We start from the raw sequence: 72089 nt of genomic DNA, 5'->3' as shown, positions 1-72089 counted from the left end.
ATCTCCTAACATCAAGTAACACGCAGTCTGGAGTTCGTGTAGATGTCGTCTGCTTTTGTCTGAACACTTTCTGCATGGCATTCGTGCTTGCTGTGGCCGGATAGGTTTTACTGGCTAAACGGTTTAACGAGTGTCCTGGCCTGGCCTCGTGTGAAAATGACGAGTACCTTTAAGTCATACAGGAATCTTACGAGTTTTACATTACTGGAAGCATTCCTGTCAACGATAATCGGATTGGGCTAATTAGCTGAATTCACCTTCTTTCACTTTTTCTGGGCTGCCCTTTTTCTTTGTTGTTTCATGACCACCTGTCGTGTCTCGGATTCAAAAGCCATTATTCTTAAGTAAGTATTTCAACACATGTACCTGTCATTACTGTTGGAATCATTGTCATGGCTACCTTAATATAGACACGGCATACTCCTTTGTCATGAGAAGATGTTTGTTGCCTCGTCGACAACAACAATGTTATTTCTCAAATCATTTTGTCTGCGGGTTAGCCTTGTGCTTCAAGCGGCGGCTCGTCATGCGGTCATGGGTAGAATATGTGATGACCATTTCTGTAGCCGCATAACCCCCACTCACCCCACCCCACCGTACTCTCTCTCTCTCTCTCTCTCTCTCTCTCTCTCTCTCTCTCTCTCTCTCTCTCTCTCTGTGACATTGACGGGATAATGCTAGAAGAGGCGTAAAACCGTATTGACTTATTCGTCAGTCATTTCAACCGTGAAAGAAATACCCGATTTTTTTTTCTTTGTGTGATCCGTGATTTCTATCCCCAACCATCCAAGCTGCAATTCCATACAAACATATTTTTCCATATAACGTATCTCGATATGGCTATATTGATCGATGTAAACCCTCCATTTAATAAACCCATTGATACACTTAAAACATTTCACCCACCGAATGGATTCCGGTTTAACCGAAAAAAAATATTCTTTAATGGTCCTTTCAAAAACGTGAGCTCATTACTCGAACTGTGTCCCGGTTACCATAGTAACCTTTGGTAAATGTTTATGATGTCTATTTATAAGCACAACACATCCTGCCAGAACCATCTAAATTGGATTACTGACCACCCAGCTGTTTGATTGCATAGGATTCCGTGGAGTATATGGACAATCAGCGAGTATATATAGACTTGTAGATATACATAAACCCTAACCCGGGTAACTAAACACGGGTAGTCATTGTGACATGTACACGTGTCGATTTCAAGTAGAACGTTATATTGTGTCTTTTCACATGGAACAGATAGCTCTATCCACATGATCTATTTCAGGGAGTTAATTGGATACGGGTTTTTGGTTAAGAATAGTTAAATAAGTATGAGCTATTTCGGAGGTTCAGACAGATATAAGGTATTTAATGACTGTGGTGCTGGTGATAAACACCGTTTTTATTCTCTTCGCTCCAGAGTCTATGGACATCGCCAGGGACATATTCAGTTACACGTGTCTGTGGTGTAGTATTTCTAAACAGGACAGAGTGACGTAACGTATTTTCAACAAAACATATCTCGCGTGGTGTACTACAAAACACTCCATAATGACGTCACCGATATATGTGCCTGACGTATCCACGAGAATTTACTAAAGTTGTTATGTTACTGTTGCTGTGATAACAAAACAACGCTTTAAGCTTTAGAAATACGTATGTAATGGCAAATTAATGGGCGTCTTCAATGTTTAAATATAATTTTACTTTCTTTAAACAATTGTTGTGCTGGCTCAAAGAGCTGTACAAACTATTGATATCGGAAAGAGAAATCTGATATGGCGTAATAAGTGAGTGGGTGAGTTGAGTGTAACGCCGCTTTAAACAGTATTCCAGTTATATCACAGCGTGTCAGCTTAATGTGGGAGGAAAGCCCGAAGTGATGCAGGTCTCAGACGTTTACCACTTCGATGAAACCCATGAGCTCGGGTATGGTGCTGACGAACCTAACAACATAATCGGGGCATGCCGGATTCAAACCCACTCATAGGTTTCTGGTGTCCTCAAGGGACGCAACTCTGCACAGCGAATTGCCGCGGCTTAGCCTGAACCACCCGTTCCCCCTATGACGTAATAAACAATAATCAAATTTGCCATTAGTAACGTAACTTAATTTGCATATGATAAGCACTGAATTATGGAATAGTGTAAGGGACATTCCCGCGTTCTGTTCTTTGGTAACAAGTTGAATATTATGCAAAAAGTGCGAGAATGTGAGGTCGCTAATGTGATAATATCCCTTACAGTATTCCACAGTTCACTCATAGATCTGCTACCCCGAAACAACGACAACATCGTCTCGGTAACTCAACCAAAATAACGTATTGTCACATATTATGATCATAATCTGGAGGTATGTTCGCGTATCGTGAACACTGAATACGAGGGCGTGTTCATCTTAAACATGTACATATGTGATTTCCTGCGGATGCTACCACCACAAAGCATAGTCTGGCATGAAAATGTTGAAAGAAGTCTGTCACCCAAGACGGGTAGCAAACCCAAACGGCATACCTAGTGACCATCGTCTATGACAAATGAGCAACTTAATGCCATTTTGTCCACCTACTGATAAACATTTACTCGCTTTCCGGAAAGCTAACGGGGCAAGAGGCAGATTTATAGCTTGCCGGCCTTTGTTCTTGACTCCAAATGTAACTTTTTGTCAAGGCCTTGGCCTTGGTGTTTTGTGAATAGGTTAACCTGTAACTTCTGCGCAGTCGAGTGTCGGTCTGAGATTTGTCTGTCATTGTCAGGGTGCAGCCATTGCCAGAGGCTGTTTGTGTTATTGCGTCTCGTTTGGCTGAGATTTAAGTGTTTTGAGTTGTATCTTATGCTCCTGCACCTGTGTTGAGTTGTATCTTATCCTCCCATACACCTGTGTTGAGTTATATGTGACGGCAGTATACCTGTGTTAAATTAAATCTGATGACAGTACACCTGTGATTAGTTATATCTATGGTAGTACACCTGTGATTAGTTATATCTATGGTAGTACACCTTTGTTGGGTTATATCTGACGGCAGTCCACCTGTGATTAGTTATATCTGACGGCAGTACACCTGTAATTAGTTATATCTGATGGCAGTACATCTGTGATTAGTTATATCTGACGGCATTACATCTGTAATTAGTTATATCTGATGGCAGTACATCTGTGATTAGTTATATCTGATGGCAGAACACCTGTGATTAGTTATATCTGATGACAGTACATCTGTGATTAGTTATATCTGACGGCAGTACACCTGTAATTAGTTATATCTGACGGCAGTACACCTGTAATTAGTTATATCTGACGGCAGTACACCTGTAATTAGTTATATCTGATGGCAGAACACCTGTGATTAGTTATATCTGATGGCAGAACACCTGTGATTAGTTATATCTGACGGCAGTACATCTGTGATTAGTTATATCTGATGGCAGTACATCTGTGATTAGTTATATCTGATGGCAGAACACCTGTGATTAGTTATATCTGATGACAGTACATCTGTGATTAGTTATATCTGACGGCAGTACACCTGTAATTAGTTATATCTGACGGCAGTACACCTGTAATTAGTTATATCTGACGGCAGTACACCTGTAATTAGTTATATCTGATGGCAGAACACCTGTGATTAGTTATATCTGATGACAGTACATCTGTGATTAGTTATATCTGACGGCAGTCCACCTGTGATTAGTTATATCTGATGGCAGTACATCTGTGATTAGTTATATCTGATGGCAGAACACCTGTGATTAGTTATATCTGATGACAGTACATCTGTGATTAGTTATATCTGATGGCAGAACACCTGTGATTAGTTATATCTGACGGCAGTACATCTGTGATTAGTTATATCTGATGGCAGTACATCTGTGATTAGTTATATCTGATGGCAGAACACCTGTGATTAGTTATATCTGATGACAGTACATCTGTGATTAGTTATATCTGACGGCAGTACACCTGTAATTAGTTATATCTGACGGCAGTACACCTGTAATTAGTTATATCTGACGGCAGTACACCTGTAATTAGTTATATCTGATGGCAGAACACCTGTGATTAGTTATATCTGATGACAGTACATCTGTGATTAGTTATATCTGACGGCAGTCCACCTGTGATTAGTTATATCTGATGGCAGTACATCTGTGATTAGTTATATCTGATGGCAGAACACCTGTGATTAGTTATATCTGATGACAGTACATCTGTGATTAGTTATATCTGATGGCAGAACACCTGTGATTAGTTATATCTGATGACAGTACATCTGTGATTAGTTATATCTGACGGCAGTACACCTGTAATTAGTTATATCTGACGGCAGAACACCTGTGATTAGTTATATCTGACGGCAGTACATCTGTGTTGAGTTATATCTGATGGCAGAACACCTGTGATTGGTTATATCTCACGACAGTACATCTATGTTGAGTTATATTTGACGGCAGTACACCCATGTTGACTTATATGTGACGGCAGTACACCCGTGATGAGTCATATCTGATAGAAAACCTATCATACACACTTTAAACTTTAAACTCGACAGCATTCAAAGACACGGATGTATGCATCTTGCAAGTACAAACATATTTTTGTCAACGTAATGTACACAATGTATAGTTTATAATGATGCAGTTTCACCCTCCCCCACCCCCAGCCCCCACCACCATTATTTACAGACCGCCGTCATATAGCTAGGTGCGGCGTTAACCAAACAAACAAAACGAAAAATACACTGTTTCAATCTGTTTGTAAGTGGTTGTGAACTCAAATAAACTCCGAGTTCATACGACAGCCGTAAATCCAGGTAGTGTATCAATCGGCATGTTAAATATTAACACGGAAACGTGCACTGGCGAAGATCGCGGAGAACAATGACGTCACAAGAAACCATGAAAACATGGCGGCGCTGAAATCGCGTGTCGTAGATCTGGCAATCAGCGTTGTCGGACATTCGAACATGATCATAATGTTCTGCATGCGTTTTCTTCCTTTGATTATTCCAAATCCGATAACTGGAAAAATCAGACCCCCACCAAAATTGACATCATGAACATCGATCACCGCAATTAGGATGGATGATATGCAATGACCAAAGTGACCATGCACCCGATCCATTTAGTCGCCTCTAACGACAAGAATAGGTTGCTGGGGACCAATATTCTTACCCGGATAGGGGCAGCCGTATGTCCACTGTGGTCATATCAGACGCTGTATCATATTACTTCATACTGGTCACGGTGACCATCAGGCTGCAGGGAATGAGGCTAGCTTCAGATTACAGGTCACCTCATTCTCCAGTTAGACAGTGAGAGTTGATGGGTGAGATGGGGTTAACGTCGCGTCTAACATTTTGCAATTATATGGCGACGTGCTAGACTGACATATAGTATATGAAATCTGTTATTACACACTACATTTCTTTTCTCTAAAATTAGAACAAATAACGTTCTTCATCCGGGTTTCATGTGGAATAGAGATGGCTAGACATGCTTTTACATATATAGAGAGATTTATTTTTTCATGAAACACGTACCAGTCCTAGTGCAGGGCTAGCAACGTAGACGTGAATGCATGTGTGCGTGCGTGCGCGCGTGCGTGCGTTCGTCCGTGCGTGTGGAGTTATAGCGCTAGACAACTGAGATATACGGAAACCTTTTAGGGCCATCTGTTTTTTACTTGAAATTTCCAGATGCATACTAAGTTGAGTTTTCAAGATAATGATCTTGAAATTTCAAGATATTAAGTTGAAATTTCAAGATGCTATGATTACATTTCAAAATGCATCTTGAAATTTCAACTTGGCATCTTGAAATTTCAACTTAGTATGTATCATGAAATTTCAACTTATGTATCTTGAAATTTCAAGTTAGTATCAACAATGCAACAATTAAAAACCAAATGGTCCTAAAAGGCTTCCGTAGAGATATCATGCCACAGTTTAACACAATTACCCCACTTAGACACAGTATATTGTGTCCGAGCCGACAAGTTCTTGTTTAAGTCCCTTAATGTCGAGCGCCAGGCAGGGTAGCAACAAATACCATCTTTTAACGTATTTCGGTATGACACGGCCAGGGGTTCGAACCTGGGAGCTCTCATTCTCAGGGCAGACGCAATCGTTGGAAAACCGAGATGCCCTGAATTGATAGCGTCTACGTGAGTTGTTAGACTATCCCTTACAATCTGCCACACATATTTTATACATTCTCATTTATATATGGTCTAACATTCACATACAGACCAGCTTGACAATATATCTTCACATAAATGTCCGTATAATTTCACATTTACATGCAGGCTTCGAAATCTCATTTGGATGGTGATATGAATACTAGTGAATGAGCTTGGTTTTGTGATAATCAGGGTGATTTTGGAATTAGAACCCAAGATCACTGGATTCTGGCACACATAAGGGATGCAACTCTACACAGAGAAGTGTGGCGCCCGAGGCGACTGGGCCAGCGGTTCCCAAGACCTCGTTTAGGAACACACAGGGTTTACATGCATACCATTAAAAGGAACCACTTTCTTTCACAGTGCCCATTCATAAGTTCGTCCATTGAATATACAAAGGAGATAATATCTTGACCCGATGATAAGCTAAGTTTCAATTAAAGCAAATGTGATATATTCCGTGTCATGTTTATGTTGACATGTGACCTTAACAGGACAAAGACACTTTAAATCGTGGCTGGTCTCAATTTCCAACATTTTGGTGACATGTCCGAAATTGACTTAGTGTCCATGGTGTCTTGTTTAACATTTGGATGACCACTGTCCGGTCAATGATGGACGTGACCGCGCAACGGACTATCAAGATAGCAGCAAATTTGACAACTCGTCTTTCACCTACTTGTGATGCTGAGGCTCCTCCTCGTCACGTCCGACCTTCACCTTGTGGTCACATTGTCTTCAAGCACGTGACAGGACTAATTGGATATCATTACCAAATAAGATTTAGTTGATATTTTCATATGCCGTGACAAACTCACGTATACGGTTTGTCTAATAAGATACTATAGTATCCGGTTCAAACAGCTATATAGTTTTCGCCGATATGGGTGTAGTGAACGTGGACCCGAAAGTCCAGTTTTAGTAGTCAAATATATTTTCGGGGGTTATTTCCTTTTATGTTTATGCTATTGGTGTTGTGATTGTTGTTGTTGTTGGTGGTGGTGGTGTAAGCGACGTTGGGGTAGTGACGTTTGAGTGGAGGCTTTGCACTGAAATACATTCTTTATCCATGACGACGCTTGTCATGTGTAGCGGGCGGAGCATAGCTTATCACGAAAAGATCTATTGTCTTTCGAAATTTGCATTTCACGCGCGCAACTTATGATAACGGAAACGTACGGAAATTAGCGAGGCCGCCCGAAGAATGGTACTGTCCTGGTTGGCTTTCCCCGCTGAAATTCAAAGTCGTGATGTAAATGCACATTTCAAGCGGAAATGTTTATGCCGTAATTTATAACACTCGAGTGACAGAGTGGGAAAATGACAGTCATTCTTTATTTGTCTCTCTACCCCTCATGCCAGACAATAAATAATGTTTATATCGTTGACAGAGAGTTAATGGTCATATAGTCAGTATCATGAATGTTCAAATAGAAAGTAATAAAACAAGAAATATACCTTTTGTGACTTCGTATGGAATTGTTATACCGTTAACGCTGATTAATTTCCAATGACGTGGTAGTGAAAGAGTGTAGTTTGTACTTAACAGGGTGTAGTTTGTTTGTTTGTTACTTGCCTCCACACTAGGGAGTATTTTAGCTATATCACGTCGGAATGTAAATAATCGAGTCTAAACCAGACAATCCAGTATTTGATATTGTGAGCAACAATCCACACGGTCGGATTCTGACACATCACCAACTAAGTCACTTGCCCTGACTACCCGATCCACTAAGTCACCTGCCCTGACTACCCGATCCACTAAGTCACTGCCCTGACTTCCCGATCCACTAAGTCACCTGCCCAGACTTCCCTATCCACTAAGTCACCTGCCCTGACTACCCGATCCACTAATAATAAGTCACCTGCCCTGACTACCCTATCCACTAAGTCACCTGCCCAGACTTCCCGATCCACTAATAATAAGTCACCTGCCCTGACTACCCTATCCACTAAGTCACCTGCCCTGACTTCCCGATCCACTAAGTCACCTGCCCTGACTACCCTATCCACTAAGTCACCTGCCCAGACTTCCCGATCCACAAAGTCACCTGCCCTTACTACCCGATCCACTAAGTCACCTGCCCTGACTTCCCGATCCACTAAGTCACCTGCCCTTACTACCCTATCTACTAAGTCACCTGCCCTTACTACCCGATCCACTAAGTCACCTGCCCTGACTACCCTATCCACTAAGTCACCTGCCCTGACTTCCGAATCCACTAAGTCACCTGCCCTGACTACCCTATCCACTAAGTCACCTGCCCAGACTACCAGATCCACTAATAATAAGTCACCTGCCCTGACTTCCCGATCCACTAAGTCACCTGCCCAGACTACCCTATCCACTAATAATAAGTCACCTGCCCTGACTACCCGATCCACTAATAATAAGTCACCTGCCCTGACTACCCGATCCACTAAGTCACCTGCCCTGACTTCCCGACCCCCTTAGTCACCTGCCCTGACTACCCAATCCACTAAGTCACCTGCCCTGACTTCCCGATCCACTAAGTCACCTGCCCTGACTTCCCGATCCACTAAGTCACCTGCCCTGACTACCCGATCCACTAAATCACCTGCCCTGACTTCCCGATCCACTGAGTCACCTGCCCTGACTTCCCGATCCACTAAGTCGCGTTGCACAGCAGAGGTTGCTGGGGACCTATTTCAACACGAATACCCATCAGACCGTTAAGAGGGTATCGTTGGTAGTTAACAGGGTGTAGGTTGTAACATATGTTATCTCTTGGATAACGCTTTATTAGTAAAGCACAAATTCAAGTACTTTCAGGGGTTGAGTCCCATCCTGGATTCGAACCCACGCTCGCAGAGTGAGGCATCTAAATGCCAGCACTTTGTAGTTAACAGGGTGGAGTTTGTAGTTTACAGGGTGTACTTTGAAGTTAACAGGGTGTATTTTGTAGTTAACAGGGTGAACTTTGTAGTTAACAGGGTGTACTTTGTAGTTAATCAGGTGTACTTTGTAGTTAACAGGATGTTGTTTTAGTTAACAGGGTGTAAATTGAAGTGAACAGAGTGTAGTTTTAGTTAACAGGGTGTACTTTGTAGTTAACAGGGTGTACTTTGCAGTTAACAGGGTTTACTTTGTAGTTAACAGGGTGTGCTTGTAGTTAACCGGGTGTACTTGTAGTTAACAGGGTGTACTTCGTAGTTTACAGGATGTACTTGTAGTTAAAAGTGTGTACTTTGAAGTTAACAAGGTGTACTTTGTAGTTAACATGGTGTACTTGTAGTCAACTGAGTGTGCTTCGTAGTTAACAGGGTGTACTTGTAGTTAACATGGTGTACTTGTAGTTAACAGGGTGAACTTGTAGTGAACAGGGTGTACTTTGTAGTTAACAGGGTGTACTTGTAGTCAACATGGTGTACTTCGTAGTTTACCGGGTGTACTTTGTAGTTAATATGATGTACCTGTTATTAACAGGATGTACTTTGTAGTTAACAGGGTGTACTTTGAAGTTAACAGGGTGTACTTTGTAGTTAACAGGGTGTTCTTTGTTAGCAGGGTGTAATTTGTAGTTAACAGGGTGTACTTTGTAGTTAACAGGGTGTACTTTGTAGTTAACAGGGTGTACTTTGTAGTTAACAGGGTGTACTTTGTAATTAATCAGGTGTACTTTGTAGTTAACAGGGTGTAGTTTTAGTTATCAGGGTGTACTTTGAAGTTAACAGAGTGTAGTTATAGTTAACAGGGTGTACTTCGTAGTTAACAGGATGTACTTGTAGTTAAAAGTGTTTACTTTGAAGTTAACAGGGTGTACTTGTAGTTAACATGATGTACTTGTAGTTAACAGGGTGTACTTTGTAGTTAATATGATGTACCTGTTATTAACAGGATGTACTTTGTAGTTAACAGGGTGTACTTTGAAGTTAACAGGGTGTACTTTGTAGTTAAGAGGGTGTACTTTGTAGTAAACAGGGTGTACTTTGTAGTTAACAGGGTGTACTTGTAGTGAACAGGGGGAACTTTGTAGTTAACAGGGTGTACTTGTAGTCAACATGGTGTACTTTGTAGTTAATATGATGTACCTGTTATTAACAGGATGTACTTTGTAGTTAACAGGGTGTACTTTGAAGTTAACAGGGTGTACTTTGTAGTTAAGAGGGTGTACTTTGAAGTTAATAAGGTGTACTTTGTTAGCAGGGTGTATTTTGTAGTTAACAGGGTGTACTTTGTAGTTAACATGGTGTACTTTGTAGTTAACAGGTTGTACTTTGTAAACAGGGAGTACTTTGTAGTTAACAGGGTGTACTTTGTAGTTAACAGGGTGTACTTTGTAGTAAACAGGGTGTACTTTGTAGTTAACAGGGTGTACTTTGTAGTTAACAGAGTGTACTTTGAAGTTAACAGGGTGTACTTTGTAGTTAACAGGGTGTACTTTGTAGTTAACATGTCGTACTTTGTAGTTATTATGATGTACCTGTTATTAACAGGGTAGAGTTTGTAGTCCACAGGTGTACTTGGTCGAAACCCTTTGGTCGGACAGTAGATTTCCAACTGAAATATTATGGATCACCAAATCTCTGAATTATCAAATAATGCTTTTGGAACACCGTCACACTGTATACAGGTACCCTTCCCAAACAGTTAGTCCGGAAGATGGGGTTACGGGATTAACGAGGTCCGGGACAACGTGGCTTCGTTGAACCCATCTATATAACCGCCACGACAACATATATGCAGACATGTTACATAGCAATAAAGACACACACGTCGGTTTCAACGCACCACAATAGTTGTTTTACGGGTTTGGCGTATGTTTTATCAACCGCCTGTTGCTCACGTAACACGACCCCCAGGCAATATCCGGGTTCTGAAGTGCAATTTATATAACCGGGCAGGGTTTGTTATCTGTCTGTCACTGTGGTAACATTGTGCAAAATAAGACAACATTATTTGTCCATGGGTGTTGTAAAATTAACCGAGACGCGCCGTTGTATATTTCTAAGACATGCTTAAATCATATATATTTTTATGTTAAAACCCGCTGGGCGTTTGAAAGACATGCTCCGGACTGCTGATTGTGTTTCTCTCCCGGTCTGGGGTGTTAATTGTAGGACCTCGTTCTATTTGTCGACCTTGGTAACTCGTGTGGTGGTCTTACTATATTGTCGCATTGTAAGTGGACTTATTATAATCAATATTACATCCTAAAATTACGATAGTGGCCAGATGGCCTTGAGAGTTCCGTTCCGCAATGCCTTCTTTTGGGTGGTACAGACATTATTCTGAAAGCAGAAACCGAACAATTTCAGTTTCACACGCCGTTTCACCGTTTCAATACCAGTTGTTTGGGAATAGGTGAGCGTATCCTGCCCCACCGGTGCCACCCATCACAAATACATGCAAGGGAATATGTACCTCAATCAGTCAGAATATGCAAATCTTTCTTCACGTTTATTATCGAAGTCAATGTCAAGTTCATTCCCTCGTTGACGATTCGTTACAGATTTGAGAAAGTATGTATTCATTCATGTGGTTGAGGTCAAGGTCAAGGTTAAGGCCAAGGTCATGGTGATTGTATATATACTTAAGACGGAAGAATACGTGACAGTTACAAATGAGATTGTGACCCGTGAAGATCTGGGGTAGAATAGGTCTTCAGCAACCCATACTTGCCGTAGAAAGCGACTATGCTTGTCGTAAGAGGCGACTAATAGGATCGGGTGGTCAGGCTCGGTGACTTGGTTGATGCATGTCATCGTATCCCAATTGCGTGGATCGATGCTCATGATGTCAATCACTGGATTGTCTGGTCCAGACTCGATTTTTTACAGACCGCGGTCATATAGCAGGACTATTGCTGATTGCGGCGTTAAACAACAAACAAACTAAAATGGTAAACGTCTGAGACCTGCATCACATCGAGTTCCTCCTTCATGAAGCTGACGGGGCGGTCGGGTAGCCTAGTGGTTAAAGCGTTAGCTCGTCACGCCGAAACCCTGGGTTCGATTCCTGACATTGGTACAATGTGTGAAGCCCATTTCTGGTGTCCCCCGCCGTGATATTGCTGAAATATTGCTAAAAGCGGCGTAAAACCATACTCAATCAATCAATCAATCATGAAGCTGACACGCCGTGATGTAGCTAAAATACTGTTCAAAGCGGCGTTAAACCCATCTTACTCACTTTCTCGACATTCCCACAAACATCTAGCACCCTTAATACCTAATCTGGACGAAACGTGGCTGGTCTGTGTTTTGCCGACCATATGTTGCAGGTATTCCAGTGTGACAGATTGTATGTCTAGGCCGGATGATATGGACATTTGTCTGCACAAGGTGACTGTGACCCACTTGTGTATGAGCCTTATTATGGGAGAAGACACAAACATACCTATGTTTCAAATATAAACTTTATGTAAATATATAGTACCATACATGAAACATGACCGTATATCATTTTTTTTAAAAAGAAAAACATTCATATTTTTTATAAATTTTGAAATAAAAATCTGTCATTGTTACGTAAATCATGAAATAAATGTTCCATGACATTATCACACCTTGAGCAATATAATTCAGTGTTTGCTAAGGATATAATGGAATTAATGAGTGAACGGTTATGTTTACCATATCTCTAGAAATATAATTGTTTTTATAAAATGAAAACAAAGTACACGGTTTGGTATATTACATCGGCTGCGCATCTATGCCCTGGTCATTGTTTCTGCACGTAGCTTTTCTTTGTACCAATTACAAATTTGATATTTTCATGAGTGGCTCAGCTAATAGTGAACATATCATTTTTTCAGGCCACGAGAAAATATAGTGCCATTGTAGCAGACTGAAAATAGGCCACTCCCCATGATCAAATCACTACATTAATGATGAAAACACTCCCCCTTTGTAGGATGAAAACACTCCACATCGTGAAAACACTCCCTTTATACTTTCTGCATGCTGTATTGGCCGTAGCACATGAGTGAGTGAGTGAGTATGGTGTTACGTCGCTTTTAGCATTATTACAGCAATATCGCGGCGGTGGTCATCAGAAATGGGCTTCACACATTGTGCCCATGTCGGGAATCGAACCCGGGTCTTTGGGGTGACGAGCGAACGCTTTAACCACTAGGCTACCCGGCCACCCCGTTATGGGATGTCCTCCGATCTTTGTTTAGCGGTAGCGAAAACTAAGATATGATTTTAATGAGATTGTTTCTTTTCTTCAGCCCCTCTTTCTGTTCAAAGTGTTACGTATTTTCACAAGCACTTAAATAACCCTACTGACAAACACATGTAACAAGACTTGAAACTATCCAAAAACGTATTTATCTTAGAAAACAAATATGTAACGGACACACAGTTATCTGCCCTTTGACATCAAATTCATCTGGTATCGTGTATAGCTGTCGAGAAAGTGATCCAATCTTTTTGTCTCTTTGAGTATATCTTCCCTGCTGTCTTTTGATCAATCCCGAGCGATAAAACTGGTAACTGAACCCAAAGGCATTTCCCTCGCGAAGATTCACACGCGACGCGGCTCTCATTGGCAGATACGGAAACAAAATCGTATGTCTTTGTTTTGGATTCCACATTTGTTTCGTATCATATATCGTCCGTCGCATCACAGTCACACAGACACACATTCCTAGAGAGGTCCCTATCGTTAAACAACATCACTCACGTAGGAAAACACAAAGAGAAAATTTCATTCAGTAAACAAAGCACTTGCATCGACACCCCGAGGCGGCACGCGTCAGACCAGCGACTTATGGATCATAAGGATTATGGAAAATAGTCAGCGCAGTTAGGACAGGACTACCAACTCGCCTTAAGTCGTAAGATGAATGGATAGAGTCTTTATGTCGAAAGAATCAGGTTCGGTGTATCGGGAGTGACACCTGAGGCGAACTTTCAGTCGCGTCCTTTGTTATAATTGTTGGGTCACTGAAGTGTGCTTCTGTAGATATAGTCTACACATAGCTCTATTGTAATGTACTGTTGTACATTACATATAGACTTGTCACAGGCGGCAGGGAATCATATGCAATTGATTTTACAGTATTTCATGTTCATTAATTTCTGTTGATGATTTCCTATACTCACTGTGTTCTGGTGGATTTTGTGCTGATGGATTTGGAAGAGGTTTTATATCTGAAATATGTCAATAACAGCTGGTGGTGTGAACAGCGCGTTGGCTCCTCATGTCGCAGTGCCGGGTTTGATTCACACATGGGTACAATGTGTGAAATTAATTCCTGTGTCCCCAGCCGCGGCTTAAAACAAATTCATTCACTCACCCACTCACTTACTCCAACAGTATAGGTTTGGAATAAGGTAGATAACTTTCTTTAAAAACTATTTTTATCTAATAACAATGGCACACCATACACGTGTATTTATCAAAACAACACACACGGGCACTTGCAAAGATTTATCAAATATAACCCTCGTGTACATATACACATACACTTTGATGCATTGCATATGTCTAATGTCATATTTGAATGAAATATAATTAAACCGCAAACTGAAATGTACTTTTTGGTCTCTTACAGTTCAAGAGGTCAACGTTTAGTCTGGCTGATATATTGACATGACCCGGGAGCTAAACGGCTTGTGACAGATGATTTAGCACAATAAAACACCGTGGTTATGTAGACTTGGGCACAGTCAGAAGACGCGTTGGTTTTTAGCAAACCGTTCCTTGAATTATATTCCCTTATCATTCATATAGAAACTATATTATTCAGCTTGTACCTTGGTAAACGGTGCCATTTTGTTAGAGGCATTGTTTGTTCCTGAATTAAAATATCTGTTCGTTGAAACTAAATTATACCGGCTAGCTGATGAAGCTATACCGTGTTTAGACGTGCCTTCTTTTCTGTTCAAAATGAATTATCTTTTTTTTTGTAAACTTAGCCGTTTTAGCCGTGTCTTTTTTCGGTTATAATTACTCTTTCTCACTAAATCAACATGTCGTTTGAACTAAATGATACTGTTTGTTAAGGTAAATCCGTCTTCAACCATACTCTCCTGTTTGTTTAAGGTCGCGTTCATGTCCCCATGTAGACTACCATTACCCTTATTGAGTATTATATATCGCCCACGAGACATTAAAAACCACCCACTCGATAATAAGAGACTTTAATGACGACGAAGGAAACGTTTTAGTAGTGTTGATTTTCCAAGTGCAACGGGTTTAAACAGTCTCCATCTAACTTATTTAGAAACAAAGCTCTTCCGTCACCCTTAGACTTGCAAAAGTCTTTAAGGACATTTATTCAACCAAAATAATAGAGGTGAAAATCTAACTTGTAAAAATATCATCAATCTATTTTGTTTCTTTAAAGACTGGCGTTCTTACCAATCGGTCTATCGAGACTTATAATCAAGATACTGTGTTTTTTCTTCTTAGAGTAAGGCCAGGCCAGGCTTTAGGTACCCACTCCTTCCGTGATCACCAGTAATGACATTGGCTAACTGAGGTCGTTCTGTAATGGACTGGACACACTATTGCTGCATCTTCCAAAGAAACACCTCTTAAACGAGGGTTTGCAATTGGAATTACCATCAACAATGTAATCACTACCAAGCAAGAAGGCATTCAGGAAACGATCGCTAACTTGTTGCCATTGGCACAAACGAGTATGTAGCGATGATATAAGTGTTCACATTGGCAACACGTTTATCAGTTCGAGTGACGGGACATAGTTGATAATATCACGAATGGCGGAGTCACGAATGGAAAATGTCAACTTTATTAGGTCACGAGATAAGATGAAGATTTAATCATTTATTGTGTATTTTCTACTTGAATTTAGTCTGAAAATGTAGCATCAAGACCATACGTACACTGAAGAATGAGGCGTGGGGGTGGGGGTGGGAATGGGGGTGGGGGTTGGATAGGGTGGATCAAATCATAATTTGGGAGGGGGGAGGGGGGGTCCATTATGTTTTCGTGCATACTTATTATTTCTCATCAGAAGCGATATATGGTAAAGGTCATTCACTTTCCTTTAGGTGAGTGAGTGAGTATGGTTTTACGCCGCTTTTAGCAATATTCCAGCAATATCACGGCGGGGGACACCAGAAATGGGCTTCACACATTGTACCCATGTCGGGAATCGAACCCGGGTCTTCGGCGTGACGAAAGCGAAAGCGAAAGCTTTAACCACTAGGCTACCCGACCGCCCCACTTTCCATTAAAGGAAGCCAGCGAACGATACCCAAATACAGGCAGATCTAAAGTAACACGTGACTGACCTAATACGTTAATACGTCCCTTCTGCAACATTATTACTTCCAGCTGAGACATATTCGTGGGAAAATATCAGTGTATAAAGCAGGAAATAGCACAATTATGTAAGCTTCGTTTTGAGTATAATTAAGCCGTACCATATGTTATATTTGGGATAACACTTTCTTAGTAAAGTACAGATTTTCGTATTTTTTTTAGGTTGAGTCTCGTCCGGGATTCGAACCCACACTTTCCAGAGTGAGGCACCTAATTGTGTATTCATAGCTTTCGGCCATGGGAGCCGTGCCAATTTACACTTGTCAGAGGGGTACTCAAAGTACGTGATCTAGACTACCAGTCGTCGGACTTTCATTTTTGTGGAAGCCTCGGTGGCTGAGTGGGTAAGATCGCTGACTTTGTGTGCTGGCGATTAGGTGCCTCACTCTTGCAAGGATGTGTTCGAATCCCGGATCCGACTCAACCTAAAAAAAGTACGAGAATCTGCACTTTACAAAGAAGGTGTTATCCCAAATATAACATATGTTACATTTGACCACTTTCTAAAAGGCATTGTGTATTCATATAATTAAGCCGCACTTGAAATTTAGGCTCGCTGAACACCTTAAAGAATCCATGCTAACATCAGGTTCTTTGTTATGTCCATATTATTTTTCCATTTGACACTTTATTTATTTAATTCTAAAGTCCCAGAAGAATAAAATTGAAGAACATAATTTGAAACATGAAAATCGAAAGAATTAATTCGTGACTTCACTAAACAAATTGTGTTTTGAAAAAAAAAAAATATCTAATTAAAACATACTATACAAACTTATATAAACAACTGAACAAAGATATACTACGTGATGAATGATTGATCTAAATGATTTATTTATCCTTGAGTGACAAGCATCGGAGAGCCTCAGCAAGTCTATGTTTTGATTTGTTGCAACAGGTGTTTCCAGTGCGACAAGTGCGTGACACAACTGCGCATGGCATCCGTGTATATACGCCGATACTGAAATGAACATGCCTAGCAATCAAAGTGAGTGATGCTTCAAGCCAGGTCATATCTGTTTATGAATCATATAACCTCTCTGCTCTCGTAGTAATATAGATTTCACACCAAGGTCACGTGATCCAGATGTTTTGACCCCTTACCTTCGGACGATTGATCATTCCTGTGTCCGAGATCGAGATAAACTGTGTTAATATCCATGCGTTAAGTATATCTATGGGCATCTGTTATGAGTCATCTTCATATTTACATGCTACTGACATAAAACTTATATACTGTGATACGTTTACGAATTTCAAAAATCAAATTCAGAAAATCATGAACCAAAGGGAAATATTTTTCATATTTTGTAAATAATTACATCTCTTCTTCCCTCTGTATAGATCCGTTTTTTTAAGTACAATAAAAAAAGTTAACTACGGCCTTGGCAATGTATTGTTTACTGCTGTTAATGCACGTGACTTCAAGATACTGTCAGTGCTAAGTAAATATATATTTGTTCGCACCCTTATATTCTATATTGACATAATGAATATTTACAGCAGGACATGTGTGTGGTTTCTAGTTTACAGGCGATACATCAAAAGTCTACCTTTTGTAAACAAAATAAAAATAAAGTCATTTAACAAAGGGACATCGAGGCTGGGGGCATCTGAAGTCATCTTTACACAAACAACAGGATGTATTTGAATTTATCCCGAGGTGTATAAAGGTAAAGGGAAACGTAAACGCCTTTTGTCACAGAGTAAAAAATACCACCGACCATCCTATCACAGCAATCGTACAGTGTCGCACTTGTGAGGACGCATCCGCTGTAGATTGTGAAGCAAGTTTTGAAACACCTGCTTGGCCGAGAGACTATATAAGAAGCATCGCATCGCTTGACTTCAACCGGTTCTCTGGCCGTTTATAGACGACAGGTGCAGGCTTCGTATAAAAAAACGTCGGGTGAGGACCACCACTGTCTACAACCTAAAAACGAGGGTCATCTTTTCAAAGGAAATCAATTATGCACATATTAATGAAGCTAGCTTCTGACGAGATTTTTAAGTAGCGCAGATTGTGTTGTGAATTCAGAAATGTTTTTGGTGGTTATTTTCAAAATTTCACACTAGGAGGTGTTTTTATGCCGTCCAGTAACTTCCGTTTAGACCTGCAGTAATATTTTAAAAATAGAGCGTCAACTTATCTTATAGGCAATAATTATATGATTATTAATATCGATTTGAATTCTCCCAATATTCATTTATTTGCCGATGGAATTGAACCTATATGTTAACGTTGCATATTATGTTAGTGTGGATCTTGCCTGTGGTGGTAATATATAATAACCCTTTGTCGTGAACCTTTCATTTATCTGATTATGGAAGTGACATCCCTATCATATTTCTAATTAAAGTAAAGAATATCTTGCGGCAATTCAATACGTTTCGCGATGTTGTTTATTGCAATTCGGAGCATCTGCCAATCAGAAGCCACGATGTTAAAAATCAACGTGAGTGACAGGTGGAGGGTCACGTGGCCACACAGCAGATGAAGGTCGTTCATGCGTAATATATTTCAGTAGAACTTTGAATGAATGCGAGACATGTAGATATCTCATCCTGATGTGAATACATTCAAGTGTTATTAACGCTAACTTACTACGCCCCGAACGAGATTTGTTATCCAATGTTCGGATTCGACAAAGGAATTCCTTCTTCAATATTATGAAGGAAAATTAGTTCTAATTCGTCCATTCAATCGTTGGTTTTTGTTCGGGGAGAAAAAAACAGTGCATGGCAACATTGGTGATCAATAATTAAGATATATTTTATATAGTTCAGGTTTGCTTTAGCTACACGTTCTACCATAGTAATCGTATCAATGTTGGGTCTTTAGTTACGCATGTAATATTTACTGGATTGCATATACAGGTTTCGGGCTTGGGTTATATACGAGAACCTGAATAATAAATGCGTTGGATCAAAGAAAAGTCATGACAGGTGCAACACGGCCCCAAACTGGGTACATAATTTTATTTTTAATTCAAGAGGATTCAAGACTGATGATCATTTGATCTTCTTGAAGAACAATATACTAATACAACCTTATAAAGAAATTATTGTCTGACAAATATCAACTGTATAATGTATGATATACGATAGCAAATGGATAACCTGATCTTGTGACCATGATTCATGCTGTAACGTTAACACACATTGTAGCGTTATTGAGGCGAGTCACTTAAAAATGCAGGTTTCAAGTATATTCAGAATCGAACCTATGTCAAGAATGGGATTAGTGAACGCACTTCCCACACACTTATCTACTTTTCCTTTAACAGAGAGAGTTTGTATATTCATTGTAACGTTATTAAGGCGAGAGACGCAGAAATATAGGTTTCAAGTGTATTAAGAGTCGAACCCATGTCTAGAATGAGATAAGCGACCGCAATAACCACGCACTTGTCTACCCTTCCGCTTATCACATAGAGGTTGGGTAGCCCAGTGGTTAAAGCGTCAGTCCGTCTCGCTGAAGATCCGGGTTCGATTCCCCACAAGGGTACAACGTGTAAAGCACATTTTTGGTGTCCACTCGCCGTGATGTGGCTGTAATAATTGTAAAAGCATAGCAGGGCTCATTCACTCATCAAAAACAAAACGACCCGTGAAGATCCGGGGTAGAATAGGTCTTCAGCAACCAATGCTTGCCGTAAAAAACGACTATGCTTGTCATAAGAGGCGACTAACGGGATTGGGTGGTCAGTATAACGATATTTCCACACCAACACACACCGCGTAGAAGTATTACCCATGTCAAAGGATCCGTGAACAGTCATTTTTCATTCTCAGCTTCCTGGGGGGAATACTGAAATATTGTTCAAAGCAGCGTAAAACTCAACTGCCAAATACCATTGAAATAAAAGTGTGGTGAGGGAACCCGAGCCAAAAGAATGGCGGTTTACAATGGTGATCAGTACTCATGTCCATGCTACTGAGAGGTTCAAAGGTGAGGTTTAAAAAAGACTCGCGTGTGAACCTTGACGCACGTTTGGCTCCACGCTCCAGCGATTTCAACAAATGGTCATAACTCATTGTGCCTAATCTTCAAATGATTTTAGAAATGCCACAAAAGGAATAAAGTAGAGTACACAAAGAAAAATGAGTTCCTCGGAACGAGGCTAGCTGCTAAAGCTGACACTAGTGGTCTATCGTGACACGTCTCTAGAGGTCATCGGGCTAGTGTCACGTGAAACTGGGGTCACAGGTCAAATATGGTATCCGGGTGTTTAACTCTGCAAACGCGAAACGAAAATAGCACATGTTGCAGATTCTGACCTGTAAAGGCCTGCTTGGCAACGTATATGAAATAACTGCTAAATCCAAAATATTCATATCTAATTAAGTCACCTCTAAATGTGAGAACTATATTAAGTCACTCCAAACTGTGCAAGCTATATTTAGTCACTTCTAAATGTGGGAGCTATATATTGTCACTTCTAAATGTGTAAGCTACATTAAGTCACTTCTAAATGTGCGAGCTATATTAAGTCACTTCTAAATGTGTAAGCTACATTAAGTCACTTCTAAATGTGCGAGCTATATTAAGTCACTTCTAAATGTGTAAGCTACATTAAGTCACTTCTAAATTTTGGAGCAGTATTTAGTCACTTCTAAATGTGGGAGCTATATTTAGTCACTTCTTAATGTGTAAGCTACATTAAGCCACTACTAAATGTGCAAACTATATTAAGTCACTTCTAAATATGTAAGCTATATCAAGTCACTTCTAAATGTGGGAACATTATTAAGTCACTTCTAAATGTGTAAGCTACATTAAGTCATCTCTAAATGTGCGAGCTATATTTAGTCACTTCTAAAAATGCAAGCTATATTTAGTCACTTCTAAATGTGCAAGCTATATGAAGTCACTTCTGAATGTGCAAGCTATATTTAGTCACTTCTAAATGTGAGATCTATATGAAGTCACTTCTAAATGTGAGATCTATATGAAGTCACTTCTAAATGTGCAAGCTATATTTAGTCACTTCTAAATGTGCAAGCTATATTACGTCAGTCCTTAATGTGCAAGTTAAAATTAAGTCAATCCTAAATGTGAGAGCTATATTCAATCACTAACAAGTTTGATTGAGGTCACTCAAAACCTAATTGGTTTGTCTCCTTAATCAAATTCTATTATGTTAATCAATCTAGCAGTGTATGAGTTCGCTTACTACACAGAAACATGTTTTCACTTGACACCAATCACAACATCTAGACCTAAACTTGAAAAAGTACACCTAGTATACGAGCACTGGGTAGTTACTTTTTAAAGTTATGTACGTTTGATGTATAAATTTGAAAGGTTTTCCACACAAAATATACTACCATTCTACACTTTAAGGATAAATGTTTCAAGGTCAAACTTCTGAAGAAAATCATTTGCATTTTAATACTTTTTAGAACACAAAAACAATTCGAGACACGTGACATACTATAAGAGACAGCTTTCATATTACCAGCCGTCCAAAACAAGGGGAGCCATGTCTCGAACAAGCGGTCATAACCTGAGGCGTTCAAACACATATGCTGATAACTATGTCAATATTTATGTGCGTACATACACAGGTATACTGGTATATAAGGTCCTTGCCGCGTACATATTTGACCGACTGACCGCACGTGTCACCTCTAGCCACCATGTCTGATAAACACTCGTATGAAGTGAGTAAAGTAAGTATTGCAGTATTGTGTGTGTTTGTAGGGGAGGGGGGGGGGGGGGGGGGGTTGTCATCGGAAAACAAAATGGGCTTCACACGTTGTACCCATGTGAGGATCTACCCGGGTCTTCGGCGAGACAGGCCAACGTTTCAACCAGTAGGCTATCCTACCGCCCCCCGACCCGTGAAGATTCCGGGGTAGAATAGGTCTTCAGCAACCCATGCTTGCCGTAGAAAGGTGACTTTGCTTGTCGTAAAAGGCGACTAACGGGATCGGGTGGTCCGGTTTTGCTGACTTGGTTAATGCATGTCATCGATGCCAATTGCGTGGATCGTTGCTCATGATACTAATCACTGGATTGTCTGGTTCAGACTCGATTATTTACAGACCGTCGTCATATAGCTGGAATATTGCTGAGTGCGGCGTTAAACAACAAACCAACCAACCACCGCCCCCTCGAACCAAAGATCATACGTTTCAGACATGCATAAGGGACCCAACTCTACAAGCATGCGGCGCCTTAGACGACTAGGCTACCCATGCCCGCATGAAAACATTAACATTAACATTATTAACATTATTAATTATTAACATTATCTAACAAAAAGTATAACATACCCTTTTCTTGAAAACAACAGAACTAAGTACACGTTATACACGATTTTGGAATGATATATTGACATAGAAACCTTTCTTGGATAATTTCGTTGCAGTGAGCACCAGGCGCTATGGCTCTAAAGACATGACATAGGCAAGAAAACTGGGTCATAGGTCATAGCTAGTCTATACAGACAGAGAGACAGACAGGCTTTATACCATGTAACTATGGCAGTTGACATTCGTCACCTCTCGCCCCATCTGTAACTGTAACCTTCAAATTCGGCTTGTCCCGGAATGACACAAGTGGTCACGAATAGGCAAATGAGTGGTTGATAGCATGGCGAACGACCATGACCCACAAAAAGTCACAGTGCCAATGTTCCAGCATGTATACTACCACTATCACATTACTGTGGCTGCAGGAGTCATTTAAGTCCACAGTTGTTTTCCTGTTATGTTCGTATTCATTATTCGCTTTTGAAACCGAGTTCATTGTCCTGGCAACGGTGTAACCGGAAGTGGGGAACTGCATGACGAAAGTGGCAGACGTGACGCAAACATGTTTACGACAATAACTGCAGGATACATTGACATGCTGACACCTGTGATAAAAACCTGCACAAAGGAAGTTAATTTTCCTTCTCAAAAATAACATGACAACTTATCGCCATGGTTCCATAAAAGATGGCTATATGAGGCTGATTATAGCTAAAGTAGAGTCACATTGGTCGTAATATATCTATACACTGCAGTGCATGGCGACCGAGCGTGACTAAGGTTTAGGGTAATAGAGTAGAATTTTATTTCAACAGTAAACACATTTACAACACATTCACCCTCCTATATATTACACGTTTTCACATTAAGAGCCAACAGTGAGTGACCTGCATAGGTTGGGCTGCGCAACATTTACGACATTTGAAACAGGATGTAAAAATTCTTACGCAAATGTATAAAAATTGAAAAAGATTTAAGTGTCCTGAAACGAAACAACGTGACTTAATGTCACAGCATGATATAGGACGTCCATGTTTTACCCACTCAACAGTGTTCACAATTTCACGAAACGTTAAATGTTTGGCGTATGTTTATAATAAGTTACACTGCCACACGGGGCACGGGTGGCCCAGTCGTCTAAGGCGCCGCGGTTCGCTGTGCAGAGTTGCGTCCCTTGGGCACGCCAGAAACCTATGATTGTAGGTTCGAATCCTGGTTCGGCCCGTTTATGTTCCTTGGTTTGTCAGCACCATACCCGTGCTCGTGGGTTTCACCGAAGTGGTAAACGTCTGAGACCTGCATCACTTCGGGCTTTCCTCCCACATTAAGCTGACACGCCGTGATATAACTGGAATACTGTTAAAAGCGGCGTTAAACCCAACTCACTCACTCACTCACTCACTCACTCACTCACACTGCCACATCCTTACAGTAAAGAGCGGTAGGGTAGCCGAGTGGTTATAGCGTTCGCTCGTCAAGCTGAAGATCCGGATTCGATATCCTACATGGGTAAAATGCGTGAAACCAATTTTAGGGTCACCTGCCGTGATTTGGTTGGAATATTGCTAAAAGCGGCATAAAAAACATCTTCACCCACACACAGTAAATATGTAAAATATGAAAAAAAACTGGCGGTTCGGATACTCTATCAAATTCACACGAGTAAACCAATAGATTTGTCTGTCAGTGTGCCATAACACACTCATTTTGTTCGAACCAACTGTATCTCCCTTCCTGATTTCCCTTACCCAACGGAAAGATTACATGTTTTAGAAATAACACCAAGAACAGGACATGAAAAGGTTGTTCTATAGGGCGCAGATTTTCCTGAATCAATGTCTTTAATTACCATTATGATCTGTTTTACTATTTAATCATTACATAAAAAAACTATCAATAATTCAATTCATATCACTTAATGATTAACTGAGTTAAAAAATGGGTAATAAATCGCAGAATGTGCAGAAATTATACAAATGAAAAATCTAAATTTTTCATAACATCAATTTCAGCATTTTTTCCCTATTTTTGCTCTTTTGGCGTAATCAAAGTAATGAGAAGGCTTTTTTTTATGTAATAGTCAGTCTGACATGAATAAGACTTCGAGAGAAATCGTAGGTATATCGACTCATGAAGTGAGACCCAGTTGATCTTGTACCTCGGCTATACAAGCTGACTTACATGGTAGTCTGTCCGAAAGTTAGACTAACATTTAGTCTCTGAAATCTTATATTACACAATATCCTTCTTGACTCTAAAAATATAAAAAAAATTCCCTATGCTGATTTCAGAATGTGGAATAGAGCTAGCTTGAGCTGGCTAGACTTGCTTTTGTATGCATTTATAGATTATTATTTTTTCATAAAATAAATATATTCCACGGTCATGGTGCAGGACTATCCCACAGTCCTTGAACCATATTATTTCCCTTTCGCCTAGACCTACTCCAATGCAAAAGCCCTAAATGAAGCAAGTCTAGATTCTCCCACTTCCAGAAATTCCCATTTCACCGACGCTCTCTTTCAGTTTAAATGTAGTTGCTTGTTTCTATCACAATTACACATTTTCCGAGACTGACCAAGCGAAAGCCTAGAGCTGACTGTTTAGCCTGCACTCTGGCCACGTGTTCATGACATATCGCATGTTCCCCATCCCAAATTCAACATTGTATCACTTCGAAAGAGAGTAGGTTGTTTTACGCCACCGTCAACAACATTACAGCTATATCACGATGACCTGTTTCTGAATAATCGATTCAGGGCCAGACAAGGTGGTTAACGACACCAGCAACGTCCCACGACATCGGGTCACGGTGACATCAGCAAGGTCACGCAATGTAACTACCATATACATATACTATATATATCGCAAAACAGAAAATCGATACTGCACACGAGTGAAGTATCAGTTTTTAACCGACCTTCTTTCATTATGCCTTAACGACACTGTGTTTTTTAGAGTAAGCTCATGAAGTTCACTACTTCGGAAGATAAATAATCAATAGAACTTTTGCATGTTTGTGTTAATAAATAACATGCTTATTTAATCTCGTAAGCTTTCCGTGTTGCAATACTCATGAAAATATCAGCTTTGTAAGATCAATCGATAAGATACACACGTGATTTGTTATTTGACAAGTAAGGTGAGGTGAGGTGAAATTGGGTTTAACGTCGCGTCCAAGATTATTGCACTTATATAGCGACGTGCATGCACGTGTATGTGTGTGTGTGGCTGCTTGTACTAGTCCGGACTGATGCCGATTTATAGTGCTAGCTCACTGAGATACCATGCCGCAGTTTAACATCAATACCCCACTCAGACACAGTATACTGACTCCGAGCCGACCCGTCCTTGTTTTAGCACCTTAATGCCGAGCGCCAGACAGGGTAACAACAAGTACAATCTTTTAACGTCTTTTTGTATGACGCGGCCGGGGATCGAACCCTGGACCTTCCGCTCTCCGGGCGGACGCTCTACCACAAGACCACGGAGGCGGTCATTTGACAAGTAAAGCCAAATATATGTAGAAATAGCTTCTGCTTTGAAATTCGGCCATATATACTGACAGGCAAAAGAAAGTACACACCCATGTTGATGGCGGCTCAAAAGGAAACAAACAAGAAATGGTTATGCGGTGGTGATATATTTGATAATAGTTGTGTTTTGGACCTTAGGTTTGTAGAGTTTCGGCGACTGTTTTCAGCCTAGTATTTTGATAACGTTTGTTATTTTTGGTCAAATCCAATTTTCAAGTGTATGCTGTCTTTTGCCCGGTATAAAATACCGGACCATTAAATAACCATAAGATAACCATAAGATATCAACTCGGTTATCTTTGTGAGAGTGGTTGTGTATAAAACATAACTTTTCTTCCGGAATTTCGGAATAATTCCACAAATAATCTCTACTCTTTATAAAGTCTCAATCCTAGGCATCTATCTCAGGCGTTTATTTTCCTTAGCGAGAATTTCCTATTTTTTATGTTCCTGGATGTGAATATGGGTATCTTTATAGTACAATAGTTGGACGTTGGAATGGATGCACGTGTCAACGCGCGAACAATACACATTCACATGCAGCATGGATACCAGTGACATGAAATCCAGTTCCCATAAAAGTAACAGCACAAATCTTATTTAAACATGATGACCTTTTGGAGGCTTATCTGTGGGAACCCTTGACTTTAAATAGATAGATAATTTCAACACGTGTTGTCTCAAGATACCGGACCCGGTTTGGGTTCTTATCGAGACCGATCTTGGCTTCGAGAAAAATTTATGTGAAGTTAACTATTTCTGTGATATTGGATATTGTCAAATAGGACCGCGTGGAAGAAATCGAGAAAGGATATAAGTTCAGCACCGGTTTGTGAACACTATATTTGTTTACATTTCACATGTACAGTGAACCCCTGTTAATTCGGACGGAACCTTAAAAAATAATCGTCCGGATAATAAGAAAGGTCGAGGTTAGATTAGGGCATTTATGTCAACTAGTACGGCAGGTTTTTATTTTAGTTAAAGGGGAGGACATCAAAAGTGATGGTTGTAAAAAAAACAGACAAGAAATAATTATTCGATGATGACGTATTTGATACGTGCATCACATTTCTGTATTGAACCTTAAGTCTGCACTGTTCCGGCGACTGTTTTCAACCTAGTATGTCCTTTTTTTGGCCAAATCCAATTTTCAAGGGTATACTTTATTTTGACAAAGTTAATTAATTACATTAATGTAAGTTAAAGTTTTCATTACACTTGAAGAGCCGTTGAACGGCGAAAGATCTTGTGTGGATAAAGGAGTTTTTGACAAGCACGAATATCTGGACTCTCTCTCTCTCTCTCCCTCTCTCTCTCTCTCTCCCTCTCTCTCTCTCTCTGTTAAAAAAGTGACATACCGATATTGACATGCAGAAACTGAAATTGATTATCTTATGCCATGTTGCTACAGAGATCAAAAAGCGTGACATTCAGACCAAATTGGGACGCTTTGTGACCTACCGTTTAATATAAAATAGACGTGTCACATGCTGTATTAATTGATATCATTTTAATATTGATATAAAAAAGTAGATGCAATATCATAGTTCCACACAAAAATTCAATACACATACAAAGAAACTAAAAAAACTCACGTTATTTTTAAACTGTTTGTGAAGGGTATTTTTCATCTACATGTCTAGGGATAGTTTAGTTTCGAGTTTCAAATTATAAATCAATTTAACAGACGCATTTGATATCATTCGTTCGTGTCATCTCTATGACCAGTTCTAAATACTCCTTGATAAGATCTGTTATACCCCAGCTGTTGCACTATTGCACTGATGCAAATAAAGTGTGTTTTAGATAAAGTCGGGGGAGGGATGACAGCTTACATGAAACTACCCCGCAGAATCGATTGTGATCGAACGTGCAACATTTGGGCTCACTCAATTCCGTTCACACAAATCAGCAAGTTAATTCTCTTTTGGAAACCTGACGATAGACACCTGTTGCCTATTTGCAGGGGGTGGCCACGAGACCAGTACCAGTCGCGAGCCGGGCGCGTGGTTAGAGTGACCAGGGGTCAGTTAAATGACCTTTATCGCAGCAGCTGGCCGAATCAGACTCTCCCCAGGGTGTGGGGTCATCCCCGTCTAGATGTGCATCTTCGGATGGAACTATTTCAGGGTCCTGTTGTGGCTCTTCGGCTTTGAATCGGGTGACCCCTTTTTAAGTTTAAAGAGGGTTTAAAAATTATGAACGATAATACCTCACCAGGACATGGGGCAATTATCACACGAGTGCGAGGAAATTCAAGGATGATCATTAATTTTGGTCAAGGGGTTTAAGTGGGTGAATAAAAGTCGCGTGGACAATGCAAATTACACAGAGCAACCCCTCGAAAGTAATGTCGGCTTTAAACTTGCATCACCAACATGTCAGCGATGATTTCAACGATCACATCTGCCGTCAATGATAGAGTTATTTTAGCCTGAGTAGGGTGGAAGGTCAGGAAACAACACACATCACTGTTTATACGGGCACCGTCACTAATTATGTCAATTAATGTTACTCATACCAAATTGAAATTGACATCATACCAAGCAAACATCACAGTAATTAATAGAGCACGATGGTTCATTACGCTCTCAAACCACATGGCTGTGATCACAGGCCATAATCAAATTTCTCAGAAACATAAAAGGGAAAAAAGCTTTATTGTATATTTTATGTACATGTAGAATTATTTATACTACTCCAAACAAGTTAAGAACTCCCGATTGTGTGACGGTTGGCGGGTATTACAACTCACAGCCTTCTGGGGTTCCTTGACTTGTTTTGATTAGTATACTTTGTGAATGTTTCCCAATGCCTGCATGCCAATTCATATACTCATTAATTACAGTTAAATATGCCTATAGGTCTACAGGACACAGCTTATCAACTCATTACAAAAGTCGCCTTATAAGCCGTGCTAATAGAAAGGTCCTCAGTTGTACATAATCATATAATTACGTTTGGGGACAATGTTAAATCAGACAATCCATCATGTGCCTGGTTTCGTTTGATTATATAGTTTATATTTAACTATGTCGTTTGCAGGTTTAAGTTGAATATCAATTTCACTCACACAATCAATGAATAGGGGCCACCATTGCTGAAGCTATAGCTGTAGTGGCGTGGTTGCTGCATGTAGTGAGTGTCGCTGTAGTGACGTGGTTGCTGCATGTAGTGAGTGTCGCTGTAGTGACGTGGATGTTGCATGCAGTGAATGTCGCTGTAGTGACGTGGTTGCTGCATGTAGTGAGTGTCGCTGTAGTGACGTGGATGTTGCATGCAGTGAGTGTCGCTGTTGTGACGTGGCTGCTGCATGCAGTGAATGTCGCTGTAGTGACGTGGTTGCTGCATGTAGTGAATATAGCTGTAGTGACGTGGTTGCTGTATGCAGTGAATGTCGCTGTAGTGACGTGGTTGCTGCATGCAGTGAGTGTCGCTGTAGTGACGTGGTTGCTGCATGCTGTGTTTGTCGATGTAGTGACGTGGTTGCTGCATGCAGTGATTGTCGATGTAGTGACGTGGTTGTTGCATGCAGTGAGTGTCGCTGTAGTGACGTGGTTGCTGCATGTAGTGAGTGTACTGCATGCAGTGTTTGTCGATGTAGTGACGTGGTTGTTGCATGCAGTGAGTGTCGCTGTAGTGACGTGGTTGCTGCATGTAGTGAGTGTACTGCATGCAGTGTTTGTCGCTGTAGTGACGGGGTTGTTGCATGCAGTGAGTGTCGCTGTAGTGAGGTGGTTGCTGCATGTAGTGAGTGTACTGCATGCAGTGTTTGTCGCTGTAGTGACGGGGTTGCTGCATGCAGTGAGTGTCGCTGTAGTGACGTGGTTGCTGCATGTAGTGAGTGTACTGCATGCAGTGTTTGTCGCTGTAGTGACGGGGTTGCTGCATGCAGTGAGTGTCGCTGTAGTGACGTGGTTGTTGCATGTAGTGAGTGTACTGCATGCAGTGTTTGTCGCTGTAGTGACGGGGTTGCTGCATGCAGTGAGTGTCGCTGTAGTGACGTGGTTGTTGCATGCAGTGAACGTAGCTGCAGTAGCGAAAGTTTTTGACGCCTCGTGTTATGTGGTAGGAAGATATTAGCTGGTCTGTCTCACAGTTCCTGGCCCGTATTATTTTCCCTTCCGCCCGACCCTTACTGTAATGCTATAGTCCTAAACAAAGCTAGATATTACCATGTGTTCACGATTATCCCAGCAATGGAGTGATGAAAATTTACTCTCATAACTCATTTTTAACCTTTTATGACCTTTAACCTCCACTGAACCATGCCAATCTAATGGGTGTTATGTTGCAGATTCTAAAATAATGGACCCTCATGAATCTTGTTTATGAAAACAATAAATTCATACCAAATCCATCTCAGAAATCGTATCATCAGCAGCAGCAGCAGCGGCAGCAGCATCATCAGCATCAGCATCATCATAGTCGTCGTTATTATTATTGTTATTATTATTCTCAAATTGCATGAAATATCAGTACACACACACACACACACACACACACACACACACACACACACACACCAACGAATCAATGTGCATGAAAATTACATTCTCAGCTTCCTTGGGAGAATGCAACCCATACTGCATGTGACCAGACTACCAGGGACCAGGATACCAGGGGCCAGACTACCAGGGGCCAGACTACCAGGGACCAGACTACCAGGGACCAGACTACCAGGGGCCAGACTACCAGGGACCAGGATACCAGGGACCAGACTACCAGGGGCCAGACTACCAGGGACCAGACTACCAGGGACCAGACTACCAGGGACCAGACTACCAGGGGCCAGACTAACAGGGGCCAGGCTACCAGGGACCAGACTACCAGGGGACAGACTACCAGGAGCCAGGCTACCAGGGGCCAGACTAACAGGGGCCAGACTACCAGGGCCTACACTACCAAGGTCTACACTAACAGGGGCCACACTAACAGGGTCTACACAACCAAGGGCCAGTCTACCAGGGGCCAGACTAACAGGGTCTACACAACCAAGGGTCAGTCTACCAGGGGCCAGACTACCAGGGCCTACACTACCAAGGTCTACACTAACAGGGGCCACACTAACAGGGTCTACACAACCAAGGGCCAGTCTACCAGGGGCCAGACTAACAGGGTCTACACTACCAAGGGCCAGTCTACCAGGGGCCAGACTAACAGGGTCTACACTACCAAGGGCCAGTCTACCAGGGGCCAGACTAACAGGGTCTACACAACCAAGGGCCAGTCCACCAGGGGCCATACTAACAGGGCCTACACAACCAAGGGCCAGTCCACCAGGGGCCGGACTAACAGGGCCTACACAACCAAGGGCCAGTCCACCAGGGGCCAGACTAACAGGGTCTACACTACCAAGGGCCAGTCTACCAGGGGCCAGACTAACAGGGCCTACACTACCAAGGGCCAGTCCACCAGGGGCCAGACTAACAGGGTCTACACAACCAAGGGCCAGTCCACCAGGGGCCATACTAACAGGGCCTACACAACCAAGGGCCAGTCCACCAGGGGCCAGACTAACAGGGTCTACACGACCAAGGGCCAGTCCACCAGGGGCCAGAGTAACAGGGTCTACACAACCAAGGGCCAGTCCACCAGGGGCCAGACTAACAGGGTCTACACTACCAAGGGCCAGTCCACCAGGGGCCAGACTAACAGGGTCTACACAACCAAGGGCCAGTCCACCAGGGGCCAGACTAACAGGGTCTACACTACCAAGGGCCAGTCGACCAGGGGCCAGACTAACAGGGTCTACACTACCAAGGGCCAGTCCACCAGGGGCCATACTAACAGGGTCTACACTACCAAGGGCCAGTCTACCAGGGGCCAGACTAACAGGGGCCAGACTATCAGGGCCTACACTACCAAGGTCTACACTACCAGGGGCCAGACTACCAGGACTTTTCTGGGAGTCCTTGACCTCGACGCAGGTTCAATCTATAGCCAAAGGGTCCGAGTTCAACACTTTTAAATTACAGCAACTGATGTTTCGTGGTATTACCTGTCTGTTTCAAAGGCAGCAAACATCTGCTGTCATTGTCATGCAAGATTATGCATTGTCCGATCTCGTGTAATCTCGGAGTTTTCCGTGAGAATACGTTCAGTGTACTGATGTAATCGGATGGACTTTGTATGAAGAGCTTTACTTGCACGGTATAACACATGACTTAGCAGTTTTGTGGGCTGTAATGCTGACGTCGCATATTTGCATCCACGTAAATAAGAGTCCAAGATCTACCGTATTTTGTAGTGTAGTGTAGGCCCTGGTAGTGTAGACCCAGTTAGTCTGGCCCCTGCTAGTCTGGTCCCTGTTAGTCTGGCCCCTGGTAGTGTCGACCCTGGTAGTGCAGACCCTGGTAGTCTGGCCCCTGTTAGTCTGGCCCCTGGTAGTGTCGACCCTGGTAGTGCAGACCCTGGTAGTCTGGCCCCTGTTAGTCTGGCCCCTGGTAGTGTCGACCCTGGTAGTGCAGACCCTGGTAGTCTGGCCCCTGGTAGTCTGGATCCCCCTGTAAGTCTGGCCCTTGGTAGTGTAGATCCTGGTAGTCTGGCCCCTAAAGTAGTCCCTGGTAGTCTGGCCCCTGGTAGTGTTGACCTTGGTAGTGTAGACCCTGTTAGTCGGGCCCCTGTTAGTCTGGCCCCAGTTAGTCTAGACCCTGTAAGTCTGGCCCCTGTTAGTCTGGCCCCTGGTAGTCCTGCCCCTGGTGGTCTGGCCCCTGTTAGTGTAGGCCCTTTAGCCTGGCCCCGGGTAGTCTGGACCCTGTTAGTCTGGCCCCTGGTAGTCTGGTCCCTGGTAGTCCTGCCCCTGGTGGTCTGGCCCCTGTTAGTGTAGGCCCTTTAGCCTGGCCCCTGGTAGTCTGGACCCTGTTAGTCTGGCCCCTGGTAGACTGGTCCCTGGTAGTCTGTCCCCTGTTAGTCTGGCCCCTGGTAGTCTGGTCCCTGGTAGCCTGGCTCCTGGTAGACTGGTCCCTGGTAGTCTGGTCCCTGGTATCCTGGTTCCTGGTAGTCTGGCCCCTGGTATCCTGGTCCCTGGTAGTCTGGTCCTTGGTAGTGTAGACCCTGTTAGTCGGGCCCCTGTTAGTCTGGCTCCAGTTAGTCTAGACCCTGTTAGTCTGGCCCCTGGTAGACTGGCCCTTGGTAGTGTAGACCCTGTTATTCTGGCCCCTGGTAGTCTGGTCCCTGGTAGCCTGGCCCCCGGTAGACTGGTCCCTGGTAGTCTGGCCCCTAGGTCTGGATTACCAGGGGCCAGACAAATAGCGTCCACATTATCAGGGTCTAGACTACCAGGGACCAGACTAACAGGGTCCAGCAGGGATACAGGGCCCAAACTATCAGGGTCTAGACTACCTGGGACCAGACTAACAGGGCCCAAACTATCAGGGTCTAGACTACCTGGGACCAGACTAACAGGGTCCAGCAGGGATACAGGGCCGAAACTATCAGGGTCTAGACTACCTGGGACCAGACTAACAGGGTCCAAATTATCAGGGTCAAGACTACCTGGGACCAGACTAACAGGGTCCAAATTATCAGGGTCTAGACTACCTGGGACCAGACTAACAGGGTCCAAACTATCAGGGTCTAGACTACCTGGAACCAGACTAACAGAGCCCAAACTATCAGGGTCTAGACTACCTGGAACCAGACTAACAGAGCCCAAACTATCAGGGTCTAGACTACCTGGAACCAGACTAACAGGGACCAAACTATCAGGGTCTAGACTACCTTGGACCAGACTAACAGGGTCCAGCAGGGATACAGGGCCCAAACTATCAGGGTCTAGACTACCTTGGACCAGACTAACAGGGTCCAGCAGGGATACAGGGCCCAAACTATCAGGGTCTAGACTACTTGGAACCAGACTAACAGAGCCCAAACTATCAGGGTCTAGACTACCTGGAACCAGACTAACAGGGACCAAACTATCAGGGTCTAGACTACCTTGGACCAGACTAACAGGGTCCAGCAGGGATACAGGGCCCAAACTATCAGGGTCTAGACTACCTTGGACCAGACTAACAGGGTCCAGCAGGGATACAGGGCCCAAACTATCAGGGTCTAGACTACCTGGCACCAGACTAACAGGGTCCAAACTATCAGGGTCTAGACTACCAGGGGCCATCAAGGACACGGGGCCAAAACTATCAGGGTCTTGGCTACCAGAGGCCAGACTAACGGGATCCAAACTATCAGGGGCCAGCATTGAAATAGTGCCCAAACTACAAGGGGCCAGACTACCATGGTCAAGACAAACAGGGGCCAGACTACCATGGACCAGACTAACATGATCCAGGGAAACAGGGTTCAAACTTCGAGTTCCAGACAAACAGGGGCCAGACCACCAGGATTCGAACTACCAGGGACCACTCTTCCAGGGTTCAAAATAAAGAGGTCCAAACTAACGATATTTCACTGACGTACAATAATAAAGTACCATGTTGTTTAACCTAGGTGTTCTTCGAACACGCAATACGGACACTTTCAAAAGTGTTGAGTCATACTCTTAGTGTAGCATGCTGTTGTATAACTATTAATACTCAAAGGTCTGTCTATCGCCGCTCCTTGACCTCTGACTTTGTCATATGCAACAGTCGTGATAGTGGGTTATATATCTCAGCGTAAACACAATCTCTGCTAGCTGATTGTATATGATTCATTGTGAGAGAGATATCCTGGGGAATCGAGCATCTCCGATTGTAAGACAATGTGGTGCATTGTTTCGCATCTCATATATATGATAATGATACTTTCGTCGAAACTGTCGTCTGCCTGACGCCCGTGTAATGTCGTCTGCCTGACGCACGTGTAATGTCGTCTGCTCCCCGTATATGAAGAAGCCCCAAGACAGCCTAAGTCGAATCTCGAATGGCGCGGTCTGGCAAGCGGTCAATGACTTGGACGTTGCTTCTTGTTGGTCTGGAAGACAGTACAGGCGGGATTGCGGTTGTTTGTTTGTTTGGTTGTTGTTGTTTTTTGTGGTCATTAAATCTACGTGTCTATATGGGTACTTGTCAAACATAACGGGGACCAATCGGTTTATACATCACATTTTACTTCTGATTGTGATTCTCGTGTTGTCTGTCTCTTAAGAAACAGGCGCGTTTGGAAACAAAGATGGTTGAGACTTGACTGTGACTTGACTCTGACTTGACTGAGACTTGACTGTGACTTGACTGAGACTTGTCTGAGACATAACGGACACCTGACTGCGGCTTGACTGAGACCTGACTGCAACTTGACTGAGACCTGACTGAGACTTGACTGAGACTTGACTGTGACTTGACTGAGACTTGCCCCGAGACATAACTGACACCTGACTGCGACTTGACTGTGATTTGCCTGAGGCCTAACTGTAACCTGGCTGCGACCTGACTGAGACCTAACTGAGACCTGACTGACACCTAAATGACACTGGCTGAGACTTGACTGTGACCTGACTAAGATCTCGCCGAGACCTGGCTGAGATCGGATGGCCAAGTAAATAACCAACGACGATTTGACTGCTGTTGTCCCCCTGCATCCACAATATACAATCAAGGCAGTGGACATGCCGGCTAGCGAAGTGATTTTACATACGGAACCAACCACACCCTGGTCAACGCGTGCTCCGCATTGGACCAAGTGGCAATGGCGATGCAAAGAAGATGCAGAAGAAGACATTATTAATTTCGTCATTAACTACAAAGATCTTATCAACTCAGAAACTTCAACAGACGATTTGTCTCCCCGCTTGTTAGTTAAACTAAATGTACGTGTCGCGAAATAAAAAAACAAAAACAAATTAATATCAATACTGACTTTGTATAGCTTTGGCAGAGTTCGTGCCTGTCAAAACCAACATGCGTGCAATAGTAAATATTAGGCCCCTCCGGCATATAACCATGTGCATTGTGAACATACATGCTCCGAGGAAGCCACCAGGCATCACGCACATTTCTAAGTGTACAGTCATTAAAATAATTGCGCAGGAATGCACCTTTGATTTGGAGACCTTCAACATAGCTACTCGATCATGTTGATTTGTGAAGTCAACACATAATGCAAATTTTCAGCCAACATGTAAGTGAACGCTCCAGAATGAATTTTGTGACTATCAAATATAAACAGAAAACACTCACATGAATTGTCTAGATTTCACAATGTGAAATAGCTGCACAGTTTAGATGCAGCGTGTTTTCAGAAACTGAAACAGATGGTATTTCGTAGATAATTATTTTCACGTTTCTAGGCTTAAAAATCAATCTGACTTTCGCATAAAATACACTCCACACACATCCTGTTACAGTTATACTTAATAGAGTCCAACATGTGCCATTGTACCAGCTTGTCCTTAACAGAACGTAGATGAAATGGACTCTCTCCCTCATCCTCACAAAAGAAGAGATTGGCTACAAGATCGATAATTCAAATCAATCGGCCATAGAAATATATATCAATACAACAACCACGTGCAGAAAATGGGAGCATGTTTGTAAAAAAATCAGTGCAACGATACAGTCTGATTATATAACATGGTTTTAATCGTCAACGCATTCCGAGATAATTGGGACGTGTTTGTACATAACAGGTCCTAGAAAAGGAGTGGCGCTTGAACACATGAGTCAACAACGCTCCAGGAGAAAGAAGTATTTAAATGATTTTATATGAGCCCGTGATTTGTTTCAAGAACAAAGGATTATGACAATTTCTTATGTATATCTTTGGATTTTGTACAGAAGATGACTTTCAAATGAACGTGCTTGTTGTTGTTGTGGCAATAAAAATGAAAGTCAGGTATTATTTCGTTACAGAAAAATACAATGAAATTGTTAGTTCGTTTTCCTGCAACTTCCCTGCACGTTTTATTAGGGACAGGTGATAACTTGATTAAGGAACCAGTCAGTTGTTTGGGGAGAGTGTTTGTTTGTTTGTTTGTTTGTTTGTTGTTTAACGCCGCAATATTCAAGCTGTATTACGGCGATCTGTAAATAATCGAATCTGGACCAGACAATCCAGTGATTGACATCATGAGCATCGATGCACGCAATTGGGATCGATGACATGCACCAACCAAATCAGCGAGCCTGACCACCCGATACCGTTAGTAACCTCTTACGGCAAGGATAATCGCCTTTTATGGCAAGCATGGGTTGCTGAAGACCTATTCTACCCCGGATCTTCACGGGTCTTGGGGAGAGTTAGTTAATGTTGGACAGCGCCACAAGATTCTAGCTAGTTCAAGACAGCCTGTAAAACATCAAGTTTAGACCAGGCAAGCCAATGGTTGATAGCATGAGCAACGATTAACGCGTTCCGATGAAATGTGATCTGCCATGTCACCACCTAGACACCCGATCCCCATTTTAGTCGAAAAGCAAAAGTGAATGAATGTTGTCAAGGGATTTGTAAATTAGCTAGTCCAACGCTGTCTGGGTGCGATGACGCGCAGTCTGCCATGCCACAGAGTCTGTCCTACCAATCCATTTAAATTATATGTCAAGCTCGGTTACCTCGGACCGTGTTTAAGCGGTCTGGTGGGTAGAGCGTCTGAGGATCTGGTGGTTCGATCCCCGACAGCGACATACCAAAAGACGTTCAGAAATGGTACCCTGCCTGGCTCTCGGCTTTAAGGGAATAAAATAAAACTAGTACAAGCGCGCGCGCGCGCACGCACACCTCGTTATATTAGCGCAATTATCTTGAACGCAACATTAAACCCATTTCCCATTACATAAGAAACCTTATTTAAAATGCACACACATCAACATATTCAGAAAACCTTTGAAGAACAAAAGAAATTTGAATTTATTATTTCACCTACTGTCCGATTTTTCACCAAAAAAATCATAGAAATGAAAAACGTCATGCTTCATGTGATATATACAAGTTCCCATTGGGATTCATGGAGCCATTCGAATGATATTTCTTGTAGGGCCACTGAATGTTGGTTGGCTGGTTTGTTGTTTAACGCCGCACTCAGCAATAACCCAGCTATATGACGGCGGTCTGTAAATAATCGAGTATGGACCAGACAAGACAGTGATTAATATCATGAGCATGCATCAACCAAGTCAGCGAGCCTGAGCACCCAATCCCGTTAGTCGCCTTTTACGACAAGCATAGTCGCCTTTTACGACAAGCATAGTCGCCTTTTACGACAAGCATAGTCGCCTTTTACGGTAAGCATGGGTTTCTGAAGGCCACTGAATGAATCAAATGAAACTTGTAACAGTGTTTTTTCACTACACATATAAATACAATGTGGAGCCGACAGAAGTTTAACTGCATCATCAACACCTCTTTAATCTGGCCAGGGCACCTTCCTCTCCAACTACTGTGTCCCTATCCAGTGAGTGAAGAGTCGAAGTCACCACTATCCATACACTATCATGGTGTGCTCTAAATAAACAAGTCTGGATCAGGCCAACCGGTGAGTGATAGCATAAGAAATGATCAGTCAGGGTACGATGACATGCAGTCACCCAAGTCACTAGGGTTGCTGCGGACTACTTCTGCCCTGGAATGCCCCTGGTGTTGCTTGCAGTCAGTCACACATCAAATACTATTCACAAGCCATTGTGACCACACAGGCCAAATATGCCCATCAAATCCTCCTTCCAATCCACAGTCATCTCCATCAACTGTTCTATAAGTGTTGCATGTGTCCAGATTTAGAAGAAAACAATATTCAAACTCGCATAAATCATTCTTTATTTAGTCTTGATGTCTTCCAAGACTGAAAGTGATATTTACAAAGACATTAGCAATCAAACAACTACACACATGATATCGAAGCCATTCATCCATACCATACAACACAAACAAACATTTGCTAACAATATTTGAAAAATATATGTCCAGATCTTAGACGCTATAGGCATATATTCATTGACAATGTTATATTTGTAAGTATTAGAGCATATATAATAAATATGCCCTTTTGACATGTCCCATTTACGAAGACCCAACATGGTCCAAGGGAGACAACTCCTTGCGTTTTCCAGTTAGAAATAAAAGGGAGAAGTTGCTCTGTCAATTTGTAAGTCTGAGTAAAATTGTTTAAAGTTATTCAAAACACCACTGTGTCTGTTTACAACTGAAATATTAACATATAAGTAAATCTAGCAGTTGTCTCAAACTCAAGTTATAGTCCCTAGAGTTAAAAATCAGTTAAACATTACCCTAAAAATATTTGAAAAACACAACTTTGCACAACTTAGAATTTGTATCAAGTATAATGGACCAAACACTTAACAATTTAATAGTATATGCTATGCAAACTCAAAGACAGGAAAAAGGTAGGAATGGGAAGAAGCAAGGCTGACCAATCAAGCAAAACACCTGGCTTAACCAGGGTATGGATCAGATGCTTCGACTCCTCACAGGGTAACCAGGTCATCAGATGTCTCAAATTCTGGATAAGTTAAACTACTTCTCAGGTACCCCAGCAGTTGAGGACAACAGTGTTCCACTGTATACCCTGGACCCATTCGCCACTTTAACTTAATTTCGCAGAATTTCTCCCACTTAACAACAACCATTCAAACTGCCTTTTTTGAATGCAAGTTCGTCAAAGAACTACTTTCAAAATCACGCCTCAATCAAGTGTTCCCCTCGAAATATTTAGCCAATTCAGAAGACATAAATAAACTTTTAGTTGGAAAAGTTGTTTTCCTGAGAACTAACACAGGGGAAGTAAGTCACTACAAGACATTCCGGCTGTATTTGAAACGGCACACAACAATCGAGATGAGTACTGGTGACACTGCTGCTTGAGTGAGTGATTGATTGAGTGAGTGATTTGGGTTAAATGCTACTTTTAACAGTATTCCAGTTACATCATGGCGTGTCTGCTTAATGTGGGAGGAAAGCCCGAAGTGATGCAGGTCTCAGACGTTTACCACTTCGGTGAAACCCACGAGCTTGGGTATGGTGCTGACAAACCTAGAAACATAATCAGGGCGAACAGGGATTCAAACCCACAATCATAGGTTTCTGGCATGCAACTCTGCACAGCAAATCGCGGCACCTTAGACGACTGGGCCCCCCGTGCCCCCCATTGCTGCTTGAAAGAACATTGTAATTTGATTGTATGTCTATCATTAGCATTGTCAAAGAAACCGGCCTCAAAACAAAGCTGTGATGGCAAATCCGTCCATGGTATTTATCACAATAGAATGAAGACTTAATACACAGGATTATCGAGGACTGGTCCAGCTGACATGATCACTTATATCCACACACACCATCAACTTTCTTTCATCATTCATCAGTAACAGAACCACATCATTGTGTGGGAATCTGGGACCCCACCGAGTCAAGAGGGAACCAGCGAGATCTCTCCAGAGCTTCGAAAAATGCCTGAAACAAGCAGAATGACTTGGATGTTATACAAATCAGCTATCAAAATCACTGAAACGAGAGTTTGTTATACAGCCTCATTTAAACTTTCTTGAAAAACTTAACAGACTTGAGTTAAGGTCCTTCTTAAATGGAGATATGTTATAGATGATTGATAAACATAATTTGGTCCAATAGAAATTGTACACTTGTCCTGTGACAAGCTTTTCATAACCAAGTCCTCCATAAAATTCTAATATTGCTGCAGTGGCCTGAAAGAACATGCACTTGCTCACCTCGCTTGATTCCATAAATTCTCTGTTCTCTTTGTTGATGTTCACTTCTACACATGGATCTGCAAAAGAAAAAATAGTGCCACAGCACTGTAGCTCACCTGGATATGTTGTCAATAGTTTACAATGTCAACAAATACAGCCACTTACAAAAAGTTGCAGTCAGCTTTGAAAACAAAATATTTCTGCATAAATACTGGACTAAAAACTAACACTAAAATATAGTGATCAGCTCCTTCAGTTTGTTTGTTATTTAACGCTGCACTCAGCAATATTCCAGCTATATGACAGCAATCTGTAAATAATCGAGTCTGGACCAGACAATCCAGTGATTGACAGCATGAGCATTGATCCACACATTCGCGATACAATGACATGCATCAACCTGGTCAGCGAGCCTGATCACACGATCCTGTTAGTTGCCTTTTGCCGTTGCTGAAGACCTATTCTACCCCGGATCTTCACAGGTCCAGCTCCTTCAGACTGGCAACTTAAGGCCAGGTGAGTTTATAATGCCATAGAATCTATTGTTAATACTTATGGCCATTCAAGTACAAAATTAGACAATCACTTAATAAAAATAGAAGAGCCACAAGACTCACATGAATGTGTATTCATATACTTTATTCACATACTTTATTTTTGTTCAAAATTTGCATCAATAGATCTTTGAGTGTATTATAGCTCCATTTCATAAGATTGGCTAAACGATACACTGGATAAGCTAGGATGCACCCTGGTACATACAGGTCAAAGTTATGCAAATGAAACAAAATACACACCACTTGTTGATAATAATACCAGATACCATATCCTGTCATATGCTCTCTGATAATACTACATACTTACAGTATACCGGTATTCAATTTCACAATGATATTTGCAGAAATGATTGAGTAACGGGAAACACATTCATTTCAATATGGCTGCAATAGTAGCCATGTTTAAAATGAAATTAGATTTGTGTGTGCAGCACAACTTGGGCCACATACAGTCACAATGTGCAACAGAATATGCTCACATTTCATAATTTCAAACTGTCATTACATTATAGATAAAAAGTTGAAACCATTTGGTTCTCAAGCAAAGACTGAAAATGTGTGCTAGTACAGATATGCCTGAGTGTAGGAGTTTCAATACCAACAAACAGAAATAGAATGACTCCAAGTTTTTGCTGAGGCCATTTATGTTATATCTGTTGAGATCTTTTTGACCACCTACATTAGATTTTGGGTAAAAACCTTTGTAAATAAACAATAGATAATTGAGATTCCTCCACATCAACTCCTTTTAACATTTCAAAAAGATATATCCAACAAGTACAGCTTCATAATATATAATAATAACAACAATGTTATAACAGAATAAATAAAAGTAAAGAAAACAACTTTAACAAAAATGTTTAAAAAGAACAGAAAAACAGGTTTACCTTCTAAAGCCTCCATGTCTTCATCATAGGACTGCCCATAATAGTCCTAGTGAAACAATTAACAAATCACCTTTAAATTAAGATAGAGAGACTTTTAAGTCATCATCTGAAAAGTATTCAACTTTATCACTTGAACACTCAAGTGACATTGACTCTGGATAATTGAGTGAGTGAGTATGGTTCTATGCCTTTTTAGCAATATTCCAGCAATATCACTGCAGGGGACACCAGAAATGGGCTTCACACCTTGAAACAATGAGGGGATTTGAACCCGGGTCTTTCGCATGATGGGAGAGCGCTTTAACCACTAGGTTACCCTACTGCCCCAACTGTGGATAAGTAAGTGAGTGAGTTCAGTATTTCAGTCAGCCTGTGTTGAGAGACAGCTCTCGAAAAAACATGCCTAAGATGTTTACCACTTTGCAACCCACAAGCATAGGTTTCTGGCATGCCCAAGGGAGGCAACTCTGCACAGCGAATCGCAGCGCCCCCAATTCAAATTAGGGCAAACCTGAACTCAAACCCATGACCTGTGGGTATCCCAGATAGGAATAAATGTTCCCAGCAACCTATGCCTGTCATTTGTTTGTTGATTAGTTGTGACATCCACGCTGTCAAGGTACCATGACATGCACCCAACCCAATACCCGAGCCTGACCTCCTCATCCATTTAATCGCCATTAATGACCAGAATAAGTTGCTGCAGACCTACTCTAACCCGGAATCCCCATGGGGTACGCTTGTCATATGAGGTGACAAAATGGATCAGGCGGTCAGACTCGTTGAGTTGTTTGATTGCATGTCATCTATCCCAGTTGTGTGGATCAATGCTCATGATGTCAATCACTGGATTGTCTGGTCCAGATTTAGTTATTTTCAGTCTGTTGCTGTGTCATTATCAAACATCATTAATCACCATCCGCTTCAAACATTATCATCATCATCATCATCATCATCATCATCATCATCATCATCATCAAATAACACACATCACCAAGACTACTTACATGGGCATCTGGGTGGTGTGAGGAGCTGCTGGGGTGCATGTGGTTGTAGTTGTACATGTAGGAGCCCCAGGAGTAGGGGCTGGGGTAGTAGCTGTTGTAATGAGGGTAGTAGCCGGAGGATGAGGAGTAGGACCCACCTCCATCGGACAGCCTGCAGCAAGTCAGTCAGTTGTGATCATACTGATAGTACATAGAGTGTATATATAGTTTGCTAACATAAACCTGAAGCACATTAACCTGAAACATATTCTAGTCCGAAGTGATAACCCAAAAAACCCAAAAAGTCAACCCCTGAAAAACATGAAATTCCACTAGTCCTCAGGATACCTTTAACATTAGTAGACAAACTGACTCAGACTCGGTTAGTGACAGTTTGCTTCTGTGATAAACTCATAAGAAATCTGCAGGAACTGATTGTTTGGGATAGTCAACTTGACAGTTTGGGCTTAGGCTGACCCAGGCTTGTTCCTCACCTTTTTGGCGATGCTAGACTGACTCTGATTGGTTTACGCCCTATGCCGGTCATGTGCTGCATCTCGATGAGAGCCCTCTGCTGGTCAGTTTCCTCAGAGAAGCGGACAAACCCATAGCCCTTTGTAGCACCAGTTGAATCGAGAACAACTGAAGACACAAATACATACTGACTGATATCAAGACTCCAGTACCACACAGCCAACAACATGAAATGCTGACTTAATATTTCCTGAAAACTGAGACATTGGTCAAGGAAGATGAGCAGACTCCTTAACACTTTATGAGCCTGGGCATTTCTAAAAAAATATTTAAAAAAACTGTTCGTAAATAACATTTTCTACTGGTAAGCCAGGATAAGTTGAGTTGTCACCTGACAATAAATCCCATAAAACTATGTATGAGGTCCGCCCACTGGCGAAGAAAGGGGTAGCCGGTGATCCGTGACAAGTAGAACGATGGATATGTGCGTGTCCTGTCTCGGCTAACAACTCGTCACACGGATCTCTTTATAGTCTTATGAGCAACATGTGTCCACGGAAGCGTAGTCAATATCATCGTCATGACTTGCACATACACCACATGTGTGACTCCTCTACCTGTAACAAACCAAATATGTTTGCCCAAATTCTGTGCACTGCCTACTCAAATGTTTTGCGAGTTGGTTCAACATTGAACAGGGGACTGAAGTGTAGTGCAACTCGGTGCATGGAATGCAATGGAGTGTTACGCTGTGTACGGGATGCGATGGAGTGTTACGCTGTGTACGGGATGCGATGGAGTGTTACATGGTGTACGGGATGCGATGGAGTGTTACGCTGTGTACGCTGTGTACGGGATGCGATGGAGTGTTACACTGTGTACAGGATGCGATGGAGTGTTACACTGTGTATGGGATGCGATGGAGTGTTACACTGTGTACGGGATGCGATGGAGTGTTACGCTGTGTACGCTGTGTACGCTGTGTACGGGATGCGATGGAGTGTTACACTGTATATGGGATGTGATGGAGTGATACACTGTTTTCGGGATGCAATGGAGTGTTACGCTGTGTACGCTGTGTACGGGATGCGATGGAGGGTTACTCTGTGTATGGGATGTGATGGAGTGTTACACTGTTTACGGGATGCGATGGAGTGTGACCCTGTGTACGGGATGCGATGGAGTGTTACACTGTGTACGGGATGCGATGGAGTGTTACGCTGTGTATGCTGTGTACAGGATGCAATGGAGTGTTACGCTGTGTACAGGATGCGATGGAGTATTACACTGTGTACGGGATGAGATGGAGTGTGACCCTGTGTACGGGGTGCGATGGAGAGTTACACTGTGTACGGGATGCAATGGAGTGTTACACTGTGCATTGGATGCGATGGAGTGTTACGTTGTGTACGGGATGCGATGTAGTGTTACGCTGTGTACGGGATGCAATGGAGCGTTACACTGTGTACGGGATGCGATGGAGTGTTACGCTGTGTACGGGATGCGATGGAGTGTTACACTGTGTACGGGATGCGATGGAGTGTTACGCTGTGTACGCTGTGTACGGGATGCGATGGAGTGTTACACTGTGTACGGGATGCGATGGAGTATTACACTGTGTACGGGATGCGATGGAGTGTTACACTGTGTACGCTGTGTACGGGATGCGATGGAGTGTTACACTGTGTATGGGATGCAATGGAGTGTTACACTGTGTACGGGATGCGATGGAGTGTTACGCTGTGTACGGGATGCGATGGAGTGTGAAGCTGTGTACGGGAAGCGATGGAATGTTAAACTGTGCACATGCTACTGTGGAGCGTGACACAGACATTCGTCAAAGCACCACGTCAACTCAACACATGCACTGTAAATGTCAAATCCTAAATTAGGTTTGTTTGCTGTTTTAAAGCTGCACTCAGCAATATTCCAGCTACATGACGGTGGTCTGTAAATAGTCCAGTCTGGACCAGATAATCCAGTGATTGACATCATGAGCATCAATCTACTCAATTGTGATCTGATGACATGCATCCACCAAGTCAGCGAGTCTGACTATCCGATCCCGTTAGTCACCATTTATGACAAGCATGGGTAGCTGAAGACCAATTCTAACCCAGATAGATATACCACAGGTCCTAAATTAGGGAGCTTTCCACTCCTTCTGTTGTTATCTACTGCATGGATTATATAGCCAGGTGGGTTCTGATGTTTAAGTCTATTTAGCAGTACACAACTGCTCTCAGTTATGAGTTCACCCTTACCTTTGGCAGCTCTGACAGATCTGTACCTCCTGGCGAAGGCATTGTACAGCTGATAGTCATCCACATCACTTGACAAATCACCAACAAACAAGGAAAACTCGGGTCTGCAATGGAAAGTCAATACAGATTCAAAAATCACAAACGTTTCATGTTCTGCTCTGTTACATACACAGATCAACAAAAGAAACGCATTTAAGGATGTCTGCTGGATTGTTTTGAGTTCACTGCACATGCCCACATGCTGTAGTCGAGTGCTTTAGTTCATGCTGAAGTCAGTCAAACACAGTTTTGAATCAATGCAGCTGAGAAACCTTCACTAAAAAACACATCGTCAAAGACAAAGCATCATATATGAAACAAAAAGTGAATTAATTCGAATTTAAGGACAAGTCAAGCAGTGCTTTCTGATGAAGAGAATTGGAGTAGCACCATTCTACAAACTAAGACAATCCAATACTGTAAATCTGGTTGCCTGACATAATAACACTGCATGTTGTTATCGAACTGTATTTCTTATTGATATTTCTTTTTCCAGGTAAACATGGACATATATAATCACATTGTACAATGGATTAATAATAAGGCTAAGTTCATATCAAATTTGTATAACAGATAATTTAGATATGTTAAATGTATAGACTTTGTAAGTGCACTTCTAAAGATAAATCAGTGGATCTATGCAATGGTTACTTTTATTACAACAAAATAAACATAACATTGACCTTTGTACCACGATAACAGAAATAGAAGATAGTTATTGAAACATAAAAATGACATAAAAACAGAATTTCATGAATGTGGTGTATTGAAAAAGCAGTGAACTGTATAATGTTCTCATGGTTATTCGAAATTGAGGGAAATACAATATGCAAATGTTCCAAGAAATGAGGGTTTTGCAATGTTTGTAAAAAAGGTTTTGTTGAGGATGAGTATCATTTCTTGTTTGTATGCACGGTGTATGCCGAATTGCATGAACAGTACCTTCCGAGAAACTACTATGTATTTCCAACATTACATGAATTCAATGTCTTGATGTTAAGCCACTAATCTGTATACTGAGATATGTAAAAACCTTTGAGAAATGAGATCTTGCTAAAAATCCTCTGACAACCCAGATTTTGAACATTTTTTATTCAAAGATTTCAAAGACTGAACATCATTCGTCATCAAGTCATGTCAGGTGATGGTCAAGGGGAGATAACTTCTGAGCTGATATTGAATTCATACAAGCATAACTTCAGCAATGTGAAACTTGTCAACTCACAAGGTTTTCCAAGAAACAATATATTTAAATTTACTACAAAGAAACATGCTGCAACAAGTTAGGCAGAGTAATATTACATCATAATAAACATATCTAGACAGAGCCCTCTACTTACAATAACATGTGTTCTTTTCCATAACTAGCTGGGTTTAGCTTGAACCGTCTTGGCTGAAAAAAACCCACTTATGTATCAATAATGTGCATTAAAAAAAAAAGCCATAAAGCATTTTTGACATGAACAAAGAAGACTGAAAGAAATGTTCTGCTTGAATGACAAGGCAAGAGTTACCTCCCCCTCATCACTTCCAACAGTTAAACGACACAACAAAAAAGAAAAATGCTCTTAAAATGCTTATTCCATGTTTGGGAAACTTCTTTAAACAAGTAACAGATGCAAAAAGCCAATTAAAGGCAAAGCCAAGCATGGAAACAACTACAGGACAAAGAAGGTGCATTTTGTAATTGGGCAAATCATGTTCAGGAATTGTGTAATTTTGTTTCAAATATACGGCCAAATGAGAGAAACATTGTTGTCATACTTCTACCCTCAGTATCATCGATCACCTATCTGAGTGAACAAATTTTTAAGGGTGCTTCAAAAAGGGCAGTGCACCCCAGCACCCCCATCTGGATCTGTGTGGGTAAAGCCCTGGGGCTACTTCAGGGATGTGAGCAGGTTTTCCCGAAAAAAGAGGAAAACTCTTGCCCCCCCGCAAGAAATGTAAAAAGTCAATAAGTCAAATAAATAAAGATGGCGGATGCAGTAAAATTTCATGGTTAAATCAGTACATTTAAAAAATTGGGCGACGGTTGTCCGGTTTTCGATAACATTTTTCAGAGTGTTTTTTTTTAAATCTTTGATCATAATATATTTTTACGCGGAAGATGATTTTTTCCAAGGACTACTGTTTTAAATAACACGATTTTCCGCATTTCTGTGGAAATTTCACATTCCTGTACTTACAGGGTTGCTCCCAGGGATGATCTTCCCATTGAGTTTCAACATGGCCCTGTTGGCTGCCTCTGCATCACCAAACTCAACAAAGCAATATCCAGCCAAGGCACTGAAAAATAGAATATTACATAGCAATGAGGCAGCCACGGTGAAACCAAATGTGACAGCAAGGCTCCTTTAAAAATATTTCATACAAAATGTGATTTATTTGACATTAGAAACACACAAACCCTTACACATACAATGATATCTCACTCTTAAACTTGTGTAAGTGATGTAGGACATTGCAGGTCTTAGGCATCTATCTCTCCAGTGAAACCCCCACACACAGGTGTATCATCATGGTGCTGAAAATCCTGTGAGACTTCCCCACATAAACATATATATATATGCTTAAAGGATTGAGGGGCAATGCATACATATATAACTTTTGGAGGAGGGATACAGGAGTAAGTCTTTCCGAAAATCCAAGAAACATTCATGACGATTCTGAGATTCGAATTCATGATCATAAATTTCTGGCACGCCTAATAATAATATCAACATAAAATTAACATATGTGAACAAAAATCTGAAACTTGTATTGAATAAAAGATAGACTAAAAACACCATTGTACACTTAATATGTTGAACACAGTAATACACACTTTCTATTTACAGTGATTCGCATGTATCATCACATCCGAATCCGTATTTTACAAACACTATTTAGAAAAGCCTTTCAGCTTATAAAACATTTTAGAAGTTAAAAACAACACTTACGCACATATTTCATTCATTCATTCATTCATTCATTCATTCATTCATTCATTCATTCTTTCATTCACAAGAAGTGATATAATTTATTTTAGTGATATGACTGTTTACTTCACTGTATGAAGATTAAAAAAATAAGATAGAAACTTTTATATTATATACATTTAGTTTACTTAAAAAAACCCACTTTAAACATACTGTATTAATTTAATACAACGTAAAGATTATGGACATTTCACTAATCTGATTATGATAATAATCAAGGATTAAGATGGCAACTTTACCCTTTGCTGATCTGAGCAGTACTGTCATGTGCAGTATGCAGGTTGATCAAAACATGCAGTTTAACAATAGGTAAACTCAGGTGCTAGCTTGACCAATCAGTACATGGAGCTTCTGGACATGGGACAGTTTGCAGGTTACACAGAAGGACAGATACACTGTGTAACAGCTGGCTGATTAAGCCATCTTCCCGAGGCAAGGGAGATAATGGGCGTCGCCATTTTGTTTGAAGTGACATGAGAGGTGGATCTCATTGGTCAATAGGAGGGACATAGAAGGGACATTAAATTCCAGCCTAGTTAGGCAAGGGTGGAAACTGGACTTTTACAGTCAGTTAACTCCCTTTCCTCAGGAAAGAATGAAAAAACTAAATGAAACTAGCAACTGATTACTAGCAACTGCATATCTGATAAATATATGTAAAATAACAGGAATGAAATTGAAACAACTATATACAAAAAGTACATCAGCCAGATTAGACTTACCTTGTGTTCTTGTGTTTGATGAGTTTCACATGCAGCACATTTTCTCCCAGCTGTTGAAATGCCCCACTGATAAACAATTCATCCATGTATGTATCCAGCTGCAAAATATGTGAAAATGCATACATTGCACAATAGAATAGGAAATGTCAGAATGTGTGTTGTTCAACATATTTCACACGCTCAGGCAGTGAGTAAGTGTGTTGGTTTTAACACCGCTTTGAACAGTATTTCAGTTATATCACAGCGTGTCAGCTTAATGGAAGGAAAGACCAAAGTGATACAGGTTTCAGATGTTTATCACTTTGGTGAAACCCACGAGCACAGGTTTGGTGCTGACAAACCTAGAAATATAATGGGGTGCCCCAGGATTCGAACCCACAATCTGGCTTACCTAAGGGATGCAACTCTGCATAGTGATTTACGGTGCCTCAGACAACTGGGCCACCTGTGGCCCCTACACTCAGGTTCATAACCACTGATGACTAACAGCCTAAAATCACATAATTGATATATTTTATTTTGAAGTATAACAATGATATCTGTCGATCCCAGTGAGTGTATGACTTTCAAAATAAAATATATATTATTGAAGATATTAATAGGGTGAGTGTGTTGGGTTTAAAGCCTATATGAACAGTATTTCAGCTATATCTTGGCAGTATTACTCTGGTAGGAAAGCATGATAGTGATGCATATCCTTGATGTTAACCACTTTGGTGAAATCAGCGAGCATGGGTTTGTACTTGATGTAACCAATGATAATAGGATTATTGCACTGTTAAGGGACACAACACTGCACAGTGAACTGCTGCACTTTAGACCACTGGGCCTAGATTTTCGAAACGATCTTAGCTAAGATAAATCTTAACAACTTACGTTTAAAGATAAGATATCTTAAGGTTAAGATAAGATAGATTCCCACAAGCAGGTTTTTATAACAATCTAAGCTTGTAAGGTTTGTTTTGTTACTTATGTATTCAATATATTTCACGAATTAACCAAGGACTTAAATTCAATATCAAGCTATTAGTATTTAGATGATGAAATTATTTTTTTATCTATCTAGATCCATAATTATTTTCAAAATTTAAAAGTGACTCTAATTTTCGTTCGCAAAGAGAGATAATTTAGGAATTGTCAAGTTATGTTGTCTTATGGAACGCCACAAGTTAACGTGAACATACATATGTAGTCATTTTCTATCCTTTTAAATTAAGTAGAGCTAATAAACTGATTTGTCTGATTTCATTTAAATCTGGCTGAGGAGCGAAATACTTTGTAATGTGTCAAATCTATTCCAGAATGTAGTTCAATGATGTTTGGCTTGTCTGAAGGAATTGCTGAGGATCATTTACTAGTATTTTTCCGAAGACCCTATACAACGATTTTATTGTCTGAATGATCTCAAGTATATAGATAGATATAATTTAAACATAAAACGGGAAGATGTAGTCTTAAATATTAAAAAGACCAAAATATTTTAAAACCGGTTTATTGAATGCAAAGATTATTGTGTTGAAAATGTGTATTTTATATTGATCAGTAAATTTCATTCAATAAACTTTTTTTCTGCGAACATATATTGGAAAGTGAATTTTGGACCTGTTTTTAAAGAACGCAATTGTTCAACAGACTCTTTAATCACTTTTTATCAAGAGGATATAGATAACATAGGTATTGAATTTAAAACGAAACAAATTACAATTACTGTTGCAAGAAAAATATTGAATATTGTATAGAAATATTTGACCACATGTATTTCCTTGTTAAGTTAATAAATACTACACTGTTTAGTTAAAATTCAATTATTAAAACCACCCGTCCCACACGATTTTAGATGTAAAAAACTTATGCGAAACCTTTATGGGTTTTTTTTCATATGTAGAGTCATATCATTTTATAAAATGTGAAATAAAGACTAAAGCATTGACACAAATGCGATCCAGAAAATATAACAGCGGAACTCTGCGCTTTATGAAAACTGTAACATAGAGCAAGGTGTCCCAGGCGAATACAAAGGGAAACCACTCTCAACTAGAGTTTGAACTAAGATTAGCTCCCCCTGAGTTATCAATAAGGTCACGGTCATTACTGTTGCCTGCCGACACCTTCTGTTTTTATCCTTCCCAAATTATCGAAAAGGTATGTTGTTTTACACTTCTTCAGCATGGACTCGGATAGAAAAATATTGTAAGCTATCGACTCCACAGTTATGTGGATCGCTGTCGCGATTAAGAACATTTTTGACGTGAAATCCTTGATGCTTTATTCGTGTTTTCGAAGTCTCAATTTGAATCACTCAGTTTTACAAAATGAAATGTCAATGTTTAAACATAAAGCAGACTTATTGTTTGGCAAAATATCTATGGAAAAGTATGCCGCCATCTTGGATGAAGATAAAATAAACTTAAGACAGGTATGGGGCTATCTTAGATTTACGACAATCTTAAGATATCTTAGAGCTACGATAGTTCCGAAAATATGCTACGATAGCCTACGATTTCCTTACGATAAATTTACTATAATTTTAGGGCTACGATCGTTTCGAAAATCTAGGCCCTGGGTTACATATGCCCCCAAAGATATCTATGAATATTAGAGGCTTACAGGGGAGCTGCTGTAACCTCTTTGGGCCTGGCTTCTTGCTGTGATTCAAATATCCAATAATGAAGACAGGAAAATGTGCATTAAATAGGGCCTAGTTCTGTGACATCTTATTTATTAAATATCCCAAACTACTTGAGCTGATCCATGCTACAAACATCACCATAAACACATGCAAGTTAAGTGCTTGACACTTTTGTTGGTTGTTCCCCATACAGTTGACCGAAAACATGGTGTTAACTGCTGAGCCCAGAAAATGGACTAAAAACAATTTGAATTTGTAGCCTTGTCGGCTAGTGTACATTTGTAAGTCACAAAGTTCTAAATCTACAGTGAATGATATCTAAATGAAATTATTTCAAGAGATCATTTTGTTCCAGGTCCTTTTATTTCCAGTTTCAATATCTTGGATTTAAATAAGTTGATTGGACTGCTTAGTGCTTGTACTATGATACTGGTACTATCATATCTAAAGTATTATTCATTTTGCGTCTATAAAATTGTCATTCACAGAGTGCCACCATATGCTGGCTCGTCATTGTCATCAGCTGTTTTGGGGTGCTTTTCACCAAATGAAATGGTTGCGAGGTGAAACATGCATGTGGTTAAGAGTTTAGTAATCAGTCTTTGACAAAGTACACACGTCACCCATCCACAGCGAACTGCTGAGTGCCATACTGCACTGGTAAATTCTTGAAAACAGCAATTTCTTGAAACCGGAAACGTGGTATAATCAGATCTCTTTAGTTGAAGAGTTCTACACCAGAAATGGTGACGTTTTATAATATGAGCAATGACGCATTAATCTTCTTATTATGAAACAAATAACACAATAGCCTGATCTAAAAACCAATTCTTTGATTATTTTGTAATGAACAGCTGATGACATTATCTATTGATACTGCAACTATAATAATAATAATGTTTGCCAACGAGGCACCCAAACAGTTACCTCCCTTGAATTAAACTCAAACTGATGACGACACATAACTTGGTCGAGCACATGGCCGAAATGGAAAGCAAGGAGTTAGAAGTTGTGGTGGGAACGTACGAGGAACTTATTCTTGGCTATCGTTTATCACTCGAACCTGATGTATGCATTTGTTTGGTCTATACGACTATACTGCTTGTCTCAATGCGACCTCGAGCGCTTTCTGTTCATGTCCAAATTCCACGTTATGAAGTCGTTTTGGGGTTTCTTGCTCCGCTGTTAAGCACTTGTTGATTCAATTCAGTGTTTTTACCTGATTGTAAATGTAATTATAATTCGAATCCTTTACATTGAAGTTCTACATTAATGTTAACTGAAAATGTAAACACTATCGCTACCGGAATAGCATAGCTATCTCGGACATAATTTAAGAGTCAAACTTTTAAGTGCATACCGTACTTGTGGAACAGACAAGGCGAGCATCCTCTGAGTTGAGCTTGGCTATATAACTTCTAATTTCTTCCAGTATGATGTCAAAACTATATATCCTTACCCTTTGAGCCCCTTTGAGTGTGAGTTATAATGTTAAGTTACATCAGCGGTATATCCGCCATATTGTGACATGCACACCTTTTGCAGATTCCCACAGTACTACCTGGACCTGTGGTTAGTCAGTCATGTGATATATTGTTTAATGGCATAAACTCACTATAGCTCAGTGATTACACTACAAGTGGCTAATGTTCGCATTTCTTTCTGACAATGCACACATTCCTTTTAGATTGTATATGTTGAGTAAAGATAATATTTCAGTCAAGTTCAGTGTACTTATGATCTGATACATAGTTTTTGCCAGGGCTGCAGTAAAACAATTTCCAGTCAGACATTTTGTTCCCAGCTCTTGAGATCTACAGTGGGTACCCTAGTAGGGTCGGGCAAATTTGTAAAATTTGGACCCAGCCCTACTAGAAATATTATGTTTAAAACAGTTAGATGGGTCCTCTGACCCTATATATGAGGTATATTTCTGAAAGTACTTTGTCATTTTCAGTTGAAGACTGGACAGGTGACACCTTGAAATTCAAATCAATCTAGTTGCTTGTTTATAGGGCATTCATTGCTCATAATTTGTCAAGGTGGTCCAGGCACAAAATGTGCTTATGAATCGCACTTTATAATTAACTCTTAAATATATTTTTCCTGCATAATAATATTTTCAGGCATGTTGCATTGCATAGAATAAAAATAAGTTTATTTTTTCAGAATCATGCATTCAGCCAGAGCTTCACAAACCATTCCCACAGTGGGTGCATCAAGGCACTGGCACTGTCCACAAAGGGTATTTTGGCTTCTGGGGGCACTGATGAAATGGTCCGTGTGTTTAACTTAAGGAAAGGAACAGAGATCGGTTCACTTGTACATCATTCAGGTAAAAAAATGACTGAAATTTGCATCATGAGTGCAAGAGTACTGATTGTGTATCATTGGACCCTGATAACCTGGATTGTTGCCAGTTCATCTGGACCAGACAATTGTTTCAGGTCCATCTGCTGCTCACTGCAGTGTAAAATTATATTCATTCACTCACAAAGTATAGGGACTGTAGCAGTGTGGGTACTAGGCCTGGGTATTGGGGTGCCCTTTTGATACAATATCTGATTTGTTGACACAGTATTTCTGGTGTTACATGCTCACGGTAACATCTTTGCGTATGGAAAACACATAAAAATTCATTGTATGCATGTGCTGGGTGCACTGCCTCTACACAACTGTATTTTAAAAATATGATGCTGTATTTATTAACTGATGGTGTTTGTAAAATAAATGTTAATTTATCTGATACACACAAGACTGTATTGGTTTATCGTATCAGCATCAACATGATCAAGAATCAATGTCTACTGATATATTGATCCACACCTAGTGGGTAACCTCAGGTGTGTTGATCTAGCTGGTTTAATCTTTTGTGATATAGCTTGAATCTTCCTGAGGCGATAAGGCACAAATAATTGTTTCTGGTTTCTACCCTAATCTGTAGCTGTCGTCACTACAGATCTTTTCTTGATGTTCTCGGGTTGCACTAGATCTTTCCATATTTTGTGCCACAACCGTAATGTGTTACACTTCACCATGTTTACTATTGATAAACCAATCATTATCTCCAAGACAAGACAAAGTTGGCCAACCAGGACAAGGCTAGTATGGGCATGTGGTGGCAGGTGTGTGTTTTATATGTCAGAGCTTGAGTTTTCACCAGTAATATCAGATAAGGAAAATTGTCCAGTATGTTAATTACAATTTTTGTTTGAAGGTACTATTACCTGGCTAGATTTCTACAAGAACTCCCACCTGTTCAGCACTTCAGAGGACCACAAAATGTGTCTGTGGAAGACATTCTCCTGGGAGTGTCTTCGAACATTCAAAGGTCACAAGTGAGTTCTTCCGAGCGTTTTCATTCAGATAGTATTGTTCCAAATATGTTATCTTCTGAAATTGTGTCCGACATACCAAAAGAACTTGACTGACTCATGTGTTCTCCACTGTTTTGTCTGCGTCGTGGGATCTGTGGCAGAGCAGGCCACCAGCTTCTCATGCTTGTAACTGGTAACAGATGTATAAAAAATGCTTTTTGGGGGAAATATTTGTTGCAGATTTGTCTTACTCGGATGGGGATCATGTATTTTTCAATGGGTACTTTACCGACTACGTGATCTAGTGGATAGACCTAGGGTGGTTCCATCCCCTGGCTGCGTCATACCAAAGAGACGTTGAGATCGTACTAGTCTTTACCGGGCCTGGTGTTCAGTGTTATGGGTATGAAAGGGACTGGCTGGCTTGCAGTCAGTATGTTATCTGAGTGGGTTATTCTTGTCAAAACTGTAGCATGGTAGCTCAGTGGGTTAGCACTATTAACTGGCAGTAGTACTGGACTAGTACGAAAACACGAATGCACTTGCATGTTACTGTATAACTCTTACAATAATCTTGAACTTGACATTAAACCCCATTCCTCCTCACCTTTTTGACTAGAATTGATTATCTACAGGCTGTTATGTTGTTCCTTACTGATCATGCTGATTAGTAAGCTCTTGCGTCGAACAGGATGCTGGGGAGCTTTTTATCCACAGGGTTGATAGAGGTTATCATGCGAGTTTGTTTGGGGATGGTAAATATCCTGCATTAGGAATAAACATTGTATTTAGTGAACCTTGGCGAGCTAAATACATAGTGTTTATTCATAATACAGGATATTTACCATCCCAAAACACACAAGCGTGATAACCTCTTTATCATATAATGTCATTCTTTAATTCTGTGCTTTCAAAATCGCTTTTCCTCTCACAAACATTACCGAAACATTGTGAGTTTTCCTGGAATGCGCGCATTAATATTTATTACGTCACAGGGTAAGTGATGTGTCATTCGGACAGTGACAGTAGCCAATATAGTTCCAACTGAAATCTGTTTCTTATACAGTGGCGAAGCAACATATACGCAAAACAACAATTGTTTTTAATTGCCTTTCACGGCACTCCATCGGTCTGTCCGCTAGAGTAATTGCCCTTTGTCAAAGGGAAGCTACTCTAACCCTGGTCTATGAGACGTCACGGCCACAGTCAGACGTTGTTGACAGTCGGTCTGTCCTGTCATAACGTTAAGAAGTGTAGTCAGATGTGCACACAGCGACAAAACGAAACAAGGTTACAATTCAGACATATTTCGGCCAAATTCAACTATTTAGATTTGTTGAGAAGGTTTCAAGCCGCAGAGGTCTACAAGCACAGATATGGCTACTGATCCTGCTTGGCTAGGCCTCATGCCCTCGCAAAATTGTTTCGAAATTTATATCTCCAAAGTTGCCCAAACTTATAAAATGCCTTAGATACGTCACAGTTAGACACTGATTTTCAGAATATTAGACTGTTCTTTTGATAATGATAGCAATTATCCCTGTAGTTTATCCAGATTCCCGATGGTTAATTCTGACTCGATCGCCGAATGACGAGGGCAACGCCATGTTTAATTATAAACCGTGAAAGTAGTCCCAACTTGACCTTAGATATTTGCATCTCTATCCTCATATGGCCCCAACGGATATTGTTTTTATCCGTTGGCTTTATCCTGCCGAGAAATCTACCCATTATATGATAAATGTGTGATATTGGTTCTCCCAAGCACCTACAACTTAATCTGAAACATGACACACCAAATTATAAGTGATATAGAAAGCCTTAAATTCAACTAGTCCTTGGGATGTCTGTAGGAATAGTGCCAGTTTAAATCCCTGGAAGTGATTGTTGAATGCGATTGTGGTTTCTGCTGTTCCCAGGGATGCAGTTAACTGTGTCGCTGTCCATCCCTCAGGCAAGCTGGCTCTGACAGTTGGGAAGGATCGCTCACTTCACACCTGGAATCTCGTCCGAGGAAGGTCAGCTTATATCACAAATATCAAACAAGGTTTGTTGTAAAAGATGTAGAGTGGTTTTTTTTGTGATACAGCTAGCACAGCTTGCAACTTAAGTCAAATGTTATATATTTTGGTCCAGTAAACTCAGATCACATCACTACCCATACTAAGACTAAAGTTTGTTGAAAATTTTGCAAAGATATTTGGCCTGGTAGATCAGAAATTGCTGGGCCTTATCCTACAAAGCGTAACTCCGACACTTTTATATATGCTTACAGCAGCCATTGTGCTGAGATTGTTTTGTGTAATGGAGCCTATTTCTTAAGCAGTAAAGTAATGGTACAGTTTGTTTACCTTAGGACCTTGTGTCAAGAACTCTAAATTGTGTTCATGTCAAATCTGCTGCTTTTGTTTGTCCTGAGTTATATTTTGAATGTTTTCTGATATACTTCTATTATTTCCATTCAATACATGATGTCACAAATTAGGTTAATTTTGTTTTTCAGCGGCTGATATAGTGTTATGGTCACCCGATGGAACAACTTTTCTCATTGTGTTCAGCAACAGAATTGACGTTTATAAGACCGAGGTATGTACATTCAGTTCTGTATTAGTCAAAACTTTGTGACAGGAACTAGAATTGAGTTGTCTCCCCATTACCTTCATATACTATTCTACATGTGATAGGGATGGTCTGAGTGTCCAAGTGGGGGATAAATCTGACTGGATGTCGTACCATTAGAATGTTATTTGGGCTGGACCGAACACATGTTAAACTTCATTTATGCTGTTGTCTCCTGACTTTCGTTAGAGTGTGAGCTAGTGTCCCTATCAGGAGTTGAGTAGAATTGTTCAGACTCGCACATTTAAGTGAACTTAGGACTTATTGTCATTTTTTGAGAGAAGTGAGGCCTGCATGCAACAAAGATTATCTCCTTCCCAATAAGTGTCTCAAAACAAACACCCACTGTTTGTACTATGTGACATCTATTGCGATATTGCAGAAATCTTCGTAAACTTGCTGTATGCTCCCATGTTTACTTCTGTTTATTATGACTTGAAATTAAGCTTGCCCATGCCCAAATTGCATCCTATTCGTACTCCAACATCTCTGAACATCCAGTCAGCATGATCCGACTTCTCTCCCGCCTCGAAACTCAGAATATCCCTATCAAATGTTTTGTGGTATATGTTGGTATCATGATCGTGTGTGTATAAACAAGTTCCTCAGATGTTTTGTATGAATTCATGAAAACATTCTGTTTGTCCTTCCAGACGTCCTCTGTTTATCACAGTGTCAGTGTAGACAGGCGGGTGAATGCTGTAGTGTTCCTACGGGTGAGTCATCTTTAGCTGTTGGATGGATCCCTGTGAAGATCAGGTTAAAATTAGCTTTCAGCAACCCATGCTTGTCATTAGAGTGGTCAGACTCGCTGACTTGCCTGACGCATGACTGTATTCCAAAAGTGTAGATCAGTGCTCATGATGTCAATCACTGGACTGTCTGGTTCAGACTCGATTGTTTGCAGCCTGACGTCATATAGCTGGAATATTGCTGAGTACAGCGTTAAACAAAGTGATTGGATGGAACAAATCTTCTGTGATTTCGGATAGAAATATTCGGGAACACCAATACATAACTCAATGGGCATAGTCACCTAACTGGTGTAAGTCAATATGTTGGAGCAATCAAGTATGCTGATCTTTGTGTTTGTTTTTTGTTTAACACCGCACTCAGCAATATTCCAGGTGTGTGAAGGCGGTCTGTAAATAATTGAGTCTGGACCAGACAATCCAGTGATTGTCATCATGAGCATTGATTCTCGCAATTGGGATACGATGACATGCATCAACCAAGTCAGCGAGCCTGACCACTCGATCCCATTAGTCGCCTCTTACGCTGATCTTTGTGAAGATGTACAATTGAAGCAGATCCACGTGAATGTTACCCTATCATTGAAGCAAAGAGCCTATTAACACTTGACTTCAAGGCATCTTGGTATATACACATGGTATCTTAATGATAGATGCCATGTATGAAACACGTGATGTCAGTAAGACACTTTAAGTAATTGACAATGCATGAACTTCCTATTCACTTACATGACCCCCATGGACTTTTCACAAAGGGATTACAAATTGAGCATGGTGCACCCTGTAGATGTTTGTGGCAGAATTAGTTCCCAGGTATTTTGTAACAAGAAATTTAGCTGCACTAACTAAGCCGGCGTTGGGTCTATATGTTGGGCACAGGGTGGTACACGGTGCATAGAGAAACACACAGTGGGTAAAAGACTTCTTGACAGATGATAGGTTGTCTTCACTGTTGTGGACATTCAAACTGTTACTTTGGTCATTTGAAACAATCCAGGTTCTGTTGGTTTTGTTGATAACATGTTGCCCTTCCTGTCCAGTAATGGCTCCCTGCGTAAAGTGTGTTTGTTGGACCTCCAATCATGTTAAACTTTGGTCTAGCTGCTAGGATATGGTAACCATGGTAACATGAAGAAAATAAGAAATATTTTCTGTTATCCAGGTAATACTTTCATTCGACGTCTTAATCCTATATAGGAGATAAATGAATAACCAGTATCACTTTTAACCTTCAACCAGATCACCATGACATGGCTAGACAGTGGATATTATACCCGGTAACCAAGACTTGTATGGAAGGACATGGATTCTTTTCCGATTCTCAGATCTCGGGCTTATTTCCTTTTTGTGGTAGATTTTTCTGTGACATGTCCACAAATGTAATGAAGTTTGATTTGTATGAATGTCCAAATCCTAAAGATTAAAGCTTAACTTTATAGATGGATGATCCCAGGCACAGGAAGAAAATGCTTACCTTGATATCACATCAGCATACCATGTGTCAATGAACCCATCACACACTTGACATTATGTAACAGTTGTAATTGTTCAATTCTACCAGGGTCGGTCGGGTAGCCTAGTGGTTAAAGCTTTTCATCACGCTGAAGACCCGGGTTCGATTCCCGACATGGGCACAATATGTGAAGCCCATTTCTGGTGTCCCCCGGCCGTGATATTGCTGGAATACTGCTAAAAGCGGCATGAAACCATTCTCACTCAATTATACAAAGAATTGGACAATCACGACATTTAACAGAAACACCATGACCAAAAACAAAATGATAATCATGATTGACAGGATTCCAGACAAAACATGCTGACCTTATCACAAATGATTCATTCGGTGATGTGAAAGTTACCTGCACTAACTAAGCCGGCGTTGTGTCTATATGTTGGGCACAGGGTGGTACACGGTGCACAGAGAAACACATAACGGATAAAAGACTTCTTGACAGATGATGGGTTGTCTTCTCTATTGTGGACAAAAAATAAAACAAAGTGTTTATTAACAATGTTTATTTACAAACATTGTAGCTACATCAGTGGTTTTCACTGCACAAGTTGAATGGCTTTCATGAAACAACAAATGACAAGAATGAAACTTACGGTCTCCCTTGATGACATCACATCTGGGCCATTACAATATAAGACCACAGTTATGAGGCTGGCCATTAGAGCAAAACACTGCCGACTGTCTTTCAGCCAAAATTGACTTTTGGTACATGTTCAAAGATACTATTAACATGGTTAATACATGGACCATCATTATTTGAGCTTATTGGACAGGAAGATACAATCCTTGCCTAAAAATTAGAGTGTCCATTTATGATGCTAAAAACCACTTTGATTCCCTCCATGGGTACAATGAGTGAAGGCCATTTTTATGTCTTCCAGCCTGCCAACAGAGCTCCAGATAAGCTTTTGGTGTTGTGGGTATTTTACCCATGCATTTTAAAATCATTGGGTATCAGTAATTCTATCTGGGTATTCAAATTTCTGTTACCCACTAGTTTTTACACATGTGGGTATTTAAGTTAAATATTTAAAAACACTATTCATCGAGTCCCTGCAAACTGGTGTCGTGTGGGTTCAAGAGCTTTATAGGACTCAAAAAATACCACGATACATCCACAAGAAAGTGTGAAGGCAAATGATCATGATGTAACTCTCATTGTGGGGTTTGGCAAGGTTGACGGAATGCCTGTTTATAATTTCAAAATAAGTTGCTGATTTGCTAATTGAATACGCAGGGTTACTTCACAATATTTTGATGATACACACAAGTTTTATTTTTGTAGCGTGTCTGTAATGTTCGTTGCGTATTTGATACGCTTGGATTTTAAAATACTGCATATTTCTGCATTTTTGATGCGTATTTTACGTAGATACGCAGCTTATCTGGAGCTCTGGCCAATATGTAGCTGGAATATTGCTAAAAGTAGCATAAAACCGTGCTCACTTATTTACTCAAAACAACACTTCAGCTACAGACTTTTTACTCCTTCATATTTAAAGAACTTATTCTTGACAATTCCTGTTTAAAACTTGCTGTCCTGTTCATCAATGATTCAGGATACCTGCACTAACTAAGCCGGCGTTGTGTCTATATGTTGGGCACAGGGTGGTACACGGTGCACAGAGAAACACACAACGGATAAAAGACTTCTGGACAGATGAAAGATCGTTATTACTGTTGTGGACAGAATCCTTGAGCAGTTATTTCCCAAAAAAACTATCTTGATCAGGTTGTCAAATCAAACTTTTCGCAGTTATTCTGTACCTTTTTTAGGACTGTCCTTGTCTTGAGGCCATAATTAATTTGTTACCGTAATTAGATTTTCATCTCCGCCTGCCTCGCAATCATATATCTGACCTTACATCAGTTTTTTTATCCTCATGCTGCTGCAGACAAAATTGCTGTTTGGGTGGGGTTGGGAGTGTGGGTGGTTGGGTGTGAGCGCAGCTACCAAATAGTCTTGCTTCAGAAATATATTAAGATATTAAGCTTCATAGACATACATGTCATATGACAAAAATAGTTTGATGATAATCTAATCATTAATTTGTGCCCTAAAGCAGCATTAGAATTTTGTTAAAATAATAGAACTTCATTAGCTATGTAAGCTAGTCGTCACAACCCATGATTCTGGGTCTTGATTGTTCCCTGGGCACCCGATGTTGGTCTAAAAGGATTTAGAGGAGCATCAGAAGATCCCAATATGTGACCTGGCAGATTGTTAGTCATATGAAAGTAGTGATTTGTTTAGCTACCTACATGATTGTACGTGTTTCAGTCGAACCTGATTGCATACGGAGGAGAGGGTGGGGACATCGTCGTCTACAACATCAAGGATGAGAAGGAGATGCAGCGTATCAACACCGACACCGTCAGGTACACGGAGATGCAGCATGAGACCGACAAGTTGTCATGTGATTTTCTTGTGGTGGCACATGCTCAGAGTAACAAAGCATCGATTTCCATGCAGTTTGTATTGCATGGTCACTTAGATGTATTTACACATGGGTTTATGGGGCTTACATGGACACACAGCCACTCGTCCCGTTAGTCCGAGACTACAGAAAATCTATCAGGATTAATTTTGTCCCGAAAATCTAGTTATTTTACAGAAACCACTAGCCTTAAATTAACTTCTGACGAGTTGGAAATGACTTATGGTGTCTCTCCCTTGGTTGATATGTTGAGGACTGTTATGTCTTGCCCCTATTTGCAATACAATGTTCTTAGATATCACTGTCTACTGGTAATATCATACTTGAGCTGTGTTCTGATGTTCACTGTGTTTAGCCTGTTTATCATGTCAAGTAGGGTAGTTCCTTGCCATAAACAGAAGAGGGTGATGATTCACACATTCAATTGTTAATGTACATCTGAAAGCCAAAAGGGACATTAGAGTATACTGTGTTTAACTCGTGTTCATTCCTATTGGTTTACTTTTCTATGTTTTTGTCATTGTACAGTGGGACCCTGAAGACTTAATTTCTTACACCGGTACTGAGCTCTGTACTCGTCTTGTTCTTGGGCATACAACTAATCTGTACATATTTTTTTTTCAACCACAGAGTTCGTGACCTGAAGAAAGTGAAAACCACTGACCAAGACTGCCCCCTGGTCCTGCTGTCAGCCTCCAGTTGTGGTCACATCAAAGCCTTCAGGGTCACCTTCTCACAGGTAAACACGGGCTTCAACTAACAACTTGGGAGAGTCAGTGGGGGCACAATTCACCCAGTCTAAGGTGACACAATTGGCTGGGCAGGGTTGAGTCCCTGAGATGTGCCACAATCCTTTGTTGGTTCAGATCCCAGATTTGCCCTGATTCTGAATATTGGTTTGTCAGCACCAAAGTTGTAAAAGTCACGTCACTTCATGTTTTAGTCTTTCCTCCAAAAGTAAGCTGACACTGATGTTACATCGTTATTGTTCAAAGCGACATTTCCCATCTTACTCACTTTTGTTCAGGTTTCATATGGGGGGGGGGGGCCACCTCTGTGGTCTAGTGGTAGAGTGTCCCCCCGGAGAGCGGAAGGTCTGGGGTTCGATCCCCAGCTGCGTCATACCAAAATATTTAGAAAAGTTTGTAGGCAGCACTAACTAAGCCGGCGTTGTGCCTATATGTTGGGCACAGGGTGGTACACGGTGCACAGAGAAACACACAACGGATAAAAGACTTCTGGACAGATGAAAGATAGTCTTCTCTATTGTGGACAAAGAGACTTGAAGTGGTTATTTTAAACATTGTACCTGTATATTGTCAACCAATAGTCATGGAGTGGTTTTCACTGCACGTGTTCAGAAGATGACAATGAAACTTGCAGCTTCCCTTGATGACATCATCTGGGTCATTACACTATAAGACCACAGTTGTGAGGGCTGCCATTAGAGCAAAACACTTTAAAATTTATCATTCTTCTAGCCAAATTTTTCTTTTGGCATTGTTTTCCGTAGATACTGTTAACATGGTTAATATATGGACCATCATTACGTGAGATTATTTGACATGAAGACACTTTACGGTACTTGCCAAAGAAGTTGTCTGCATAAAGGCCAGGGACTCCCTGGAATGTTGCTGAAAGTTGCGTAAAATCCTGTTCACTCACTCACAACTACTTAGGCTGCAGTCTTTTAGTCCTTCATATTACAAAAACAATTAATCATGATGTATTTCCGACTTGCTGCCCTATCCATCAATGATTCATGAAACCTGCACTAACTAAGCCGGCGTTGTGTCTATATGTTGGGCACAGGGTGGTACACGGTGCATAGAGAAACACACAGTGGGTAAAAGACTTCTGGACAGATGATAGGTTGTCTTCGCTGTTGTGAACAATGATTGTGTGAATTGGTCATCAACTACTTCCATTACTCACGTTCTGTGTTTCTGAGGCTATTGTGGAGAGTTGGGACACTTCCTGTGTTTATGCCTTGAGTTTGTAATTAGGTCATGCCAGATTTATGTGGAAGAGTTTCGGATGGACTTCGCAGTTAATGTCATACACCTTGAATATTATTTTATACACATGCATGGCTGCTGAAGTTCCTACCTATCCAGCTGGCAGTAGCCAAGTTCATGTGATGCATTCTGTCAAAATGTGCTCTTTCTGGCGAATAAGGTACTCTGAATTGAAATTAGATGGGACTGCCAGACTTAATATACTAGGGTAGTTGTGTAGGGCTGGGTAATTAGGCATCTCTCCATGGTCACGCTTGCACACAAAATAATAATCTTGATCATGGCCAATTTCTCCTCTGATGTAAATATGTACGGGTATGAAGCAAACTCTTAAAGTGGATATATTGATACAGTGTTGTGATTAGCCAAGATGTTTTGATGCTCGTGTCACTCACAGGATTGTCTGGTCCATACTTTATTATGTGTAGAACAGTCTATAAGGTGAATGGTGAATGCAGCTTGGAAAAGAGAAAGCAACAATGTCTAGCCTGATGATGCTGATGTACCCAATGTTTATGACTTGTACTGAGTCCTGTAAGGATCTGATAAGAATTGTTTCCTATTTACCTGTGAATGTCACAAAAGGCAACTGAATGGATCAGGTTGTCAGGCTTGGTTACTTTCATGTGAGGCCCGTGAAGATCTGGGGTAGAAAAGGTCTTCAGCAACCCATGCTTGCCATAAAAGGCGACTATGCTTGTCGTAAGAGGTTACTAATGGGATCGGGTGGTCAGACTCGCTGACTTGGTTGGTGCATGTCATCGATCCCATTTGCATGGATCGATGCTCATGATGTCAATCACTGGATTGTCTGGTCCAGACTCGATTACTTAGACCGCTGTCATATAGTTGAATATTGCTGAGTGCAGCGTTTAACAACAAACAAACTAAAAACCAAAAACTTGCATGAAATCGTAACCCTGTGTCCTGGGAAGGTCATAGTATCAATCTAGGCCAGGCTGGATTATTTACGATATTTTTAAGTTCAGCTCAAACAACAAACATTGTATTCTCGTATCTAGAACTTTGTATCCTTGTTTGTGCAGGATTCAGTGAGCGCTGATCTGATTGCCTCCCATGACACCAAGTTCCGTCTCACGTGCATGGCTGCAACGCAGATCAAGACAAAGGTGAAGGTCAAAACAGAAGAGGAAGATGTTGATGTTAAGACGGAGGACACTATTGACCTTGATGACAGCATCGAAATTAAGATAGAGAAGACCAGTGATGAAGAGGAAGAAGAGGAATGCAAGAAAACATCTGGTGACAATACTTCCGAACAAGACAGTGGCCATGAAGAGGACTCCTGTTCTGATTCCGATTCTTCCAGGGAAGAAAGGTCAAGGAAACAGTCAAGGTCATATCTCGAGTTTAAAAGGGCAAGAAAGATGAAACGGAAAATGGGTGCTGAGAAGTTGGAGGTGGAGGGAAGGAAGAAGAAAAAGCCAAAAGTGAAAGGTACATGATAGATAGCTGAGCTGTGGGGCAGCTTGGTCCAGACAGCATTGCACTAACTAAGCCGGCGTTGTACCTATTTGTTGGATACAGGGTGGTATACGGTGCATATAGAAACAAGAATTGGAAAGTTTGGCTGAATGAAAGATTTAGTCTTTTTTCGTTTCTTGACATTTTCTTCTTTCCTTAATTTACATGTTGATCTATATAGAAGTATAGAATATAAAACAATACAATAAGGAACACTAGAGTCTCTTAATTACAGAGTTACAGCTGAGAATGGGATTGCTTTGTAAATGTGTTCTGGGGTCTGCAAGAGATAGTTGTTCAGGCAATTTCAACTTAACTAAATTAGCCAGTCCTTATCCAAAGAAACCCATCTTTTTAGTTGAACTAAGATGTTGTACATGTCTGTTTCGACCTCAGGGATGTGAAATCTCTGTGGAATCGCGGAAAATCATGTTTTTAAAACAGTAGTCCTTGGGGAAAAAAACATCTTCAAAAATATGCCCCCAGACCCCCCTAGAGTTTTCCTCTTCTTTTTTTTTCCGGAAAACCTGCTCACATCCCTGAGACCTCCAAATCCTTGTTAAGAAATAATAATCTATTTTGAAATGTCATGATCTTTGCTCAAGTCCTATGCCTAAAATATATGTTAGAAATCTTTTCCTTTGCATTACCAAAAAGTATTTTCATTTCAGAGACTAAGCCTGACAGACGCAGCCCAAAGATTTTGAGAAAGAGCAAGAGAAAAAGCTGAAACCCTGAAACCCTGAAACCCATGAGGTTGAGTACGAACTTGATACTCTTAGGAGTATAGCAGACCTCCTAGGACTGATAATCCCAGGAAACCTGTAGACGTTGTCAGATGGTGAGGTCCCTCTGGAGGAATGTGGTGGCTAGACTTCTTTCTGGCTCAACACAGGTTATGTGTCATTCAGCACCCCATTGTTGTGATCGTTCTCCGATACCAACTTTGTTCTGTCCTGCTTCTCATGCAGTTGAGAACTCATGGCATTGGGATTGTGTGATGTAAGGGATTATTTGTGAATTAAAATGTGATACTATACCCTTATTAATGTTATTTATTAAACAATATAGACCAAAAGACGGACCTGACCTGACCGGACCACAGTAAAAAGCATGGTCACTGCTACTGCATTAAAACCAGGGCTGGGACGAGTCCAAATTTACTACCCGTGTACTCGACCCCCAATTTCCCAACCCTCCCGAGTTTGGACCGCCTCCGTGGTCTAGTGGTAGAGCGCCCGCCCGGAGAGTGGAAGGTACAGGGTTTGATCCCCGTCCGCGTCATATCAAAAGACATTAAAAGATGGTACTTGTTGTTACTCTGTCTGGCGCCCGGCATTAAGGGGCTAAAACAAGGACTGGTATCTCAGTGGGCTAGCACTATAAATCAGCACGCACGCACACACGTGCATGCACGCCGTTATATAAGTGCAATAATCTTGGATGTGACGTTAAACCCCATTTCACCTCACCTCTCGAGAGTTGGGAACAAAATGTCTGATTGGGAATTGTTTTACCGCAGCCCTGGCAAACACTATTTAGATATATGTATATATATATCAAATGATCAGATCATCGTACACTGAAATTGACTGAAGTTTTATCTTTCCTCAAACGTATACAAGTCAAAAGTAATGTGCGCATCGTCAGAAAGGAATGCGAACATTAGCAACTTTTAGTGTAACCACTGAGCTATAGTGAGTTTTTGTCATTAAACAATACATCACATGACTAACCAGGGGCCAGGTTACACAAGTACCCAAGTTACCCGTCCCAGTCCTAACTAAAACAGTGATTTAGTTGGTGGTAAACAAAATAGTTATTTTTGAAAGTGGACATCATGAAACCCATGTTGCCTTCATTAGGGGAGTCAAAGTTTGTTCAAGGTTCACTAGAGTCCGTAAAGACATCATGGGTTTAATGGAAAATAATTGTGAAAAACCAGGTGCCAAAATGCTGGTTGAGGGACTATAGACACGACCTATGGAAGAGTTGTCAGAATTTCATTTAGAGGTATTGTGTCTAGTCAGCAATCTGATGTTGGTGAGATTGTGGTTCTTACATACACCACTTCTGTTATCTCCAGTGAATACATATGGTTACTGTGTGATGTATTTATGTATAGCTTAATCCTGTGTGCTTTTATTTTGAAACCCGTGAAGATCCGGGGTAGAATAGGTCTTCAGCAACCCATGCTTGCCGTAAAAGGCGACTATGCTTGTCGTAAGAGGCAACTAATGGGATCGGGTGGTCAGGCTCGCTGACTTGGTTGATGCATGTCATCGTATCCCAATTGCATGGATCGATGCTCATGATGTCAATCCCTGGATTGTCTGGTCCATGTAGCTGGAATATTGCTGAGTGCGGCGTTAAACAACAGAGACTGAAGCACGAGCAAGGATCTATGCCATCAGGATACACTTACATGCATCTGCCCAGGGGAAACTTGATCCAAATATTAGTCTGCTTATGTCAAGCACGAGCTACTATTCTGACCTGGAATCATTGATTTGAATATTTACAGACCGCCGTAATATACAGTTGCTGGAATATTTCCGCGTGCTGCAGTAAACAACAAACCAAAAACAAAACTTTTATTTGGAAAATCACCTGTTTCCCCACCTTACATAACTGAGCCACCAATTACACAAGTTCCTCCACCTTACATAACTGAGCCACCAATTACACAAGTTCCCCCATCTTACATAACTGAACCACCAATTACACAAGTTCCTCCATCTTACATAACTGAACCACCAATTACACAAGTTCCTCCATCTTACATAACTGAGCCACCAATTACACAAGTTTCCCCATCTTACATAACTGAGCCACCAATTACACAAGTTCCTCCATCTTACATAACTGAGCCACCAATTACACAAGTTTCCCCATCTTACATAACTGAGCCACCAATTACACAAGTTTCCCCATCTTACATAACTGAACCACCAATTACACAAGTTCCTCCATCTTACATAACAGAGCCACCAATTACACAAGTTCCCCCATCTTGCATAACTGAGCCACCAATTACACAAGTTCCTCCATCTTGCATAACTGAGCCACCAATTACACAAGTTCCTCCACCTTACATAACTGAGCCACCAATTACACAAGTTCCCCAAACTTACATAACTGAACCACCAATTACACAAGTTTCCCCATCTTACATAACTGAACCACCAATTACACAAGTTTCCCCACCTTACATAACTGAGCCACCAATTACACAAGTTCCTCCACCTTACATAACTGAGCCACCAATTACACAAGTTCCCCCATCTTACATAACTGAACCACCAATTACACAAGTTCCTCCATCTTACATAACTGAACCACCAATTACACAAGTTCCTCCATCTTACATAACTGAGCCACCAATTACACAAGTTCCCCAATCTTACATAACTGAGCCACCAATTACACAAGTTCCCCAATCTTACATAACTGAGCCACCAATTACACAAGTTTCCCCATCTTACATAACTGAGCCACCAATTACACAAGTTCCTCCATCTTACATAACTGAGCCACCAATTACACAAGTTTCCCCATCTTACATAACTGAACCACCAATTACACAAGTTCCTCCATCTTACATAACAGAGCCACCAATTACACAAGTTCCCCCATCTTGCATAACTGAGCCACCAATTACACAAGTTCCCCCATCTTGCATAACTAGCCACCAATTACACAAGTTCCTCCATCTTGCATAACTGAGCCACCAATTACACAAGTTCCTCCACCTTACATAACTGAGCCACCAATTACACAAGTTCCCCAATCTTACATAACTGAACCACCAATTACACAAGTTTCCCCACCTTACATAACAGAGCCACCAATTACACAAGTTCCCCCATCTTGCATAACTGAGCCACCAATTACACAAGTTCCCCCATCTTACATAACTGAGCCACCAATTACACAAGTTTCCCCATCTTACATAACTGAGCCACCAATTACACAAGTTCCCCCATCTTACATAACTGAGCCACCAATTACACAAGTTTCCCCATCTTACATAACTGAGCCACCAATTACACAAGTTCCTCCATCTTGCATATCTGAGCCACCAATTACACAAGTTCCCCCATCTTACATAACTGAGCCACCAATTACACAAGTTCCTCCATCTTACATAACTGAGCCACCAATTACACAAGTTCCTCCATTTTGCATAACTGAGCCACAATTACACAAGTTCCTCCTTCTTACATAACTGAGCCACAAGTTCCTCCATCTTACATAACTGAGCCACTAATTACACAAGTTCCCCCATCTTACATAACGGAGCCACCAATTACACAAGTTCCTCCATCTTGCATAACTGAGCCACCAATTACACAAGTTTCCCCATCTTACATAACTGAACCACCAATTACACAAGTTCCTCCATCTTACATAACAGAGCCACCAATTACACAAGTTCCCCCATCTTGCATAACTGAGCCACCAATTACACAAGTTCCCCCATCTTGCATAACTGAGCCACCAATTACACAAGTTCCTCCATCTTGCATAACTGAGCCACCAATTACACAAGTTCCTCCACCTTACATAACTGAGCCACCAATTACACAAGTTCCCCAAACTTACATAACTGAACCACCAATTACACAAGTTTCCCCACCTTACATAACTGAGCCACCAATTACACAAGTTCCTCCACCTTACATAACTGAGCCACCAATTACACAAGTTCCCCCATCTTACATAACTGAACCACCAATTACACAAGTTCCTCCATCTTACATAACTGAACCACCAATTACACAAGTTCCTCCATCTTACATAACTGAGCCACCAATTACACAAGTTCCCCAATCTTACATAACTGAGCCACCAATTACACAAGTTTCCCCATCTTACATAACTGAGCCACCAATTACACAAGTTCCTCCATCTTACATAACTGAGCCACCAATTACACAAGTTTCCCCATCTTACATAACTGAACCACCAATTACACAAGTTCCTCCATCTTACATAACAGAGCCACCAATTACACAAGTTCCCCCATCTTGCATAACTGAGCCACCAATTACACAAGTTCCCCCATCTTGCATAACTAGCCACCAATTACACAAGTTCCTCCATCTTGCATAACTGAGCCACCAATTACACAAGTTCCTCCACCTTACATAACTGAGCCACCAATTACACAAGTTCCCCAATCTTACATAACTGAACCACCAATTACACAAGTTTCCCCACCTTACATAACAGAGCCACCAATTACACAAGTTCCCCCATCTTGCATAACTGAGCCACCAATTACACAAGTTCCCCCATCTTACATAACTGAGCCACCAATTACACAAGTTTCCCCATCTTACATAACTGAGCCACCAATTACACAAGTTCCCCCATCTTACATAACTGAGCCACCAATTACACAAGTTTCCCCATCTTACATAACTGAGCCACCAATTACACAAGTTCCTCCATCTTGCATAACTGAGCCACCAATTACACAAGTTCCCCCATCTTACATAACTGAGCCACCAATTACACAAGTTCCTCCATCTTACATAACTGAGCCACCAATTACACAAGTTCC

At 41.0% G+C, this 72089-nt stretch overlaps 3 protein-coding genes across 4 annotated transcripts; 2 read left to right on the top strand and 1 right to left on the bottom strand.

The window, feature by feature from the left end:
- Positions 1 to 20354: 20354 nt before the first annotated feature.
- Positions 20355 to 35371, top strand: LOC125381880. Its single transcript, XM_048399216.1, has 5 exons — positions 20355 to 20397; positions 30846 to 31035; positions 31169 to 32195; positions 32496 to 32960; positions 35333 to 35371. Exons 1-5 carry the CDS (start codon positions 20355 to 20357, stop codon positions 35369 to 35371), a joined length of 1764 nt encoding a protein of 587 aa, XP_048255173.1.
- Positions 35372 to 40159: 4788 nt separating this feature from the next.
- LOC124138805 (tRNA selenocysteine 1-associated protein 1-like) lies at positions 40160 to 53147 on the bottom strand. The gene is made up of 10 exons (XM_046505678.2): positions 52997 to 53147; positions 49750 to 49847; positions 48236 to 48335; positions 47387 to 47439; positions 46008 to 46111; positions 43764 to 43911; positions 43291 to 43441; positions 42284 to 42329; positions 40858 to 40916; positions 40160 to 40582 (listed from the first exon to the last, which is right to left on the bottom strand). Exons 1-10 carry the CDS (start codon positions 53027 to 53029, stop codon positions 40508 to 40510), a joined length of 867 nt encoding a protein of 288 aa, XP_046361634.1. The 5' UTR covers positions 53030 to 53147; the 3' UTR covers positions 40160 to 40507.
- Positions 53148 to 53295: 148 nt separating this feature from the next.
- LOC124138804 (p21-activated protein kinase-interacting protein 1-like) lies at positions 53296 to 67559 on the top strand. Of its 2 annotated transcripts, none has more exons than XM_046505676.2 (10): positions 53296 to 53446; positions 54548 to 54713; positions 55596 to 55716; positions 57615 to 57742; positions 58199 to 58281; positions 58968 to 59030; positions 62861 to 62958; positions 63648 to 63756; positions 66082 to 66493; positions 67192 to 67559. In XM_046505676.2, exons 1-10 carry the CDS (start codon positions 53330 to 53332, stop codon positions 67248 to 67250), a joined length of 1356 nt encoding a protein of 451 aa, XP_046361632.2. In that variant the 5' UTR covers positions 53296 to 53329; the 3' UTR covers positions 67251 to 67559. The 2 variants fall into 2 exon arrangements, with proteins under 2 accessions (XP_046361632.2, XP_046361633.2); XM_046505677.2 differs by having other exon boundaries at positions 53321 to 53400.
- The last annotated feature ends 4530 nt before the right edge of the window (positions 67560 to 72089 follow it).

This window comes from Haliotis rufescens, unplaced genomic scaffold (assembly GCF_023055435.1).
Source record: "Haliotis rufescens isolate VD_foot unplaced genomic scaffold, xgHalRufe1.0.p SCAF_2, whole genome shotgun sequence".
Lineage (NCBI taxonomy): Eukaryota > Metazoa > Mollusca > Gastropoda > Lepetellida > Haliotidae > Haliotis > Haliotis rufescens.
The sequence above is the reverse complement of the archived record's forward strand: the minus strand, read 5'-3'. Positions and strand labels throughout refer to the sequence as shown.

Excerpts from the sequence above, each read along its gene's own strand:
- LOC125381880 (XM_048399216.1), top strand. The coding sequence starts at position 20,355 with ATGGTGATCAGTACTCATGTCCATGCTACTGAGAGGTTCAAAG. Across the intron at positions 20,398-30,845 it reads TGCTACTGAGAGGTTCAAAG|ACTACCAGGGACCAGGATAC; the intron begins GTGAGGTTTAAA and ends GCATGTGACCAG. Across the intron at positions 31,036-31,168 it reads CAGGGACCAGACTACCAGGG|GGGCCACACTAACAGGGTCT; the intron begins GCCAGACTAACA and ends CTACACTAACAG.
- LOC124138805 (XM_046505678.2), bottom strand. The coding sequence starts at position 53,029 with ATGGCACTCAGCAGTTCGCTGTGGATGGGTGAC. Across the intron at positions 49,848-52,996 it reads GTTCGCTGTGGATGGGTGAC|CTGGATACATACATGGATGA; the intron begins GTGTGTACTTTG and ends CATATTTTGCAG. Across the intron at positions 40,583-40,857 it reads AATTTATGGAATCAAGCGAG|GCATTTTTCGAAGCTCTGGA; the intron begins GTGAGCAAGTGC and ends TGCTTGTTTCAG.
- LOC124138804 (XM_046505676.2), top strand. The coding sequence starts at position 53,330 with ATGACGACACATAACTTGGTCGAGCACATGGCCGAAATGGAAAGCAAG. Across the intron at positions 58,282-58,967 it reads TTGACGTTTATAAGACCGAG|ACGTCCTCTGTTTATCACAG; the intron begins GTATGTACATTC and ends TTGTCCTTCCAG. Across the intron at positions 62,959-63,647 it reads ATCAACACCGACACCGTCAG|AGTTCGTGACCTGAAGAAAG; the intron begins GTACACGGAGAT and ends TTTCAACCACAG.